The 71,522-nt window shown below is 35.7% G+C and overlaps 7 protein-coding genes, 1 non-coding gene and 1 pseudogene across 12 annotated transcripts in view; 2 read left to right on the forward strand and 7 right to left on the reverse strand.

The window, feature by feature from the left end:
- Positions 1–848, reverse strand: part of LOC113706118 (protein JINGUBANG-like) — a 1,353-nt gene extending 505 nt beyond the window's left edge. Inside the window, exon 1 of the mRNA XM_027228006.2 lies at positions 1–848. This exon is cut by the window's left edge and continues 505 nt beyond it. Within this exon, the coding sequence (XP_027083807.2) occupies positions 1–848 (848 nt within the window).
- A 10,413-nt stretch (positions 849–11,261) lies between these two features.
- LOC113706119 (E3 ubiquitin-protein ligase ATL42-like) lies at positions 11,262–13,009 on the reverse strand (annotated as a pseudogene).
- A 1,479-nt stretch (positions 13,010–14,488) lies between these two features.
- On the reverse strand, positions 14,489–21,384 carry LOC113706120 (carotenoid 9,10(9',10')-cleavage dioxygenase 1-like). The gene is made up of 13 exons (XM_072062564.1): positions 20,280–21,384; positions 20,051–20,182; positions 19,836–19,938; positions 17,717–17,976; positions 16,608–16,787; positions 16,425–16,503; positions 16,266–16,347; positions 16,110–16,172; positions 15,873–16,011; positions 15,392–15,710; positions 15,227–15,291; positions 14,970–15,131; positions 14,489–14,870 (listed from the first exon to the last, which is right to left on the reverse strand). Exons 1-13 carry the CDS (start codon positions 20,397–20,399, stop codon positions 14,754–14,756), a joined length of 1,821 nt encoding a protein of 606 aa, XP_071918665.1. The 5' UTR covers positions 20,400–21,384; the 3' UTR covers positions 14,489–14,753.
- Positions 21,385–24,704: 3,320 nt separating this feature from the next.
- Positions 24,705–24,811, reverse strand: LOC113707505 (small nucleolar RNA R71). Its single transcript, XR_003452234.1, has one exon. It is a non-coding gene; the product is annotated as a small nucleolar RNA R71 (small nucleolar RNA).
- Positions 24,812–25,475: 664 nt separating this feature from the next.
- LOC140013569 (uncharacterized) lies at positions 25,476–26,315 on the forward strand. Its single transcript, XM_072062902.1, has 2 exons — positions 25,476–26,013; positions 26,128–26,315. The coding sequence occupies exons 1-2, from the start codon at positions 25,476–25,478 to the stop codon at positions 26,313–26,315; spliced, it is 726 nt and encodes a 241-aa protein (XP_071919003.1).
- A 2,796-nt stretch (positions 26,316–29,111) lies between these two features.
- On the forward strand, positions 29,112–29,591 carry LOC113706122 (uncharacterized). The gene is made up of 2 exons (XM_027228011.1): positions 29,112–29,397; positions 29,461–29,591. Exons 1-2 carry the CDS (start codon positions 29,112–29,114, stop codon positions 29,589–29,591), a joined length of 417 nt encoding a protein of 138 aa, XP_027083812.1.
- An 8,772-nt stretch (positions 29,592–38,363) lies between these two features.
- Positions 38,364–45,467, reverse strand: LOC113706123 (carotenoid 9,10(9',10')-cleavage dioxygenase 1-like). 5 transcript variants are annotated; one of them, XM_072062381.1, is made up of 14 exons: positions 45,142–45,467; positions 44,901–45,032; positions 44,607–44,709; positions 43,274–43,533; positions 42,298–42,477; positions 42,089–42,167; positions 41,819–41,900; positions 41,653–41,715; positions 41,411–41,549; positions 40,945–41,263; positions 40,792–40,856; positions 40,527–40,688; positions 40,345–40,410; positions 38,364–38,933 (listed from the first exon to the last, which is right to left on the reverse strand). In XM_072062381.1, exons 1-14 carry the CDS (start codon positions 45,259–45,261, stop codon positions 38,769–38,771), a joined length of 1,935 nt encoding a protein of 644 aa, XP_071918482.1. In that variant the 5' UTR covers positions 45,262–45,467; the 3' UTR covers positions 38,364–38,768. The 5 variants fall into 5 exon arrangements, 4 of the variants coding, with proteins under 4 accessions (XP_071918482.1, XP_071918483.1, XP_071918485.1 ...); XM_072062382.1 differs by lacking the exon at positions 40,345–40,410 and having other exon boundaries at positions 45,142–45,464; XR_011820291.1 differs by lacking the exon at positions 40,345–40,410 and having other exon boundaries at positions 38,797–38,933; positions 40,411–40,688; positions 45,142–45,409.
- A 6,757-nt stretch (positions 45,468–52,224) lies between these two features.
- On the reverse strand, positions 52,225–53,844 carry LOC113706124 (putative UPF0481 protein At3g02645). The gene has a single exon (XM_027228013.2). It carries the CDS (start codon positions 53,842–53,844, stop codon positions 52,225–52,227), a length of 1,620 nt encoding a protein of 539 aa, XP_027083814.2.
- A 10,414-nt stretch (positions 53,845–64,258) lies between these two features.
- Positions 64,259–65,872, reverse strand: LOC113706125 (putative UPF0481 protein At3g02645). Its single transcript, XM_027228014.1, has one exon. It carries the CDS (start codon positions 65,870–65,872, stop codon positions 64,259–64,261), a length of 1,614 nt encoding a protein of 537 aa, XP_027083815.1.
- Positions 65,873–71,522: the final 5,650 nt, after the last annotated feature.

Consider the following 71,522-nt stretch of genomic DNA (forward strand, 5'->3'; position numbering starts at 1 on the left):
AGAGCATTGACAGGGGATGGTTGGAATTTCAATGTCATGGTGAGAGTATGAGAGCTTTGGTCATAAACCCTCCTCCATATCTTCACAGAACCATCTGATGAACAAGTGAATACACATCCATCTTCTTGATTGATAACAATTGCGTTTACACTATCTTCATGAGCGAGAAATGAATCCACACATTTACCGTCGGAAACCCTCCATGCCTTCACTGTTTTATCCCATGATCCAGTATACAAAAGTCCTTCTGCATGATAATATCCCATGCAAGAAACGCAATCTCTATGTTGCTGTCCACTCGACCAATTAAACAAGAAAATCGAGCTATTCCTTGGCATTGTAGTTATTTTTTTAGCCCTGAAATTCTCAGAAGCTGTTACATTCCACATGCGGATTTTGCAATCTTTATGTGATGTAAAAAGCATGTTTCCATAAGCTAATATTGCACGGACTTCGCCACAATTGGCTTTGATGTACCCTCTTTCAGTGCAGTCCGGCTGTCGCCATGCACTAATCCGGCTACTCTCGGAGCCAGTATAGACTATCCCTCGCGAAACGGCAATGGAATAAATGATTCCTTCATGGCGATGGAGCGAGGCGATGCAATGGTAGAGGACAGATGGCGATGGTGTTTGAAGGGGTGAGAGTGTCCAGGGCGAGTCTGGACTAGGAGGTGGCATTAATGAATACATACCTGCAGCAGTTGATGAAGATCTTGAATGGCTATAATTGAGATCTCGATCAGATATCTGCTCAAAGGATTTAAAGGAGAGACGGGGAGGGGATTGCTTGGCCTTTCTTTCTTCATCCATGAAGGTGCAGAGACTTTTCCTGGTGTTGTAATCCATGGCTGGTCCAGACTTCCAGAGAGAGAGAGATAGAGAGACGGGAGGATTTCAGTAGGATTGAGGTTACTGAGTGAGAGAGATATGGTAGTATATATTTCGATGTCTAGCATTAATATACACGATACAGACATATAATACCCAAAAAGGAAAGGAAAAAAAAAAAGAACCATATAGACATATGTTCATAGAGTTGGTTGGAATTTGAAAATATAAGGGAAATTCATCAGAATAAACTGCTACAAACTTGTCTAAATAATTGGATTCCATTCAAAAAGTTGGCGCTCATTGGCAAACATACATAAATTATGCAGACAAGAAGGCAGATATTGATCAATTTCATAGATATTAATGCAAAAGGTTTACATTTGTGTACAAAAAACAAAAAATTCAGAATTATTTAATTAATTAATACAGTACCTACACAAAAGTATTTGATCGTTATATAAAGTGGAAATCAATGTCAAATCAAATAATAGGATGAATTAATTTCAGCTCTGGCCATAAGTTAGGCTACCAACTTGGTTTCAGCCTGTAGTCAAAAGCTTCAATCCGTTTGCTGCAATAGTGCGTGAATCACCACGGTAGGTGCAGGTATTTGATCTCTAGCATCTTGGGCTAAGCTAGTCATTCCATTTTTTCCTTCTTCTTCTATTATGTTTCAACAGAAACAACAATAAGGATAAAGTATAAAACTTTGATGAGGCTCTTTTAGAGATTTCTAGTGAATCTCTCCACTAGATTTTGCGAAAGTTAAGGACCTCTCCTCTTAATTAATGCCAAAATAACACAAACCTTATTATTATTTTTTTACACAAACATTCTTTATCAATGTTTTCTATCAAGCAAACATTTATAATAGTTTTGATTTCAATTTTTTACATTTTATCTCATATTAAACAAAAGAAATTATTTCAAAACAAAGAGTATTAGTTCTCTCGGAAAAGAAAAATAAAAAAACCAAGAATAAGTGACTTTAATGCATGAAAATTGGAGAGCTCCGATATTTTTTTTATTTTATTTTTTGTTCGTACCTAACAAAATAAATAGATTTGCATGTGTATCTACTTCTATAACAAACTAGACTACAATAAAATGAGGTGTCACAATTGTACCTTTGAAATTTCAAGTTTTATGTACATAAATATTACGTAAAAGATTCAAGACATCAACTTATTTATGGTAAAGTAGAGAAAAATTATTAAGGACTTACTTTTGAAAATACACACACTTAATCTAAAAATAAAGGAAAGAAATGATGAAGGGCCAACTTTTATGGCTATACAATTACATGTGAGCAATTGGTTATGATTATAAAGTTAAAAAAAAAAAAAAAAAAAAGCTCCGCTCTCTTGTTCTTAATTTTTCTTCAAAATAAATACTTATGTAATTGCAAGGGAACATGGGGACTTCGAATTGAGTTTATGACAAAAATAGTTAAGTTTTCTCCCTTAATAATGATGGAAAAGTTTTTATTATCTAACAAAAAAGAGAGGAAGTTCTTGTTATTCCAAAATGAAGAGGGGAAAGCACCTAACTTTTACAAAAAACTAGAGAGGAGATTAACGTAATCTACTCATATTTTATATTACTTTGTTTCCTTTTTTCCTTCCATGTTTTTAATTCATGAAATACATTCTCTGTAATACAATTTTCTAAAGTCATATAGTTTGATTAGTGAAAGAAGAATAATTAAAAGAAAAAAGGAGATGAAAATTCCTCTTTAATCGTTTTCTTTCTCTCTTTTGTAACTTTTTAGCTGAGGTCATGATGACGTAGAAAACATATCAAACCAGTTTTTGGCCAAGTGGGATTGCTGGAAGAAGGGCCGCAGGCGAAGTTGAAGACCAGCTGACATCGGCGGCCGGGCATGGCTTAGGGAGATGGCGCCGGACTTATTCTAGTTTCTGTCGGATTGCTGAAGCTCAAAGATCGTCATCGGTTCAATAACCGGTCTTCACATCAGACTTTGTCAGTCGCATCGTTTTATTTTTTTCGTTCTTTTGACTAATAAACGCTGTAGCTTATAAATAGGTCAAATCCTAGAGCTTTTCTCGTTGTTCTTTTATCAATTTTACACAGCTTTTGTTGGGATTTCCAATAAATAAGAGAGATTTCTTTCGTTCTTGCGATTCATTTTAGGATCATGTAATCTAGTGTTGCTATTCATAAAGTAGTTGAAAGATAGTAAGCAAACCATCTGTTTTAGTTCTTCCATTTCAATACTGTGTATATGTTACATTCAGCTAGGGATCCGAAAGATGCAGCAGGGACAAATAAAATTTGGCAATGGATTCTAGTAGCATATCACAAACACTATGAAGATTACAGACATATAAAATTCTCTCAAATTCTTATTTTGTATTACTTTAAGATTAGTTTAATTGATTGGGACAAATGATAAGATAAATTTTTATTATCCTCTCCACAATTTGCCATCTCTTTTTGTTTGGTTGTTTTCAGGCTTTCACTAGAGGGGGAAAAAAAAGCAAAAAGTAGAGACAAGATGGCATAAAGAAGAGGACATGCATGGCACTACCAAAATGACATAAAGAAGAGACAAATAAATACAGAAAAAAAAAGGATATTCAACATTGAGAACCATATGCATATACACTTTTTTCATGAAAAGAGCTAACAACAAGAAAACTAAAATACACATGAAGCACCGGAATTTGTGGAAATTGTAAAATACACATGAAACACCAGAATTTATTAAAAAAAATGGCTTTTTCATTAATAATGCATATCAGATGAATTGCACAGAAGGACATTTTTTTTCCCATCACATGATAGTTTTCCTCTATTAGAAGAGCAAATTTGGAATGAGATTTTTACTTTTTGACGTCAAAAGGGTAAAATTGTAAATAGATAAATTATCCGATGGTATAATGATATTTTTGCTAGTTGCATAGGCGGAAGGTTAAAGTTGGTGTTTAACTGTTAGCCTTGAAGGGTAATCTGTGTATTTCATAAATACAGGGGATGATTTGCTATTCACCCCTTATTATGCTAGAGCATTTTCTATCTATTTAAGCTTTCTGTAATTGGTGCTAAATTGGTAATATGATTTGAGGTGGACATGCTAAATTTTTTAGGGGAAAATTGCCTAATCTTGTCTTTCTTGTCCCCGCAAAATTCATCATGTAGCAGCCTTGTGATTACTTCAAGCTAAAAACTGATTAAGTAGTGGTTCGAGATCAGATTGGCGCGTCTTGATTCTATAAGGTACAAGAAAAAGACAAAAACATTTGATTTTCGTTCTTTGCATTTTCCCCAACTAATTGTTGCACTAATAAAATTTTTTTTTTTTTGGTAGGAAAAAGAAGTTGCATTAATTAACTGAGTAGAGTTCTGTACAAATAAACAGGGAAAGGAAAGGAGATTGATGAAAAAAAGGCATTCTCCTGATGGTTGATCTGCAGTTCTGCACCATGTCGGGTCATTCACCCGAGTCAGTTGAATGATTAAAACCCCACAATCTATCGGAAACAAAAGATGATTATCAGTGTGATTAGCATTAAGAGGACCATACATAGCCTATGAATCAGATTCTATAACAAGGTGAGAATGATTGTTTTGAACAAGTTGAAGACCATCTCTAATAGCCCATATGCTTCAGCAACCGAATAAGTAGTGATGCCAATTCCTGCTGTAGCCTAACGTTCAATCTCCATGGTGATTCGTGAACAATCATCCTGTTCCTGCTCTTCTGGGATTTCCTTTGGAGGAATCATTAGTATTTAATTTGATGAGAGGTGATGGATGGCATTTTCATTGGATCAATTGTTCCTGCGTGACTTTCATAGGAAGAAAACAAGGCCTCCAAGTGACAAAATTTAGTAGCTGCATTGATGCAAAAAACCACCAAATTTCTTGGGCGATTGTTATGTTCAAAAATGAATTCGCTCATAGAAAAATATCTATATAGGCTTAGTCTACAATTTACTTACACGTTCATGTGGTATAAGCAATAGTCATATGATGTGAAGATGTAAGAAAAGTGACAATAGGTAATGTATGATAATGTGACAAAAACCTATAAAACTATTTCATAGATCATATGGTTTACAAGTACACTGGTAGATCGAGTTTATTCAGGTAATTGTGTTATTCCTATTAAACAAGAGAAGCCAACAGGTGTATGAGAAAAAATGGGTATATCTTTGTGAATGGCGAGGTCCAAAAATCAGGCATGTTGAGAACTATCACAGCTATTCGGTCTAGCTTTTTAGACACACTATATCCTTTTAGACTATAGAAGTTTGAGGCAATAATACGACTGTGATGTCCTTAAATGTTCTGAACAGCATAGTGTTATACAGATATGTAATCAACGAGTTCATAGCCTTGACTGACAGATTCAAATAATCTTTGAAGTTTCATCCTCATGGAAAATAGATGATTGTAGTTGTTGGCCTTCAACAACGAGTCGACTCAACTTTTTCCTTCTTCAAGTGCTTTGATTTTTCCGCTCATATATTTGTCTGCATGTGGACTATGGAAATAATCATATTCCTATGCCACTTGCTGGAATACGCACAGCTCATGACATGTAATTCTTATTGGTGAAGATAGAACAACGACATGCTAAAAGGGGAAAAGAAAAGGACATTAAATTTTGGATGCCGGATTTATTTATTTTTACCCCAAATTTATCACTCAAAGAAATTCTCACCTACTCAACATTTAAAAATTTAAGGAAAAAAGACACTTTCGTGAATGCCTACGGCAGAGTTTTAAACTTTTCGTCTAAAAAGAGTTTTGTCTTTTTTTTTTTTGTTTATCCAATAATTGTGATATTCATTTATTATCGTTATTAAATAAGTCTGCATGGGAAAGCAAAAGCGAAACAATAAAAGTACACCAATTAAAGACGAACACGAATATAATTTTAATAAGTTAAATACTAATGCAACCAATATTAGCTTTTCCAAGATATGGTTAATTTATTGAGCTTGGAATAATAATTTACAAAGATTACTACTAGGGTCCAAAAATTGAAATATGGGGCCGATTCTTTGTTCTCCATCTCTTTCTTGACACCATTTATCTTGCAATAACTTGATCATCTGTGCTGGTTTAGTCTAGATTAGTGCACTAGGCTCAATTAAATTACACAGCTTTTCAATTAAATTCCTGTCACAATGCTCATTCTGCAATTTTCCCTAGAAAGAAGAAAACTACAAGGGCATTAGAGATACACTGCACTTTCTTCAATATCTAATTCTTCTGAATTACTAAACCTTTGTGGTTGGTATGAAAATAATTAGTTTTTGACCATGTAGTTTTTAGTTTTCACCAAGAGATGGGGTGCATAGGGAAACCTGTTATCTCATTTCCATCATTTAAAGCTGTGTGTGTGTGTGTGTGTGTGTGTATATATATATATATATAGAGTTGTTGGACGAGTTTAATGAGTAACAGAGAAAGAATTTAAAGATGCTGCTAGTTGTTGCTGCTGCCTTCAATATTTTTCCCAATAGCTTAACATTAGTCGGCATCACAAGTAGACATTATTCTAGGGAATTAAAGTTGATCGGTTTGAAGTTCACGTACTAGTTCACTTTGGTAGTTATGCTTGAATCAAGCTAGCTAATAGTGTAAATCCCACGAATGTGATCTTTGAATCAAGCTAATAGTTATGCTTGAATCAAGCTAATAGTGATCTTTGAAGAATATGATCACCCAAATTCAAGTGTTAACTCTAGTTTTAAGCTTGTGATCTTTAATCTAAGATGGTTTTTATATTTTTTACCCTATAGGTACAAAATTAGCATACCAAAAAAAGGGTTGACTCGACCAAATATTCAGACTTTATGATCTATTTCTGAATTAAATGAATGTGTTGTGGCATTAAAAGTTTAACTTAGTATAGACAAGGATCCCACTTTTTATTCAGGTTTAGAACAGAAGAATTCTATCCAAATGTGCTTGTTTGTGTAAGCTAGCATATATAGGCTGTCTTTGTTGGTAACTATGATTTTGGAATATTATAAGAATGAAGCTTGAAGGATTAAATATTCAGTCCTTTTTACATTAACAACTAAAAGACGTTGCTTTTCTTCATTAAAAAAAAAGACGTTACTTTTTAAAAAGGTTAAAAAGATAAGAATTAATATTATATACACTGTCAGTGTATATAAAATATACTATCACCATTAAATATATGACACATGTGTAAAATTTGAATTTAAAATTTAAAATTTGTTCATATATCATCCATCCAACGGTGATAATGTATGCACTGATTGTGTATATAAAATTTATAATTTCCAATTTCCAATTTCCAATTCTTCCGTGGCAAAACTGTGAAATACCGAAACTAAGCTAAACCAGCTATATTCTGGGCGATGCAGATTGAACAGCCCTCTGGCCCATATTTCCATTTTACTCTTTGGGCGGTCTGGAATCAAAATTTTCAATCAAAATTTGCAACAGATTCCGAGAAGGTGGGCAGATGAGGGCCTTACGTGGGTGGGCCTTATAACATGGACCATGGGCGAGTGTTGCGTAAATAATGGGATTTTCCAACGAGTGCATGGGTGCCTATTGGGCATTCCTTAAATTTACCCAACTTATTATGTATATATATATATATATATATATATATATATATATATGCTAACAATTATTATTCTCTTTTATATTTATATACTTTTCTATTTAATCTTACTTATCATCAAAGGTTTCCTCGGACAGGACGGAGATTGGCCCTTGAGTGCAAAGGCAAAATGGAGCTTGACTGCAAAACCCACCTGACGAGCAGGGACGAAAGTCGACATTAGTGATTTGACGATGCCGAGTGGAAGGGCCATCGCTCAACGAATAAAAGTTACTTTAGGGATAACAGGCTGATCTTCCCCAAGTGCTCACATTGACGGAAACGTTTGGCACTTTGATGTCGGGTCTTCGCTACCTGGGGTTGTAGTATGTTTCAAGCGTTGGGTTGTTCGCCCATTAAAGTAGTACGTGAGCTGGGTTCAGAAAGTCGTGAGACAGTTTGGTCCATATCCGATGTGAGTGTTAGAGCATTGAGAGGACCTTTTCCTAATACGAGAGGACCGAAAAGGACGCATCCCTTATATTTATTTACTTTTCCTAATTAATTTTACATTTTAAAAAATATGAGACCTGAAATATATATTAACGTTTTGGACACACATTAGATAGACTTGTAAATAATTAGCCATTTTGGTGCATTTAGTTCAGTCCAGGCAATTCTAAATTAATGCTGTTTGATTGAATATTTTTTTTAGTGTAAGTGGGATGTTTCAAATTCGAAATCTCTCAGTTATACTCCCTCCCCCAATACTCCCAGCCCACTCCTCCTCTCCTCTCCCCCTCGTTTGATTGAACTTGAATCATCTTTTAGCTACTTTAGTCTACAATATATTGCCCAGACCCGACCTGATTAGGGATTTTGATACCGCAAGCCGAATTGTTACTTTTGGATTTGATAGTAGATTTTTATATATGTTTGGCTGGTCAGATGGAACTCTCTAGCCTCAACCTCCTTGAGTATATAGACTTCAATTGACACAGTATTTTTTTAACTTTATATTTTATATTTCTATTTTTATTATTTTTAGCAGGGAAAGGATGAGATTTAAAAAATAGAAAGAAATAAATTTCAATTGACATATAGCATTTTTTAACTTTATCATTTTTATTTTTATTTTTTAGGCTCAACCCTAACCTCCTTGACTATATAGACTTCAATTGACATATAGTATTTTTTTTAACTTTATCTTTGATTTTGATTTTTATTTTTTAGCAAGGAAGTGTGATATTTAAGTAGTAGGAAGCGGAAAGGAGGAAATTGAACGCACAACCTCTAATTCATATCTTTGGCTTCATTTCATAAAATACATTATTTTAGTCATATAATTCTATTGTATGACAAATTAGTTAGTAAGTTATAGAACGTGAATTTTCTGGACTTTCACATAAATCACATATGATTCCTAATTTTTTTTAGTTTCCTTCAAATGTACGAGAAGAAAGCCATTTAAAAAAATAAAGTTGGGCAGAATTGTGTATCTTTTTATGCATATACAGTTATACCAGTAAAAAGTATGCTACATTAATTATATATCACTTTTCACTTGTGTTTTGCTTACGAGATATTAAATGCTTAAATAATTTATACTACTCCATTCTTTGTTTTATTTTTATTTTTGACATATAATACTCCATTGTTATACTGCACATAACTCACAAGACACATTTTCATTGGAATAAAATCCAAATTTTGTAACTAAGCAGAATATCATTCATGGACTATGAAAATCGGAAAGCTTACTATTTATTTTACACATTTAGTTAGAAAATACAAATAATTGTTAGGATATTTGAAAATGGAAAAATTTTACAAAGCCTCTTAAAGTGTGAGGTTATCCATTTTTAGCACCTCCACAATTAAAATAGTTGTACTTTAGTCCCCTCCCATTAGGGGTGCAAACGAGCCGAGCCGAGTCGAGCTTTGGCCTTATCGAGTCGAGCCTTAACTTAATTTCATCGAACTCGAACTCGAGCTCGAGCTCGACGAGCTGGTAATTTTCAAGCTCGAGCTCGAGCTCGAGTTCGAGCTCGAAAAAAATAAAAAATAATTATTTTATTTTTAAAAAAATAAATAAAATAATATTTTTTCTTAATAAATAATAAAATATTAAGGATATTTATGTAATTTTACTATTAAAAATAAAAATAAAAAAAATAAATATATATATACTCGAGCTCGCGAGCCGGCTCGCGAGCTAACGAGCTTAATGTTTTGAGCTCGAGCAGCTCGAGCTCGACTCGAGCTCGATATTGATCGAGCTCGACTCGAGCTCGAATCGAGCGGCTCGCGAGCGGCTCGATTCGTTTGCACCCCTACCTCCCATATTCAATAAGGCAAATTACACTTTACCCCTTGTGATTTAGTACTTTTTTACATAACCCCCTATAGTTTCAAAAGTTATACATAACCCCCTCATGATTTAGATTAAAATGTCAAAGTGAAAGAATTTGCAATCCATAATGGAGTCAACTAAAATATCAAAAATACCCCTTCGTAAAGTTGAAAATTATTTATTAATCACATGGGGATTATGTTTATATTTTGAAAACCATAAAGGGGTTGTATGTTAAAGCACTAAATCACAAGGGGATTATATGGTAAAACATAAAATCACACGGGGTTAGAGTTAGAGTGTCATGCATATTATATTTATATATTTTGATTACTTCAGCTATTTTAATTTTTAATCAAGGGTAATTTTGACATTTTTGTAAGTTTCGTTATAAATGATCATTTCCGTCATTTTGATACTTTAATCCAAATTATGAGAGGGTTATATATAACTTTTAAAACTGTAGGAGGTTATGTGAAAATAGCTATATCACATGGGGTAATGTGTATTTTGCCCTATTCAACAGTCACCATTCAATTATTCGTCTGAAAATATAGCATGCTCCTATATTCAAGTCTTGCACTTTGCCAGGCATCATCCGGCTAATTAAGGAATACAATGCCCTGGGATGCAAGATCTTATTGGATTGCTTTAACTATAGCAAAAAAGAAGCTTCATGTTACTTGGTGCCACATGCCAATTCCTTTTCATCTATAGCATCATTGGTTGATTATTCCCTAGTTCGGGTACCAAAATCAGATTAGGACTTTGTCTTAGGACCTTTATAAGAAAGAAAATGAAATGAAGTCATTTCTTCTTTCACTTAATTAATATTTTCACAAAATATCTACCTATTATGTACAAGAACAAATTCAATATAAAGTTACAAACCAAATCCTTAGCCTACTAGCTAGACTGGAGGAAACTTGTTGCATATCAGAAACAAATCCTTGCACCATTAGTTAGATTGGAGAAAACTTGTTGCATATCAGAAGTTGAAAACAATGAATATTGATCTTAAGCCAATGAAAAGTAGACAAGAATTGAAATGTGCCTAAAATGAGGATTACCTAGTCATGATTTATGGGGACTAGATCCATAACACCTTCTCTTTTAAGAGCACTTATTGAGGAAAATAGAAACTAAAGCCCCCTCCTCGTAAATTTTGATTTGATTACTTAAGAACTTAGTAGACTTTCCTCCTTGTATCATGAATTTCGTTGTTTGTTTTGTTTTCCACCAAAAATTATAGAAGAAAAGGATGGGAAGTTAACTGGAGACAAAAAAAATAGTACATTGCTGTTAAAGGAAATAACGAATGATGGTGCAAAAGCAGGCCAACCAAAAAGAAAAGACAAATAAAGCACAAGGAGGCTATTTGTTTTCTTCAGTGTAGATTGACAATCTGCAATATGATGAAAACTTAAAATGCAAAAGGAGATTCTCATGCAGCAACACAGCAATTACTATAAACAAAAGAGAACCCTTATTAAAAAAGAGAGAAAGAGAGAGAGTTTTTGGCGTTGAAATTTGCTCAAAGAATCCTTCCAGAGGAGACCAGAAGTCACCATCTTGAAGTTGAAACATATCCAATCTGGCGAGCCATCTGTCAGATTTATAAGGCACAAAAAGTTAAATACAAGAATTATCTCAAACACATCCCCTTTGTTTTAGAAGTTAAATTTTTTTCCCATTTTATGTCTTTTTAATTCTTAACCATGAGAAGAATAAAATGTCCATGGATTATTGGAAGTTTTCGATATTCTATAGCATAGAATGGCAAGTCTTCTCATGATTAACAATCTATGTAACTCTAAAATTCAATATGGAATTATTTTTTCAATTTGAACGATTATACAGAATGGTTTGATAAAGAATTAACATGGCTGGTAAAGAACTAGTAATTCTTAAAAATTTACCTCAAAAAGTTGTGGGCAAATTAAATTATGGGCAGATTTCAGACATTCAATGGAGATCTTTTCCAATCTAGACCTCTGTCTCTGCCTGCAAACCATTGAACTGTCCTTGTTGCTATAGACAGCCAGAGCTTTCTAATTATCTCGTTCCTTCTCCCACTCCTGGACAAGACTGATGATTCATTAGTCCGGTTTCTGGCACTGTACTCTGCATATCGTGGAAAGTTGATTATTTCTGACTTTGATCTCTTCTCAGCTGAATCGAGTAGCGTCAAGTTTACCTTCTGGTTTAGGCCAATGTTGGCAGCAATTGGTGGGCTTGATGCTGTAACTGGATGTCCTATAACTTTGCTGACTTTTGATACATACAATGGTTTTCTTTCTCTGTCTTCTTTGATCTCGAAAATACTTTGATTCATGAGAAATTCTTCGCCAAACGTCTGGCGTTCAGGCTTGAATGGGGAGAATATTTTACTTGAGTTCAGATTCAGCATTTCAGACCTTAAGCACAATAAGTCTGAGGAGTTGACATCGCTCCATCAACTTCTGTAAATAAGGTCAGAGAAAAAGATTTTGTGCTTGAATTTATGCAAGAGATCTCTGTCTGATTTATCAGCTCTCTACCTCTGGGGATTGACTGATCTTCTTTCCTGCCTACACTGAGTTTCTGAAGACTTCTGACCATATTAAATCTGGATGACTTGTGATGTTCTTGCTCTCTTTGGATGAAAAGTTCAATATTGGTTCCTCTGACAGATTGGATGAGTTTTGAGGGTACCTTAAACTATTTGTAAAAGAAAAGCTCCTGAGATCCACTGTATCAAACTTGTACCTGCAAAGAGGGCAGCTAGAGTGGCTTTCAAGCCACTTATCAATACAATTTATGTGGAATGCATGCTTGCACCCTGGCAACAAGCGAAGCACTTCGATGTCTTCACACTTTGATAAACAAACTGCACATTCTAGGCCTTCTTTTGAGCCCTTAAGTGATGAGAAAGTGAAAAATGGGAGAGAATCAATTATACTTTTTTGCAACCCGGATACTGATCGAAGAACACCTTCAGGCTCTTGCTCTTGATCATCTGGGTCATTAGACAGAGCTGAGTGACACAATTTGGTGTATGCCAGCAACAAAAAAAAGTAATGTAATCATTACTGAAAGAATACCAACAATGACAACAAGTTTTGGATTGACAGGATTGCGGAGATGCTGACTGGGGCTATCTAGTGCTTTGACATGTAACGCTGAGAACAGAACTATGATTGATGCCTTCTTAAGATTCATTGAGTGAACTGGCAGTCTTCTTGGTTTCCAGAAGTGGATATCTAGGCTGCCATTTATCTGTTTCATTTTCCATGAAATCCAGTGGCCAAAAGGGTGTCAAATGGCTTCTCAGCTTTGTACATGAAAGTTGTCCTTGTGCAAGATCTGATTCTCTGGTCTCTTATTCGCTGCCTCTTTTGCCATCTTATTTAAAGGTCTTCACTGGTTGCCTCATCCGTCTTTAATAGGATCTGCTAGAAATATTAAGACAAAGATTACCATCCATTACCATCTGTCTTTAATAGGAAAGTGTACTGAATCCATCAAAATAATCTCCATAGGTAGGTACATTTCTGCTGGCTATAGTCTGATCAAAATAATTGTTTGGCCTCCTCCAGAGGCGATAGAAATCAGATTGGGAACCTCTAAAATCATACGTTAGCAGAATTGCCACTTCTGATTGCATGAAATTTCTTTGCAGCCTTGGACAGCAAAGATTATATAATGTAAAGGATGATTTTTTGCTAGTTCAAGAAATCAGGCCAGATACAAATGGTTCAAAGTCTCGGCCGAGTTGTCACCGGAACAGACCCTCCGATACGATATCGGGACGAGATGATTCCAAAATATTTGACTCGCCAAGAACTCGGTCGAGAAGTCTTCGATACAGATAGTCTCGGCCGAGTCGGCTCGAGTCATCCGAGTCAACTCACAAGTTTACATTTACAGATTCTCTTTTGCTATTTTTTAATTATTTTTGTTTAGCATATTTTTGAATATTATTCACAATTTTAAAATATTAAATGCTTCAAAATTTGTATTTCGCCGAAACCGATATAGAACGGTCCGGACAGCGACCGCTACTTTGAACCACGGATACATTTGTAGCACCCCAAAAGTTGTTCTTTTTAGCACTGTGTTGAACGTTGAAACAGCATCTACAAGTAAGATGTTCCGTCGTTAGCTGGGAAAAAACTATCTACTATTCATATTTTATAGTACTGTGAACGGTATCTCTGCCGATAGCCTCTAAACAAAAGAGGCTATTTACAACAAACGAGGATAAGAGCCACAAATGATTTTTATGACTCCAGATAATCGCCACTTCCTTCACTTGTGCACTCAAAGGCACAAGACAGCGGCAATCTGTAATTGAAAAGCCTGTTCAAAACTGTCCTACAAATGAATACTTCGATCTATCAAGCATGTTCCACAGTTCAATTCACAAATTCAGATGCGTAGCCAGCTAATCTGGTGATAATAAAGTTTTGTCTACAAGGTTTTGTCTACAAAGATGAGTACTGTCAAATGAACTGTCATCACCTTTGTTGATTCAGTCAGACTATCAATCTTTCTTTTTCCCCTGAAAATTAAAAACATGTTTCTGGTTGTTCAAAGGATTACTGGAGAGATGCCAGCTGCTTCAGCTGTTTATCTGGTACTGCATGTTAGAACTTGTAATTATCTACATATTTGTTGCTTTTTACATGTATGAACGGCCATCATCTGCTTCAGATTAAAGCAATAAAGAGCATATAAGAATAAAGAATACCACAAGGACAAAAATGAAGGAGGGCAACCATGCACATCTAACACCCTAGATAGCTCTGAATTGTTATTTCTTTCACATATTAGATCTGACAACTAGATTTCAAACGAAAAATAGGTAAATCTTACAGACAAGAAAGAACTTTTACACAAGAAAAGGAATGTACCCTCTGCCGAAATGTCTATAAACCTTGGTATTCCCTGAATGTGCAAACAAGCACGCCTCTAGAATTTAAATTTATGCAATTTATAACTCCACATTGATCTCACGCCAAAGATATTGCTAGCCTTGTGAACATAATGCCAGAAAAGCTCCATGAAAACCATACGGCACTCTACTTGGAAGCGTGATCTTGGCAATTGGTTCACTTGCAAACTTCTTGGCATCAATGACATAGACCTGGATAGAGGGCATGGCAGTTGTAAAACTTATTGCTAAGGAATCAATACACAATACCTTCTACACACTCTCTACCTTAATAAATGTGATATAACTTGCCTGAGATATATTAGTCCGTTCATCGTGTACAAACGCGATGATCCAACCATCATCCTCTTCAACACCAACAGAGTTAGGGACAAAGGTGGCTCCTGAACAAAATGTGTTTTCTTGAAACTTGTGACGCTCAACCTTCATGGACTCTTCAGGCTGGTAATCCAACTAGAATCAATGATTTTGGTATTTCAGAAAACAATAAAAGAGGGGGAATTCGAAACTTCAAGAAAAGCACAGAAGAATAGCAGAGGAAACGGTACCAGTGAAAGGTCAAATGCTTTGTCTTCAAAATAAAGCTTTGCAAGTCCACCGTATTTTGCCATCCCTGAGAATTTCAATCACCCAGTCGATTTTAATTAAGAAAGCTCTTGGCAGAGGGCAAGACTTGCGTCTAGACTCTACAGAGATGGCAGTTACATGGGTACCTGAGTTTGAGCTTGCCGTAGAATCAACAACCTGTGTGTATCCATATTTATTTTTAACACCAGTAAATTTCTCATTTATAACAGGGAATTCCATAGAAAACTCTGTCCCAGTAAGATATCTTCCTTTAACCTCTCCAGATTCAATGTTCAATCTCCACTCATAAACACGACTAAAAAATGCTCCATCCTGTAAATCTTTCTGAGATGTATCTACTGACCTTATATGCTTAAAACCTCTGGAAAACCACTCAAATTTGTTAGAACCAAATTCAGGTCCTGGTATAATTGATCCACGAGCTCTGCACGCCATCACCACAATCTGCTCAGTGCAATAATAACTTCAAAATGTGTCAATTGTTAGTTGTTACAACGATGAGGTAGCTTTCAATTTAAGGACTGGTACATGTGCACCAAAAACAGAAACAAATTATCTTTTCAGGTAAAAATTAGCTTGATTATTTGATGAAGAATCAATAATTACCTCATCACCATCCTCGAAACAATTAATCATGTGAAGTGCAGCGCATGCTTCCACCTCAAACCACCTGATGGACTTAGCATCTCCATAACGAGGCATTACTCCAATTCTTGCATATCCTTCTGTCTCATACCTTATTAGTCTACAAAGCCAACAAATGAAAGAGATGACTGGAACATATTCCAAAAATCTGATCTATATTCATTAAAAGACACGAATATTGATCTAAGGAGTACATACGGGCCACCAGTCATCAGTCGATTCATGTCTATAGTTAGCGGAAAATCCATGATCACATTATAGCTGCAAAATGAGTTGAAACTTATGAAGATAGTGTCATAATTAAATTAGTTATTTTGGACTAACACATGCTCCGACTAGATTAAGATAGACTACCTTTCTGTAACCCCTATGTCATGGCAAAGAGTGCACCTTTTTAGTCCAAGGTCCACTTGATGTTTCATTTTCCTCCCGTCAGCTGTCCAGGGGGGAAAATGTCTCAACCAGCGGCTATTGTTGGAGGCTAATCAGTGATAAAATCGAACAAAACCTTACCTGATAGGACTCCCAGCTTCATATGTGGCCTTTGTGCACTAACCCCAAACACTACAAGTTCTCCTGTTGATAAAACTTTCTGTATCCCTTAGAAAGCATGAAAAACTAATCTCAGTTCATATATGTAAAGTTACCATAGTGATGACATTCATGATACATCATACATGTGAATTGTTTGAGTACCTTGGGGTGGCTGGTAAAGGGTCCATCCCAAGCTCCATGAAGGTCCCATTTTCCTATAGTTTCAAGTGTCTTGATGTCAATTTCTTGAGGTGCATGATTCTCAGCAATCGCATAGAATCTCCCAGAATGCTCAAAAACGTTGGTATTGCTAAGGAATTTGTCAACAGTGCCAAATCTCAACTGAGACGAGAAACATAAACTCAAGTTGTCAGAAGGTGACTACAACAGCATTGTGTAGAATTCTTAGAAGGCTAGGGACTCAAATGTTTCAACAGTCAGGGATTAGCTATCCTGTTAGTAATCTTGCGACTAATTAGTTCAATCATTATCGTTATTGTGCTAATTTGGACGGAGTTACTGTTTTCTTGATTAATGTTCTAGACTGGCAGGATTTCTGTAGTTTCCTGGTGCAAATAGGGTACTAATTTGGATCAGGAAATAAGCATCTTAATCAGGAAGTGGATTCAAACAATATTTGATGAAGAATTTACTATTCAAACAATTTAATGAACAGTATTTTAAAAAGTAACAATCTCGGGTGCTTTTTTGGTAATCTAATATGCATATTCCAAAATTGTCACTGCCCTTCTACTTAAGGACAAGGCACTTCATAAGCAAGGCATAAATAAACAGGTGGCTTGAGGATTGCCCCATCCTAAATTCCTGACTATTCTGGAGCCTTAATTATCCCGTCCCTTCCTCCAATCATGTGTCTTCATTATGCTGATGTATAAAGCAAAATCATATGATATTCTTTTCTGTGATGTGATGTGCAATCTTAGAAATTCAATAGCTAAATTGACACCCAAAAAAAAAAAAAATCAATGGGTAAAATGGAAAATGAAACTTTAGTCTGATGAATGCAATTTAGCCTCCTAGTCTTCAGTCATATACTATAATGATCCAAGAAACTTTTTGACTCGAGAAAAAATTTTATGAAATAATCATTCCATGCAATAATTAACAAATACAGTAATACTAGCTGTGTTAGTCAGCTGTAGCTGGCACACGTTTTAATCATAAGTACACTTATTAATCATCAGGTAACTAAAATATGATCCCACATTATTATTTAATAAATCAAGTGAATTTTAATAATGCCAGCCTACCAAGTTCAGCATAAGAGCAGAAAAAACAGCTGGTGAATCTCCTTCGATTGCTGGAAGGAAAGCAGGCTTTCTTCTTGCTATTTCATATTTGAATGTATCTGATTGGACATATCTGTTTTTGTATGAAATGGTCCTGGTGCCACTGCTCAGTTTATTAAAATATATTGCATGAAGCATTCCTTCTCCTTCTATCCATGTATGGCTTGATTTTCCAAACATAGAAATTGCTGATTTGTATCCTCCAAAAAGTGGGTTCGGTCCTGCAAATTCATAGATTTCAGTCTGGAATTATTAAGTTGGTAATTGACTAATTGGAAATGCGACAAACATTTATTTGGTATGCAGTTTCTGTCCATATTAGCCAATCTTACATCGTTAAATACAGAAACATAATTCCGTGGTCAATTATTTACACATCGAAACATATTTCAGAAGCAAACGAAATTACTTTGTAGGAAACAGTCTAACAGAATAAATTATGTATCATTACATTGCAATCATCTAAGCCTTTGCACAAAAATCAAAAGTTTTTTGGATGCATGGCCTAGATCCTTACCCCCCCCCCCCCCCTTTTTTTTTTGAAAGACTGGACACTACATATTGAAATCTAGTGGGCTGCATAAGCTGGATGTTAAATCAATTAATTTGGCACTATGCCAACCATCATGAAAAGATATATTATGCCTTAGTGCCCGCTTATGTAATTAAATTAAAATTTCCCCAGTGTTTAACATTTTAATTTCTTACAATCCTGATACCACTACACTCAATCCAGAAGTTACACAAATGTCACGAAAAAGATCAAGAATAGGAGGTTATAATGGGCAAGGGAATACTTCTTGATTTCTCTTAATTTTTTCAAACTTTGAAAAATGTGTTATAAAGATAAAAGTAATAATAAATAACTAGAATAAAGAGGGTAAAAGAATTCAACCTTGTAACACAATTTATTTTGAGCTAACTGTAACACAATTTCTCAACCTTGACTTCTAATTCAAGACACTCCCATCCTGTAATTCAGAAATCAAGAATCATTTGAGCTCTTGATCATACGGCCAGGCCAACATCATGTTTCAACAACTTAGGTCCACTAGTTTTCATAAATCTCTTGGTTAGGTTTAGAGAATATCCTCTATATTGAATAAGCTCCTAAAGTGGACGGCATCCAAAGACACGAGTAGTACAACAAGAAAACTCAAAGGCTACAACTAGAAGTATAATTTTCTTTCTGGAGGACGCCATTACTTCCAACAGCAACATGGCTGATGGCAAAATCGAATTTCCAAGAATGGAAGCTAATATAAGATCTGGACTCTTGAAGATTTTGAGGATGACCATTTGTACAGTGTCATCGTCAAACAGTGACTGATCAAGTAAATTTTGATCGAGCAGAAAGAGATAGTTCTTTCTTTTTCTCTTGTATTTGACAATAACAACGGTCATATAGCCAGTAGAGCAAGTAGGAAATTCATACAAGAGTAGGCCAAAAAAACCTACTAATGCCCTAAAAATAATTAAAAGTAGGAAAGCATTGTTATTCTTAGGAAAAAAGAAAAAAGAAAAAAAAAACCACCAATGTCCTACAACTCTTTTAAAGCATTGGGTTTGTGCTTCCAACCGTCATTAAAGTGAAGAAATATGTATGTTAAGTATTTTTTTTGTGATACTTTTGATACACATGTATATTGATTTTCTACAAATTATTGAGGTAAAAAAATTTGTTTTAAAACCCAATACAAAAAAGTATGGATTAATTTTTCTATACTAACAGTGTATATACTATTAGCATTGGATAAATGATAAATATGTAAAATTTAAATTTAAAATTTAACTTTTACACACATGTCATGAATTAAATGGTGATAATGTATACACTGTCAGTGTATATAAGATTTACTCAAAAAGTATTTATAAATCAATAAAGTCAACCAACTTTTTTTGTAGAAATCGTACACCTAATATTGAAATATGGGATTTAGAGATTCTGAGCTCAAATCCTTTTCAATTATTGGAAAAAAAAAACTAATAATGAAATGTATCTTTGGCCAGTGTAGGCACGTGCCATGAACCTGACTAAGGATCGCCAGTCACATCAGAGGCCGGTGCGAAATATACGTACCGTTTCTGATGTAAACTCCGTCGGGAAAATCGTCTGGAATAATCCCTTCTATATCCGCTACATGAATACACCCTTCCAGCTCTTCTACCGGAGCAAAATTTGTCTGCACCCATCATTTTTTCTGGTTAATTATCATGTGATTATTGTTCCTAGATTAAGCGTTCCTGGATGCATATCGGATTATGCCCCGGGAAAAATAAAATGGAGGCATGTACCTGAGACGGGAGCAATGGCTGATCAACAAAATCAAACGCCAAGTCAACAAATGCATCTATCAGTTCCACCGCATTCTTCTTGATTGTTTCAGGTACCCCGGTTAAGATTTTCTTCAGCTTTCTCAGCAGTGGCTATACCAATGGAGACAATTTACGGGTTAAGGAACATTGAAAAAAAAAAATGAAAAGGCATAAAGAAACGACACCAGAAATAGAGGGAGAAAATTACCTTGGATGGAAATGGAAGAAAGGTTCCAATAAAGCTGGAGAAATCATATTTTACAGGGAGAGAAGGCCTCTGTGATGAGCTAGAGCTACACACCGGAAATGAATAATTGCATGTATACATCTGTTTGCTGGGGCTGTTGAATTCAGTTTTATCTATAGAAGAAATTCAGCTGAATGGTGTTCATCATGTTGATTAACTTGGAAACAGCCATGTTGAAAGTGCATCTTTATAGGCAAATTGATCAAGGTTTTCTTTGCTTCCGACATCTTGGAAACAGTTAAATTGAAGTGGAGTTTGGCTGCATTATGCTTAGTGGAAGCGATATTTAAATTTGGAATATTCCTAATAGAGCCATATTCTAGATAAATTAATCCAATAAGAATTAGGCTTTGTCAATGTTATGCCATTGTTATCGGCTGATCTTGTTCAAGGTCGATGAGAACTCTATTTTCTATCCAAAAAAAAATAAAAAAATGATGCAGCCAGACAGGAAACGTACCAATATTTCCTAGAGTCTATTTGATATTCTTTTCCATTCCCGGAGTTTGAAGACTCAATCTAATTAGTAGACCAAACCGTTTGATTTTTAGCGAATTGCCTTGATTTAGTGATCAAAATTAAGACTGCAGAGTTTAGAAATTTTGAGTTCAATTTTCACTATGTCTGAATTTCATGTCTCACTATTTATTGTTTTATTTGTAGGGTTCTTGAGTTGTAACTGTCATCAGCTAAAGTTAGTTTACGGATTGTATTGCTCTAACAATTGTGAGTTTGTTGTTATCTTAAAACAAAAGAACCAAAAAATAAAACAAAATACCGGTTAACTTCAAATGGCTTGTTTACGTAGCTCTGGTCAAATTAAGAAGATGACTTGTATAGAAATACTATCCATCCATTTCTATTATTGGTTCAAAAAAAAAAAAAAAAAAACTAGCCTGTTCTATCTAATTCGTCCAGTATTTCCCTTGATACTGTCTCCTTGACACATAACTCACAGAATGACAAGTTTTGTGCTCAAATGGACATACAAAAAATAACACAAACAGATATAGTGTAAGGATTAATTTTTTTTTTACATTGAAAATGTATACCATAACAAGTCTAGATGCATACTAAGTAATCAAAATTAGAATTCAAACTTCAAATTTTATGATAGGTTGCAATTCTATCATTTATTTTATTATTAATTTCCCCTATTACCTGATTTGACGTGGGTTAATTGATGGATTCTACTTACTTTTAGTATTTTATATTTATTTCAAGGAGTAGAACAAAAATATGATAACAAGTGCCAATTCGACAGGAAAAGAGTCCAAGTCACGGAGCTTATCCCAGGGGCATTGTTGGAGAAGGCAAACTTTTGCCCATTTTAGTAATTGTCGAAGACAAAAGGAAAAAAAGGAGAGTCTTGGATTCATTGAAAAAACCGCCGCAGAGAACAAAAATGTTAGTTGGTAATTAGGTAGTATAGAGAATGAGGTAGCAGAGGATTTTTCCTCCTGGAGCTTAGTTCTTCTTTGACTTTTCCTTCTTGGCTTTTGAGTGGCCTTGCTCTACGGATGTTAGGAGCAACTAGGAGATTCAATCATTCCCTGTAACTTTCGTTTGCCTTTCAATTGTTCGGACGAATTGGGTTTCCCAAAACACAAACAATGGCCGCGACTTTTGCTGCGATTTTGTATGGGATTTTTGCATCAAATATGAACTAATTTTTTCACTATAGTCAAGGAAAAACGGAGGCTCTGGTTTGTTTAAAAATTATGAAATCGATTTAATTTTATCTTTTTTTTATTTATTGGTATTCGCATATTCCTTGATTGCAGTACTTATGATTATTTAATTAATTGATTATTTTGGATCCGGATAATTAGTTAATTTGGTAATCTATTGTCAATTAAGGCATTAAATCCGTAATTATTTAATTGTCTTGAAATAGTGACAACTGGCATGATTAGGTTTGTATCAGGGGAATACGTGGGTTAATCTGAAATAACCCTGGTAGTGCGTTATTTGGTTAAAATAGGGCTCCTCTAATACGTAAGACAATTGGGGAATTAAATCTTATGGGCGTACTTAGGATTATTTCTCAATTAGAGCAGTGATTAACGGACGTACCTTAATCACCGACACAGTAAGGAGGAGTTGACTGCCATCACTTTTTTGGTAGTTATAACCTATTTATTAATAAATAATTGAAATTACCTTTGTTTCAATGATCAATTATGTGAACAATTACTGAAGTGATAGGGTATAATTTATTAGTAATTTTATTATTAATTTCCCCTTCTATCCCTGACAAATATTGTGTTAATTACTGGTATTTACTCATATTTGGTATTTGGAATCAATTTCAGGAGTGAAGCAGAAATATTACCAAATGGAGGGACTTTCTAGAGCATATTACTAAGGGGCAATTCAGTTGGGTCTAGCATTGATAATTCATCTTATCAATTTCGGTGGGGGCCCATGGAATAAAGATCACTAGTCATTTGACCAAAAGGAGGCAACGTACAAAAGCTAAGAAAACTAAGAAGAAATGCGCAGCTTGTGTCCAATTGGTGAGGACCAGAGACCATATAGCCTTAGTCAACTCCCTTTTGCTGATATAAGTAGAGACGTACAGGAGCAAAAAGGGGAACATCTTTCTTACGGCTTTTTACCTCTAGTTTTAGTCTTTAGTTTAGATTCAGTTTTTCTTTCCTTTCCCTGACTGGCCTCTGACACACGCCAGATGTTCGACAATATTCCCCAATGGGAAAAACACCTCTTATTCCTTGCTTCCTAAAAAAAACCGCTATGCCTTTGCAATTTAATAATTCGTGTGATGATTTAATTATGCGGCGTGGCTAAGTCTTCCATCTAGTCAAGGGTCAACTCGACGGCGCAGTCTCGAAAATCTGTGAGATCTAATTAGTTTTCACGTGTTCCTTTATCTATTAATATTTGCATGTTGTCTGATTTAATTTTCATGGGATTATTTTATTAATTGGATGTCAAGGGCCCGATGTTCAATGTGATATATTAATCTCGTGCCAATTTAGTCAATTAAATCCGTAATTGTTTGATTGATTAATATTAGTGGCAACTGGTGTGTTTACACATTAGGAGAGCGTGCAATCTAATTTAAATAACCCTCGTAGCGTGTTATTGATTTGGGCTAGATTTTTCTGGTTATTAATGCAATTGGAAAATTAATTCCTACGGTCGTACCTAAGAGTACTTTTCTGGTTAGGGGTGACTAATGGCCGTACCTTGGTCACCTATAAATTAAGGAAAAATTGGTCATTAGAGTTCCTCGATGGCTATAACTAGTCTATTAATAAATTAAGTGAACCTCTCTTGCATCAATGATCGGATAAATGGACTGTGCCTGAGTAGTTGTATCCTTGGCTAGAATTTATTTATTCCTGATTAAATTCCTGCTATATTTGTGCTAGTGATTTATTCATTTTTAATTAAATTGTTTAATTATTTTTAGTTTCATTCCGGTGAAATCCCCCCTTATCAATTGGACTTTAAAAAGAGACAGATATCTCCAGTCCCTGAGGAGACGACCCTACTTGCCACTGTCTACTATTTAATAATTTTTGTCAATTAATTAATTCTGGTATATCGGATTAAGCAAACTCTTCGGGAACAAGGTGAATCAAGTAACCCATTGCACACCTAGAGTCCCTGCTCCAGTACCTAGGATTAATTATTGACTGCTCTTAGTGATAACTAGGTTCTATATTTATTATTATTATTGCACAGGCTGACGACCTGTCAATTTTTGGCGCCGTTGCAGGGGACTGGCGTTATTATTTGTTTCTTTATTAAGTTCATTTTTGCTATAATTTTCTGGTATTTTTCTAGTGTATGCCTCGGTCTTCTCGTACAGGTAATTTGGTTTTTGACCCTGAGGTAGAGAAGACTGCGCGTAGGACAAGAAAAGAGACCAGACAGCTCAGAGAGGAGCACTCCAGTGCTACATCTCAGAGACCTGAGCCAGAAGTTGAACCAACAGATTCATTTGGTGACACTTCGAGTGACTCAGAGCAAGAAGAAATTTCCATGGCTAATGCACGAACATTAAGGGAGTTGGCTGCTCCTGATTTAAATCAGCAGCCTTTATGCATTACTTTCCCGAGTTTGAGTGATAACACTTCCTTTGAATTGAAATCAGGTCTAATTTATCTTTTACCTTCTTTTCATGGCTTACCAGGTGAGGAGCCGTATAAGCATCTGCAGGAGTTTGATGTCGTGTGCAATAGTATGAAACTCCCGGGAATCACAGAAGAGCAGATAAAAATGAGGGCATTCCCCTTCTCCTTGAAAGATTCTGCGAAGGACTGGCTGTACTACCTGTCACCAGGTAGCATCACCACATGGGACCAATTGAAGAAAAAAATTTTGGATAAATATTTTCCTGCGTCCAGGGCTGCAAGTCTGAGGAAAGAAATTTGTGGGATCAAGCAGCATCCAGGGGAGTCACTCTATGAGTATTGGGAACGGTTCAAGAACTTGTTGCACAGGTGCCCCCAACACCAAATAAGTGAGCAGTTGATCATACAGTATTTTTATGAGGGGCTCCTTTTCAGAGACAGGAGCATAATTGATGCTGCAAGTGGAGGAGCGCTGGTGAACAAAACCCCTCAGGAAGCACGGGAGCTAATAGAGGGGAAGGCAGAGAATTCACAAAAATTCGGTACGAGAGAGGATGTCCCAATACGCAAGGTGAACGAGATAGAGACACCATCTGTCCAGCAGCAGCTAACTGAGTTGACCTCGTTTGTGAGGCAACTGGCTGTAGAGAGAGCAACTCAGGCCAGGGTGTGCGGGATTTGCACTGGTATGGGACACTCTGCAGACATGTGCCCAATGATTCAGGAAGAAACTGCAGAACAGGTGAACATGGCTGGCCACGCGCCCGCGCCAAGAAGGCCCTATGACCCGTACTCGAATACGTACAATCCTGGGTGGAGAGATCATCCCAACCTCAGTTATGGAGGCAATAGGCAGCCCAACTTGGCACCGAACAGGCAGTTTAATTTTGTGCCAAATAAGCCACCAGGGTACCAGCAGCAGTACCAACCCCGACCACTTCCGGCCCCAAGTTCTAGTCCATCTCTGGAGGAGATGATGAAACAAATGATGACAACCATGGCGCAAAATCAGCAAAGAACGGAGGCAACCATTATGCAACATCAGTAAAGGATGGACTCCGAAATGCAGGACATAAGGAATCAGATAAGTCAAATGGCTACATCGATTAACCGTTTGGAGTCCCAGAACCAGGGTAAGTTACCGTCTCAGCCTGAGTTGAACCCAAAAAATGTGAGCGCCATGATCTTGAGGAGTGGCAAGGAAATTCAGGGGTCTGAACCTGTGACCCCTAAGGATAAGGATGAGGACAAGATCGAGGCTGAGCTTGAGAGAGAGAACAGCAGTGGTGCAGATCCAAAGGTACTTCTAGACCCGATAATTACAGTTAAAACTAACCCGCCTCCTTTTCCTAGCAGGTTGGAAAAATCGAAGAAGCAAGATAAGGAGAAGGAGATCTTGGAGGTGTTTCGCAAGGTGGAGATAAATATCCCCCTCTTAGACGCTATCAAGCAAGTACCAAAATATGCCAAATTCCTAAGGGACTTGTGTGTCAACCGGAGGCGATTGAGGGGAGATGAAAGGGTTATTGTTGGGGAGAATGTGTCAGCGGTCCTGCAGAGAAAGTTTCCACCTAAGTGCGGGGACCCAGGTATGTTTACTATCCCCTGTAGGATAGGCAACACTGTGATTAGAAAGGCTATGTAGGACCTGGGAGCATCAATTAATGTCATGCCTAAATCTATCTATGCTTCTCTGAAATTAGGTCCATTAAAAGAAACTGGAATAATCATTCAATTAGCTGACCAAACTAATGCATATCCTGATGGGTTGGTTGAAGATGTGTTGGTAAAAGTTAATGATTTGGTGTTTCCAGCTGATTTTTATGTACTTGATATGGATGATGACCATTCCCCTGATCCCTCACCTTTGTTATTGGGAGACCCTTTATGAGCACAGCACAAACAAAAATTGATGTTAATAAGGGTACCTTATCCATGGAATTTGATGGAGAAATTGTGCATTTTAATATCTTTGATACTATGAAATACTCCTCAAATTCCAACTTTAGCTCAGTTTTCTCTGTGAGTGCTTTTGACCCTGCGGTGCAGGAAGTATTTGAAACTGTTGGCAGGGATGAGTTGGAGGTAGTTTTGACCAAGCACCTCGAGTTGGAGACAACTCCTGAGGTGGAGTGGAGTGAAGATTTAAAGTGCACGATAGGAGCGCTACACTCATTGCCAACCTCCACGAAAAGGTACGAAGTTTCACCTATATTCATTCCCGAGTCTCACCAGAAGGTATTGCCATCCGTGGTGCAGGCACCTGTCTTGGAGTTGAAGCCTTTACCAGAGCATCTGAAGTATGCATATCTGGGTGACAATGAGACGCTCCCGGTGATTATCTCATCGGCATTGTCAAAAATCCAGGAGGAGAAATTGATCCGGGTCCTTAGAGAGCATAAAGAGGCGATAGGTTGGACAATCGCATACATTAAGGGGATTAGCCCGGCCATCTGTATGCACCGGATTAGATTGGAAGAGGATGCTAAACCGGTTTGACAGGCTCAAAGGAGCTCAACCCCCTCATGATGGAAGTTGTAAAAAAGGAAATTTTGAAATTGTTAGATGTAGGGATTATTTTTGCAATATCAGATAGCCCCTGGGTGAGCCCGGTCCAGGTAGTCCCAAAGAAGACAGGAGTGACGGTGGAGGCCAACCAAACAGGTGAGCTCGTACCAGTACGCAAGCCCACTGGATGGAGGCAGTGTATAGACTACCGTAGGCTAAACGCCGTCACCAAAAAGGACCACTTCCCTCTCCCTTTCATTGACCAAATGGTTGAACGTTTAGCTTGTAAGGCTTACTATTGCTTTTTGGATGGATTTTCAGGATACTTTCAGATAGCAATTGCCCCAGAGGATCAAGAGAAGACAACCTTCACGTGCCCGTTCGGGACCTTTGCCTATAGACGAATGCCATTTGGATTATGCAATGCACCTGCAACGTTCCAGAGATGTATGGTAAGCATCTTTTCTGAGTATGTTGAGAAAATAATAGAGGTTTTCATGGATGATTTCAGTGTGTATGGTGATAGTTTTGATACTTGTCTAGATAACCTGAAATTGATCCTGATAAGGTGTATAGAGACTAATCTCGTGCTTAATTGGAAAAAATGTTATTTTATGATTGAGCACGGGATAGTCCTGGGTCATATTGTATCGTCTAAGGGCATTGAGGTTGACAAGGCTAAAATAGACGTTATTTCTGCATTGCCTTACCCCGTGAATGTGCGGGATGTGCGTTCTTTTCTTGGACATGCAGATTTTTATCGAAGGTTCATCAAGGACTTTTCAAAAATTGGGGTCCCGTTGTTCCAACTCTTGCAAAAGGATGTAGCCTTCGAGTTTGATGACAAGTGTGAGAGAGCCTTCGACAAGTTGAAGGAATTATTGACTTCACCCCCAATCATCCAGCCCCCCGATTGGAGTTTGCCATTTGAGATCATGTGCGATGCCAGTGATCATGCTGTTGGGGCAGTACTGGGGCAAAGAGTAGGAAAGGCGGCTCATGTCATCTATTATGCATCCCGGGCTTTGAATTGGGCCCAGTTGAATTATTCCACCACTGAGAAGGAGTTTCTGACGGTTATTTTTGCTCTAGAAAAATTCAGGTCATATTTGTTAGGAGCTAAAGTAATTGTATTTTCTGATCATGCAGCGTTAAGGTACCTAATGACCAAGAAAGATGCCAAACCGAGACTCATCAGGTGGATATTGCTACTACAGGAATTTGACCTTGAGATAAGGGACAAAAAAGGCTCAGAAAATCTAGTAGCAGACCATTTGAGTCGCATACCAGTTGGGGAGGACAATGAGCATTGAAGGATGCATTCCCTGAAGAGCATTTATTTTCTTTAAATTCTCAATTGCCTTGGTATGCTGACTTGGTCAATTATTTGGTAACTAGTAATTTTCCTTCAGGTTGGCCAAAATCGAAGAGGGATAAATTGAAGAGCGACGCCAAATATTTTATCTGGGATGACCCGTAACTGTGGAAGAGGTGTGCGGATTAGGTAATGAGGAGATGTGTAAATGAAATGAAATTTCAATCGATTCTAGCTTTTTGTCATACTTTTGCCTGTGGAGGTCATTTTGGACCCAAGAGAACTGCTCATAAGGTTTTGAAAAGTGGATTTTATTGGCTTTCATTATTTAAGGATGCTTATGTGTTTTGTAAGTCATGTGATCGTTGTCAGGGGGTAGGTAATATAGCCCGTAGAGATCATATGCCCCAAGTCCCGATGATTTTTGTAGAAATTTTTGATGTCTGGGGTATAGATTTCATGGGGTCTTTTCCTACTTCATTTGTTTTTCTGTATATTTTGCTGGCAGTTGATTATGTGTCCAAATGGGTGGAGGCTAAGACCACTCGGACTAATGATTCGAAGGTAGTTGCAGATTTTATTAGGTCTAATATTTTTGTACGATTTGGAATGCCAAAAGCCATTGTCAGTGATAGGGGGACGCACTTCTGTAACAAAACCATAGCTGCGTTGTTTCGCAAGTATGGTGTACTCCACAGGGTTTCAACATCGTATCACCCTCAGACCAATGGTCAAGCGGAGGTATCAAACCGGGAGATTAAGTCCATTTTGAAGAAAATGGTGCGCCCCGATAGGAAAGATTAGAGTTCAAGGTTGGAATATGCTTTGTGGGCATACAGGACCGCTTACAAGACGCCTATAGGGATGTCCCCCTATAGGTTGGTATTTGGTAAGCCTTGTCATCTTCCAGTGGAGTTTGAGCACAAGGCTTTTTGGGCGATAAAGCAATGCAACATGAACCTAGAAGAGGCCGGTGCCCGACGGAAATTGGATTTACAGGAGTTGGAGGAGATTCGCAATGAAGCCTATGAGAATGCGGTAATTTATAAGGAGAACAATATGATTTTTCATGACCAACAGATCTCAAGGAAGACATTCGAGTGTGGGCAAAAAGTTCTACTGTACCACTCCAAATTGAAGTTATTTCCAGGTAAATTACGTTCTCGTTGGATTGGTCCTTTTGTTGTGACTAATGTCTTTCATTATGGTGCAGTCGAGATCCAAAGTTTGAAAACTGAGAAGAAATTTGTAGTGAATGGTCATCGTCTCAAGCCGTATTATGAAGGGGTTCCAACTGAACGGGTGGAGATGATGCACTTGGAGGATCCTACTTGCTTAGTTTAAGCAAAGTTTTGGACAACGTCTAGCCAAAGACGTTAAAGAAAGGCGCTCTTTTGGGAGGTAACCCGAATATTGATTTTCTTGTTTCTAGTTGTTCATTTATTTCATTTTGTCGTTTCTTCGTTAGGTAGTATCAGTATTAATATTTCTTTCACTGAATCAGGAAGTGACATCTTGGCGTGCCCACGCGGTGTTTTTGTCTCCTGAGGTCAGTGGATATTTTGTAATTTTGGCGTGCCCACGCGGTGTTTTTGTCTCCTGAGGTCAGTGGATGTTTTGTAATCTTAGCGTGCCCATGCGGCGTTTGACAATCAAAAAAAAAAAAAAAAATTTTCTCAAAGGAAACTTTCTTTTAAACCCTAGGTCTATATTTTTCTTTTCAAAAATTCAGAATTTTGAAATATAAATTCGGAGAAATGAAGAAACAAGGTTTTGAAGAAAAAAAAAAGAAAAACAGAAAACAAGTTCTTTTTCGAATTTGAAATTTCTTCTTTACCAAAGGAAAAAAAAAGAAAAAAACAAAACAAAACAAAACAAAACAAAAAAAACAAAAAACAAAAAATTTTTTCCAATTTGGATTATTTCCGTTGGAATAATTTGTGAAAGCAATAAAATTTTTTTTTTTGTTCTTCCCTTTTTCTTTCTTTCTTTTCTTCTTTCTTTCTTTCTTTCTTTCTTCTTCCTCGCGGCCCTACTTCCTTTTCCCTTCTTTTCTTTTCGGCCGCTCCCCTGTTTCCCTCTGTTTCTTCTCTTTCTTGCGCGCCGCCTGCCGCTACCACCTCACCCACGCAGCTCGAGTCGTCCAAGCTCCCTTGCGGCTAGAGTTTCCTTCACCACCGCAGCAGCTTCACCCACGCAGACTGCTGTCGCCGCCGCTGTTCTACGCCTACCCACGCACGCCGAGGCCCTCTCTCCACCTCGCCGCTGCAATCCGCGGCCACTGCCGACCCTTCAGCCGCGACACACGCCGCCAGCTACCAGATCCCCTCCACCGCGCTCCAGCTTCGGCCAGAGCCCACGAGACCGACACCACCGCAGTGTCCCATCCGCCGCCACCAGCCGCCAGTGAGCCCAGCTCAAGCCGCTCACTGCGCGCGGCTGCACAGCTCGTGACCACCACCAGCCTTCCTCTCGTGCGCGTCACTGCCTTGTCCAAGAGAAGCTGCGCCGCCGCTGCCTTACGCGCCTCAATTGCTGGGCATCACCACCTGCTTTAATTAGCAGGTGGAGGTATTGTGATTTCTTCCCCGATTAGCATTAATTCTTGGATTTTGTGTGTGGGTTTCTTGCGGGGTAAGCAGAAGTGATAAAGTGAGCATTTTCTAGAGTAAATTTCGGACAAAGATGGGTTCAATTGCCGCCGTAAGGGGGATATTTTCTGCTAGTGATTAAATTGTTGGCCGTTTGCTTTACTTTTTCAATGTGACTCACCAGTGGTACTGGTGGGAGTGTCTTGATTACATTCGTTAATTTTCTGTGGTCGTCTGTCTGTTTGCGAGCTAGTAACCGTGTATTTCAGTTGTTGTTCGTTTTGACCTGTGGTTGCTGATATTGCCAATTGCTTGGCTAAATTGCTAATTTGGTACATTGTATTGGGTAATTGATTGTCCAGTAGAGGCAATGGTTCCGATTTTTGGTCCAACTGTGTCTAAATCATATCATTGGTGTCCAATTGAGGGTGAATTGCTGCGATTGCTGATTAAATTTGGGAGCGCCCGTGACGCTTATATTTGCTATTGGGGGCGCCCGTGACGCTTATATTTTCTATTTGGGGGTTTTGGTTTGCCTGTTGGTCACCATGGTGAAGCCTCGATCTTCTTCTAAGTCTAGGACCCCTAGGACTCCTCAGCCCCCTCCACCCCAGCATTCCATTCCCGCCTCTAACCCCTCGCACGATCCTTCCTCCTCTGGGAGGCGGGCTCGTCTTGGGCGACAAAGAGGCGTCCATATCTCTGACCCTGCACATATTGGGGGTCATGTGGACTTCACCAGGGCAGCCGACAAGCGGCGCTATGAAGCGGCTTGTGAACGTCGGATTATTCTTTGTCGTTATCGGGACGCCGCCACCTTGGGCCTGCTAAATATTAGCGTCCCCTTCCACGATTTGATTGCGGCCATCAGGTGGCGCCCCTATTCTCGTATCACTGACCTCCCGGCTTTTGTCGAGTTGGTTAGGGAATTTTATGCCACGTTTGAGTTTGACCTCCCCACGAGTTACACAGTTTCCACTCCTAATGTCATTCGTTTACGTTTAATGGGTCAGCAGTTCCACCATTCCATAACTGACTTCAATCTGGCCTTTGCCTTTATTGATCCGGCCTACGCCGAGTCCCGTGAGTATGCCGAGAGTGCCTGTGATTACGTTCAGCCCTTTTTCTCCCACTACCGCCACATTTGGGATGAGATGTCTGTCGATAGGGATAACTATGACCCTCGTCTCTCTAAGGGTTCTTATCTTAAGGACCCGGCGTCTCGCTATATCCACCGTTTTTTAGCTTTCAGTTTCTTAGGTAGGCGGGATAGCTCGGGCGTTTTGTCTAAGCCGGAGTTTTTCTTTATATGGTGCATGCATAATAACATTAAAGTTAACTTGGGGTGCTGGCTCGCTTCTCAATTCAAGTCCGTTTTGCCCAAAAAGAAGCGCCCCCTTAATTCTTGGGTCGTATATCACCCACTTGCCTGTTAACTTGCACTTGCTTGATCTCTCTAACCATGATTTACATGTTGCTTGTCAAATGGAGCCCTTGGACATCCCGTGCTTGGAGCGAATGGGGTTGGTCCGGGAGGGTGACAACGGGTGGGAGATTATTCCCCCAGGGCCGATTAGACCTCCACCTCGTTCATCCTTTGCCAGTGCCTCCTCGGCAGGCGGTGATCCCGGTCCTTCTTCTTCCGCTCCCTCCTTCCGCCCATACGGATGAGGAATGGAACCAGCTCCGCAACACAGTTGAGCGGCTTGAGATACGGCAGAAACACATGGACGTTAACATTCACAATATGACGCAGAATCTAGCGGCATTTATGCAGCAAGCCGGGTTCCCTCCGCAGTTTCCGCCTAACCCTCCTTTGTCTTGACGACTTCAGGGAAGTACCGTTGCCTCTCCCCTTTTTTCTGCTATTATATTATCACATTGAGGGCAATGTGTCATTTAGGTGTGGGGGGGTCTTTGTTTGAGTGCTAGATATTTCCCATTTCCGGTTCTGGGGTGTTTTCCTATGTTTTTAGTTAAGTATTTTCTGTTTTAGGTGTTGTTCCTTTATCCCTTTTGGGTGATTTTCTCTTGCTTGTATCTTGGTGAATATGTTGGCAGCCCACTCATTGATTGTTAGCTGTGATTTATACTATGAGTTAAGTTTCGGTGGCGAGTTAGAGCATGCTGTCTTGGTAAATATTTTGAGTTTAACGACTTGGGGCGATTTTTGGCTAACTTGTTTAGGCAATATAAATATTCTGCTGGCATTGTTGTGTGAATTGGTCTCTTGTTGACCTTAGTTCTCCATAATTAGGACATGACGCAGGCTATGTTCTTTAATTACTTGGTATCTTGGTGTTTTATGGTGAATAACGTATGGCTTTACTTCGCTAGGGTCGCCACCCAGTAACCGGGAGTTTTCACCACAAGTGTCGGCTCTCGCGTCAAAAAGTGGTGATATCTATGAGTAAGTGGTGCTGGAGCTATGAAAAGTTGAGTAACTGGGCTCTGTCATCTAAAAATGTCAGAGTTCACGTCAAAAGACTTGAATAGCTTGGGACTAAGCCTTATTCAATTCAATCCAAAAAAAAAAAAAAGAAAAAGAAAAAAAAGAAGAAGAAGAAGAATACAAAAAGAGAGCAAATGTGGAAAAAATGTAGGTCTATGATCATGTTGGCCTGCCGATCCTTGGTTCGTAGTGTTGAGATTTTGGTTGCCAGTTGACTTATTTGCTAACTATTGCTAGTTAATATTTGGATTGCCTAGGTGAGTTAGTCATGAATTGGACGAGTCGATGAACTTAGGAGCTAACCGGGAGAGATATGTCTGGACACTCAGCCACTGAATCTTGATTTTGGGTATAAGCACAGCTGGCAATGATAATGTGAAAGCTAGCCATTGTTGAGTTGAATTGTCCCCATGCTTGAGGGCAAGCATATTCAGGTGTGGGGGGAATTGATAGGGTATAATTTGTTAGTAATTTTATTATTAATTTCCCATTCTATCCCTGACAAATATTGTGTTAATTGTTGGTATTTACTCATATTTGGTATTTGGAATCAATTTCAGGAGTGAAGCAGAAATATTACCAAATGGAGAGACTTTCTAGAGCATATTACTAAGGGTCAATTCAGTTGGGCCTAGCATTGGTAATTCATCTTCTCAATTTCGGTGGGGGCCCATGGAATAAAGATCACTAGTCATTTGGCCAAAAGGAGGCAACGTACAAAAGCTAAGAAAACTAAGAAGAAATGCGCAGCTTGTGTCCAATTGGTGGGGACCAGAGACCATATAACCTTAGTCAACTCCCTTTTGCTGATATAAGTAGAGACGTACAGGAGCAAAAAGGGGAACATCCTTCTTACGGCTTTTTACCTCTAGTTTTAGTCTTTAGTTTAGATTCAGTTTTTCTTTCCTTTCCCTGACTGGCCTCTGACACACGCCAGGTGTTCGACAATATTCCCCAATGGGAAAAACACATCTTATTCCTTGCTTCCTAAAAAAAACCGCTATGCCTTTGCAATTTATTAATTCGTGTGATGATTTAATTATGCGGCGTGGCTAAGTCTTCCATCTAGTCAAGGGTCAACTCGACGGCGCAGTCCCGAAAATCTGTGAGATCTAATTAGTTTTCACGTGTTCCTTTATCTATTAATATTTGCATGTTGTCTGATTTAATTTTCATGGGATTATTTTATTAATTGGATGTCAAGGGCCCGATGTTCAATGTGATATATTAATCTCGTGCCAATTTAGTCAATTAAATCCGTAATTGTTTGATTGATTAATATTAGTGGCAACTGGTGTGTTTACACATTAGGGGAGCGTGCAATCTAATTTAAATAACCCTCGTAGCGTGTTATTGATTTGGGCTAGGTTTTTCTGGTCGTACCTAGGAGTACTTTTCTGGTTAGGGGTGACTAATGGCCGTACCTTGGTCACCTATAAATTAAGGAAAAATTGGTCATTAGAGTTCCTCGATGGCTATAACTAGTCTATTAATAAATTAAGTGAACCTCTCTTGCATCAATGATCGGATAAATGGACTGTGCCTGAGTAGTTGTATTCTTGGCTAGAATTTATTTATTCCTGATTAAATTTCTGCTATATTTGTGCTAGTGATTTATTCATTTTTAATTAAATTGTTTAATTATTTTTAGTTTCATTCCGGTGAAATCCCCCTTTATCAATTGGACTTTAAAAAGAGACAGATATCTCCAGTCCCTGAGGAGACGACCCTACTTGTCACTGTCTACTATTTAGTAATTTTTGTCAATTAATTAATTCTGGTATATCGGATTAAGCAAACTGTTCGGGAACAGGGTGAATCAAGTAACTCATTGCATACCTAGAGTCCCTGCTCCAGTACCTAGGATTAATTATTGACTGCTCTTAGTGGTAACTAGGTTCTATATTTATTATTATTATTGCACAGGCTGACGGTCTGTCATGAAGTTATTTCTTGGCTAGATTATTAGTTATCATTCATTTGACTTGAGTAAATTGTTATTTAATTTTTAGTAGTTTTTTGGATTTTATTTGCATTTATTTGATTGTCACCTTCTACACAAAAATACCCTCCAGTTACTGTGAATTTGAAAAGAATCAGTTACACCCAATCCCTGTAGATTCGACCCTACTTACCATTATTTATAAAAATTAACTTTAGTTGAGTAGATTTTTACTATTGCACAGGCCCAACACCCTGTCATTTTGTACATATAAAACTTGTTATTTTATATACTATTAGTACAGGAAAGACTAATGTATATATTAAATTTCTAACATTTTATATTTGGTTTATTTTCTCCGTGAAATCTATGGTTTATATGGAATTGAATTGATGCCAAGACTGGCTTCAAAATAACAATTCAAGATAAACTATGTACCCGTCTTCCAAGATTTGAAAACATGCATATACTTTACTGAGCAACTTCGTAGGGAACGTTTTAGATTTCGCCTTGATACGTTTTAAATTCTACTCACTTTTGGTATTTTATATTTATTTCAGGGAGTAGAATGAAAATATGATAATAAGTGCCAATTTGACAAGAAAGGAGTCCAAGTACCGAGCTTATCTCAGGGGCATTTTTGAAAAAAGAACACTTATTCCCATTTTAGTAATTGCTGCAAAGGCAAGGACGGCTGGAGGGCTTCTTTTTTCCGGGTGGGAGCCACCGCACGAAGGAATGCTGAGTTAGTAATTAGATAGTGATAGGGTGTTAATTGTTGGTTATTTTATTGTTAATTTTCCCCTTTATCCTTGCCAAATATTGTTTTAATTATTAATATTTACTTATATTTGGTATTGGACTCAATTTCAGGAAGTGAAACAGAAAACTACAAAAATGAGGGACTTTTTGGAGATAATTGGGATTTCAAACAACCGGGCCCACATGGTGCTACAAAGAGATTGCATTTCCTTTGCTGATTAGGAGATTGGAGTCCTACGGGCAATAGGAAACTAAAAGCAAGGAATTCGGTAGAGCCCCACTTTTGGTTTGATTCTCAATTTCAGCGGGGACCACAGGGATAAGAAGCTTTAGTCATTGTTGGCTTTAAAAAGGAGACAAACGTACAGAGAACTCTTATCAATCAATAGTTTTAGTTTAGGCTTTTAGCATAGTTTTAGTTTTTTTCTTAGCTCTTTCGCATGGTTGTTCTCCATTAATGGAGGACTAACCTCTTAATTCTAGTCAAGGGGACAACTGAAGACTTGGTTCAACAATTACTGTGAGATCGAAATTATTTTAATCGCTTCCTCATTTATTGGTATTTATGTGTTTCCTGTTTTTAATTGTTATAGTCCTTATGTATGATTGATTAGTGCGCAATAATTAATTATTCATATAGGCTATTTTGCTAAATAGAGGTAATTGAATCCGTAATTGTTCGTTATCTCTATCTTAGTAGCAACTGGCATAATTGGGGTTATGTCAGGGGAGCATACGATCTAGTTTAAACAAACCCTCGTAGCGTGTTTGCTAGTTAGGATTGGGCCTTTCTAATTATTAATGCAATCTAGAAATTAAATCCTGCGGTCGTACCTAGGGTTATTTTTGGGTTAGAGAAATAGTTAACAGTCGTACCTTAACTATCGAGAAATTAAGGAAAGGTTGGTTGTTTATCGCGTGCATGACAACTATAACTAATCTATTAATAAATGTGGAATTATTTGTGAATCAATGATCAGTGCCTGAACCATTTCTGAAGTGTACCCTTGGCTAGAGTTTTCCCTTAATTATTTCTCTTAATCAATTATTTTCTGCAGTTAATTTATTTAGTTAGTATTTAATCCAAAACCCCCCATACATTGGACTCTAGAAGAAACGAATTATCCTCAGTCCCTGTGGATTCGACCCTACTCACCGCTATATACAAAATCTGTATTTTTCTCGAGTAGGTATTTATTATTGAACAGGTTCGGCACCTGTCAGATAGAATAGAGAAATGCAGAGGACTGGATGACTTGGAAGGCTTAGCCTTTGACTTTTCTTTGGGAGCTTTTCCTTCTCGTATGAGGGACCTCTAGCTTAGCTTTTGCTTTCGATTTTTCCCTCTTAGCTTTTGGTAGTGAAGTTCTCCTACGCATGTCAGGAGCCTTGCGAAGAATTGAATCATTCTCTGTAGTTGCTGGTTTTTCCTTACTCGATCGATCAAATTGTGAGAAAGGCTAATGGCCGCTATTGTTGCTTTAATTTCCTGTGGGCTTTGTCTATCAAGGATGAACTAATTTCCTTTGTCTAGTCAAGAAATAACGGATGCTTTGGTTTGCCTAAAAATTGTAAGATCGATTTAATTTTATCTTTTTCCTTTATTTGTCAATATTCGCATATTTCTTGATTGCATTGCTTGTGATTATCTAATTAATTGATTATCTTGGATCCAGATAATTAGTTAATTAGGTAATCTATTGTTAATTAGAGCATTAAATCCGTAATTGCTTAATTGCCTTGAAATAGTGACAACTGGCATGATTAGATTTGTGTCAGAAGGATACGCGGGCTAATCTGAAATAACCCTGGTAGTGCGCTATTTGATTAGAATAGGGTTCCTCTAATACGTAAGGCAGTTGGAGAATTAAATCTTACGTGCGTATTTAGAATTATTTCTCAATTAGAGTAGGGATTAATGAGCGTACCTTAATCACCGACACAGTAAGGAGGGGTTGACTGCCATTGCTTGTTTGGCAGTTATAACCTATTTATTAATAAATAATTGGAATTGTTTGTGTATCGATGATCAATTAGGTGAACCATTGCTGAAGTTATTTCTTGGTTAGACCTTTAATTATTGTTACTCTAATTTTAGTGAATTGTCATTTGATTTCTAGTTAGCTATTTATTTTTATTTGAATTTCTTTGATTGTCATCGTTTATACAAAAACACCCCCCGTGTTATTTTTGGATTCTGAAATAGACAAATATCTCCAATCCCTGATGATACGACCCTACTTGCCATGTTTACAAATTAATAATTATTTGTGAAAAAACCATCTCATTCGGGTATATCGGATCAAGCAAACTCTTCGGAAACAGGGTGAATCAAGTAACCCATTGCACACCTAGAGTCCCTGCTCCAGTACTTGAAATCGGGTTTTGATTATTTTAATTGGCAAATAGGTTTATTTTTATTATTGCACATGCTTCGACAACCTGTCACGCCTTTGGTTAATTATATGGACATTGAAGAAGCGCCGAGCTTCCCCGGACTGAGCTGAACTGATGAGCTCGGTGTGTTGATGGGTAAAGCTGGTCTCAAGCCGGCAAGACAGACAACAGGGTGATCTAACAGGGGGCCCCGAGGTCGTCCCCGAGAGCACTCCGACGGTCAAGTTAGTTCTCCGGTGGGTGAGGTTTACGGGAATTAAGCAGCCGAGAGTAATGTGCCAATAGTGAGTGTATCTTGTGTAAGTGGTGAGCATTACCATTTATACCTTCCTGAGAGTCCGACCTCCGTACGTTTCGGGACTTGTCCGGTATAACTCTTATCCCGCGCCGAGGGGAATCTCCTCCGACCTCTGCGGGATGGTCCCCTGGCCCTTCTGGAGCCCTAGCAGCGGCGCGGCCCAAGACGATTGCCAGGGGCTTGGGGTCGAGGCCCAGCTCGGCCATACCTGGGCTGCCACGTGTCTAGGCCCAGGACGGGACCTCTGCAGACATGTTGGCCAAGATAAGAAACATTACTTAAATTTCAGAGGCAAGAATAAGTCTTAAGCAAATACTGCAAAAACCACCAAGATCAAACTCGAATTTTTGAAAATCCCAATTAAGACTTCATTGGATGGGTCTAGAAAAATAAACAATGAACAACCCTAAAATCTAGAGATTCGCAGTAATATCATTTTCCACGTAACAAGTTAACAGGAATATTGCCATGTTTTGATTCAGCAAGAGATATAACTTCCATGAATCAAGACATCAATCTATATTAATGTATTGACACCACATAGCCACCTGCCCACATAGCAGAAAAAAACTTCAATTTTGGACGTATTGTCAAATTATTGACTGGTTTGGGAAAATTCTCAAAAATTTCCATAGTTAACATATCGATGTTTGTCTGGCCGGCCTTCCAGTTAAAGTAGGAGATATTTCTTGATTTCTTCTAAGTAGAAACAGAGAAGAAATTTTTTATCCGTTAAAGAATGCCTTGGATTTTCTGTTTGCCTCTCTCCCTAATATTAAGAAACAAGATTTACTAATCAGACTATCAGACTTTAATAATATAACACAAGAAAATTAATATTAAGAAGCAAGATTTACTAATCAGACTATCGGTAGTGAATTATAAAGCACAAAAGCTAGGAAACTTTGGACATGATACCGTTATAAACCCAAAAATCCGTTTTGTCTGTGAATACCATTACAGCAGATTTCATTCTAAATTGCAGACTTGCCTTCCATGAGTCAGTATTACTAACTTTAGTCTCATGCCCTGAATTTTCTATCAAAACAGTTGCAATTGCTGTCCATTAGTGTCAAGTATCAGATGTTGGTGCAATGCCACATTGTATTGGTAACTGATTTCATGTTTTCTGGGCTACACTGGCTATGTAAAAAATTAATACGTATTAATCTTTTTATGTTATATACATCATGTAAATCTTGTAATGTGCCATAATATCCTTTTTATTTTTGTTGCGATATAATATGCATGTTAAGATAAAAGGGGGTTTAACTTTTTTGAGTTTTCCAAGATCTTGACAAAATTCTATTGTCAATATTAATAACATTTTGCTTTATAGAGCTTCTTATTATATTTCATGCATGCACCAAAGTTTATAATTGTTTTGTTAAAATGGTCTAGTGTCAAAAAAAAATTTTAAATCTAATTAAAATCTTTTTACTTCGAGTTGTACTTAGACATTCTGGTGTCAAAATTTTTTTTTTTTAAAAAAAGCAAACCAAAATTCTAAATTTACCCTTGTGTATAGATTGATAATTTTATACACATATGAGTTTGCCCCCAACCAAAAATCCTGATTCCGTCACTGTATTTGTTGCTAACTTTACAAGTCATGAGCATGTTGAAAGAAAAGCCCCATGGAAACCATATGGTACCCTACTAGGCAGCTTGATCTTGGCAATTGGCTTACTCGAGATATTCTTGGCATCAAGTATATATACCTGCATCAAAGCCGTACACCATATCAGCAACTTTGTTTATTCTAGGCACCATATCAGGAACTTGTTCAGTCTTGCTGGATATTTCGATGCCTTTGAACTTCAGCACATATAGATACCTGAGATATGTTACTCTTTTCATCGTGTACAAATGCGGTAATCCAGCCATCCTCCTCTTCTAGACTTCCAAATTTAGGAACAAAAGTAGCTCCTGAGCAAAATGTGCCTTCAGGAAACTTGTGATACTCGACCTTTATCAGCTCCTCAGGTTGTTGATCCGCCTAGCAAAAGTGTAGCAAATCAAAAACTAATAAGTACTTGATTAGTCAAATATGAAAAGAAAAGATAAACACAATATATGTTGAAGTATATTGTTTAATTTACTTGACAAAATTCGGATGTTTTCTCTTCAAGATGAAGCTTCGCTAGTCCCCCGTATTTTGCCATGCCTGAAAATTTTCATTTTTTCAATAAGCCATAGCTGGTCAAGATAATTATGTATGTGATCGAAGTTAATGCTGTCAGGCTAGTTAGTACCTGAAATCGAGCTTGCTGCAGAATCAATAACCTGTGTGTATCCATATTTATTCTTAACTCCAGTAAATTTCTCATTTATGATAGGAAAGTCCATAGAGAACTCTGTCCCAGTGAGATATTTCCCCTTCACCTCTCCAGATTTCATGTTCAATCTCCACTCATAAACCCGAGTGAAAAATGCTCCGTCCTGTGAATCTTGATCGGATTTACGTACTTGTTTTATATGCTTGAAACCGCTAGAAAACCACTCATATTTGTCCAATCCAAATTCTGGTCCTGGTATAATTGATTCACGAGCTTTGCAGGCGATCACAACAACCTGTTCTTTGTATTGAACAATAATCAATTCCAACAGTCATGTACTATATTACTGGATTCATGAATCAAAGTAATTAAAATAGTCATGATATAAGCTATGAAAAGTTTAATTAAATTAGCTAATTCATTGCCCTGGATAATAAATTACCTCATCACCATCCTCACAACAGTTGACAATATGAAATGCTGCAGCAGGTTCGACCTCGAACCATTTGATAGAATCAGCATCACCATATATAGGCATTACTCCAATTCTTGCGTATTCTTTTTTCACGTACTTTATTAATCTACAATTTAGTAGAGAGAAATTCAAGAAATAGTTAAATTTGATTTTCATTACCTTATTAATCACGGATTAGAGGATAATCGTTAAATGATAACTACACTCACGGTCCACCGGCTAGTAGTCGATTTATATCTATTACGAGTGGAAAATCCATGATCACATTGTACCTGCTCGATTAAGAAATGTTGATGTCAAGCTCTGAGGTACCAGAAAATCACACTTCACGGGAAAATTTTGAGTTTTGTTTAATAAAATTGAACTACGCTCTACCTCTGTGTAATGCCAATCTCATGGCTAAGGGTACATCTCTTGAATTTGAGATCAACTTTCTGAACTACTTTCTTGCCATCAGCTGATAAAAATGACACCATAGGCCACGAATGATGTGAATAAAGACGTCCATTTTGAGAGAGAATTCAGTTTATGAAAATGCCAAATAATCAAATTCAATTCTTGTAGTACAAGTACTTCATTCTAAGTTAAAAGATTAATAGTTTCTAAATTCCAATGCTTCATCACAATCAAGGCCTGAAAGTTTACCTGAGATAATTCCGATTTCAAAATAGGGTTTTTGCGGATAAAACCCAAATGTAACTAGTTCTCCAGTAGATCGAACTTTCTGCATCACTCAAAACTAATGACATGAAAAACCCACATAGAACTTGGGCTCATATGAACTTAACGTAACATGATGTTAACCTCTTGGGCATCAAGATAATCTAGGACAGTGAATCAAGTGCAAAGTATACCTTGGCATGGCTACTGAATGGTCGAGTCCAAGTTCCATCAACATCCCATTTCCCTAGAGTTTCTAGTGTCTTAATATTAATCTCTTGGGGTATATGATTCTCGGCAGTCACGTAGAACCTCCCCGCATGCTCGAAGACATTAGTATTGCTAAGGTACTTGTCTACCATGCCAAATCTCAACTGAAAGGAAAAATTATTAACAAATAAGTGAGATATATAACAAATTCCTATTATACAAATGAACTTACTAATTTTTTGAGGGAAAAATGTGAACATCAATTTCAGCTACGCCCCCACCCCACCCCCCCCCCCCCCCCCTTCAACTGGATTAGATTACATATTAAAATGAAAATGACAATGCAGGAGATCGACTATTATTTTGGTACTTTATCCAAAAGTAAAGCTTAGAGCAAGATTTGAAGTACTGGTTTACACGAACCATCTCACATAAATTGCAGGCTCCATATGTGAAATTCATGTTAGGCCGTTTACTTTAATGTGAGAGTTTGTCAATGTAGGCTTGGTCTATATCAACAAATTTCAATTATTAGTATATGGCATCTAACAAAAAGTCGTGCACATCTGAACGTACAGCCGTCCAATGTGCTATATCCAAATAATCTTCCTTTTTCTTTTGGCCCTGGAATTGGAGATGCCTTGTGGTGGTCACTGGAAATAAAGATGCATCTCGAAATGAGGAAGCAAAAAGTGTCTTAGCTTTCGATATAAGTGAAATAGATCTTTCTTTTGTTTTCCACAAAAATTACATGGATTCAGAATGGACATAATATTGATGAAGCCTTCCTTAGTAATCAATCTCAAAGCCAAGTCAAATGGGACATATCCAAGGTCCAACTTTAAAGAAATGGGCATGCATATTGTGAATTTTCCTGGTTTTATGGTTTCTGTACATTTCACTTGATGTCGAATTCTTAAGATGACAATTAGAGTGTCAATATACGATCGATCTTCTTACCAAATTTAGCAGATGAGCAGAAAAAACAGCAGCCGGATCCCCTTCAGCCGCAGGAAGAAATGCCAGATTCCTTCTTTGCTTTTCTAATTTGAATGTGTCTGACTCGACATATCTGTTATTGTAGAAAATGGTCCAGCTGCTTTGGTTTGATTTACTGAAGTACACAGCATGGAGCATTCCTTCTCCTTCTATCCATGTGTGGCTTGATTTTCCAAATATCGAGATAGCAGATTTATATCCTCCAAATAGAGGGTTTGGACCTACAAAAATTTAATGGAATTAATGAGAAGAACACGGAAAACTACACAATTGTATTGCATTCCTTATTTCCATACCATACTTGAAATTTATTGGACTCCATAAATACAACATTTATCATTTTTATTGAAAGTTAAATAGGAAATTATCAATCTACTAATTCACCTAACACAAAATTCCGGAGTAGTCAGCGGCGGAGCCATATATGTTGAGCGGTTACAATTATCCCCACTCAATTTTGAGAAATTTATATTTTAAGCTTAGAATATTTCTATTCCTCCCCCTCCCCCCTCTCTCCCCCTAAAATTTTTAAATTATCTTTCGTATCATACATTGTCCCCAACATAAAAATTGAAATTTCACAAGAGTATTAGACCTAATTAACTACCAAAAGTTAAATATGGATGTCAATGGAGAAGAAATTTTCACAGCAAAACTCAAGCACAATTTAGACTTGAAAGCATATCTATATATAAAAACAATAAATTTTTAAGATAGACGTATTTATTAGTTTTAAATTCTACTATTACTACATTTCTTGTAGTGTCGAAATTTGACTTTTCTAACTTTAGGGTCTTGGCTCCGAGTAGTGAATTGCTACCGGATAAATACAATGGAGGTAATAAGAGATATAGATCACGGAAATTCAAGTATACATGACTAGCTAAGGGACAATCTTGTGCCCTTAAAGTATAACAGCGACGGTAAGGTAAAATATATGTAATATATTTCCTAGACTACATCGATAAAATTAACATCCTTACTTCTTGACGAAGTTGACATAGCAACGCTGTTTCCCTTCCTAATCCAAATGGAGCATATGGAAGTGTGATTTGTTTGTTTTTTCAATCATTGCAAGTGCAAATGTCTTGTATCTTATTTTTCTTTCTCTCCCATAGTTTTTGCCTTTTCCTTAGACTGAATCAGATTTGTCGAGTAAATTGACAGGTGGGGAACTAAATGACAATTGATAGTACCTTATCTATTAAGAAAATCATCAGAAAGTTATGGGTTAAAAATCGAGTTTCCGAATTGATCTTAAAATTGTCGTCACATTCAAGCGAAATATGCATACCGTTTCTTATGTAAACGCCCTCCGGAAAATCATAAGGAATCGTCCCTTCAATATCAGTGATACGAAATGCCTCTCCCAACTCTTCGACCGGAGCAAAATTATTCTGGGATTGGATATGGTTTAGAACACTCAATTTGTAATACAATTCAAACATGTTTATTTTCTTGTTATATTTTTAACGAACAGATGCAATTTTTTTTTAACTAAATCATGATATTTTTTTGGGGTATATATAGACATGGTTCTTAGCATATATCATGCAAACATGCATGGAAATTAATTAAGCTTATGTACCTGAGAAGGGAGTAATGGCTGATCAACGATTTCAAAGGCTATATCGACAAAAGCATCCAACAACTTCACCGGAACCATCTTCATTGTTTGATTTACATCCTTAAGAATGTGTTCCAACTTTCCCAACATTGGCTGTAAATGAACAGGATAAAGAAACATATTTAATTGTATGTTTTTGATGAATCTTTGAGAAAATTAAGATTGTAGAAGGAAAAGGAAAGAGAAAAGTCGTGAGAATTACCTTAAGCTGAAACGAAAGTGAGCTTCGATCTTTGAAGTGGTCATAATTGTGCCCGACAGAAGAAGGTATGTGAGAGGAGCCGGAGCTACATACTTTAAAGGTACAACTACAAGTTGACATTTCTTTCTTACAATTATGTCTCAGCTAGAAATCTCTTTCTACTTTTAGAATCTTTTCGCTGGAAGATTTATAGAGGGGACGAACCTTCAACACATGAGGGCATCTTTTTAACTAGTTGTCGGGAAGTCTATATGCCATATGGTGTCGAGTATGCAGCATAAGAAATTCTAAATGCTTTGTCAATCCAAATCAGACAAGCAATAATAATGCATGTCAGGGGATAAGATATTATCCGCATGCTTCATTATATCTTTTTTTTGAGGGTTTGAATCTAGGGATTAAAAGATGTAGTGGATCTAGGTGCTATGACTCAAATCTGATAATTACAATATCAAAAGCTCCTCTTGAGATCATCAAAGCCGGACCATCATTTCAAGAAGTTTGATATATTACTAGAGTAGTTAGTTACGTAAAGTTGGGATTTGTAATAGCTGCAAGAAGAAATTTAGGCCTTGTTTGGCAGACAAGATTTTTACCAAGTTTGTCTGCTACAAGTTTTTTAAAAACTTTAGTTACAGTAACCTCAAAAAATTTCTCAAAATTTTTAAATTATACACTTCAAAATATTAAAAAAAAGCACTTTAAAATTTTTTTTTAAAAACTTCTATAGTAAGTTACAGTAAAATTTTAGACAAACACCCAAAAAACTCACTTGCCAAACGGGGCCTTAATTAGAGGAATCTATATATAGGATCTATGGGATGTAAACGAGATCAGCTTGTATGTGAATTGTAATCTTCTCTCTCATCAATGAATTTTGCTCTCTTAATTTTTTCCTATCCTTTCTGTTCTCTTCCTCCTTGCTTCTCCATTTTCCTTCATATCTTCCTCAATTTCTTAATTCTTCAACTCGGATCATTACACTAGGTTTGGATCAAGTGAATCTGACCTGAATCTTTCCTATTGACATGCTCAATAACTGTTAGTAAAATAGAATTATTAATAAATAATATCAAGCTACTTTTGGCTTATTAACCTTTAATGGAATCTTGGGTCCTAAATCTGGAATATTCTTAACAGAAGGCTACATCACCTAGTGAAGTAGGATCCATATCCAATCTCACACTTAACTCAACTCGCAACGACCTCAGCGATATAAACTTATGAGCAGCCCATAGTGAAACAGGAGAACCAAATTCCCTTTCCTTATTGAGCTAGGAAGGACCACAATTCTGCAAATGGAACAAACCTCTATTTTTTTTTTTTAGAAGAAACCTAAAAAATGAAGGGTAACAATTAGAATGTCCTGCATAAGATGTAAGAAATTGAGACAAGAAAAAGTTAAGTACTTATTGCATGGAGACCCACGACCTGAAGATTGAATTTCACCGTCAGTCCTATAATTATCCATTCTGGGTACATTTTCGTTTCAATGTAAATACTCCTAAGATTATCCATCAATGCCAGCAAAGTACAGATTAATTTTGATTGTAAAATCCGTAAATTTGGGTAGTATCTGACAATCGCTAATTCCCAAGCGCGTAAGGACAATTTGCTTGCATCCGTTTTCCTTTTTTTTTTAAAAAAAAAAAAGGATATCTACATGCATTAATTAACAACCCTCGGCTACCCTAACCCAATTTTAGGCATATGAAAAAAGATGGAATTAGAGTTAAATTTCGAGTATTTGAGCCCTATGAAGTTGTGAAAAACCTAAACTTTAGCACATATTGAAAAGGGCCATAATTTTTTTTGGGACGGGGATTGAAATTTGCTTTTAATTATATATACTGCCACATTATCTTCCAGTTTGGGTTAATAGGTCAGCTTTCCCTCAAAAGAATATAAAAGTTAAGTCTTGTCCAAATTTAAAAGACCTCAAAAAAAAAAAAATGGGTACATGACTGCAGTAGTTCTTAAAATATTTACATGTTGTTTATTGAGTTTTTCTAATGGGTATCTAATTAACGCTCCTAAAATTTACAAAATACATATTAATAATTAGTACCCATTCTTGCAGTTATACAATTTTCTTATTTAATCTTATCTACCATTCTTTATATTTATTTACTTTTTCTAATTAATCTTATATTTTTAAAAATATAACACCTGAAATATATACTAATGATGGGCACCCGTTAGACAGACTCTTGCTTACTTCATCTTTTAACTTTTATAAAATATTCATTAGATCCTAGCCTTGTGATTTGCTAGACAAGAGTGAAATAAGAGTAAAAAATTATTAATTTTTGGTGTTGTAAACGTCATGAAAGCCTTTTCCCTTTTCAAGATTGATCATCTATATTTCTTACGAATTTCATTCCTACTTGTCGAGATCAATTAAGTTGATTTTGGCTTTATTGAGGAGCAAGGAAGTCGATTTCTAAGTCTCGAATATTCTTAAATACACTTTAACAAGTTGAGAGGACCCAAACCCATTATTGATCATCTAACTGGTAATTGGTCTAATCTAGCAGCATAGGAAAATAAGGTTTTGTTACATAAAGTTTGGGAGAAGGACGAAACAATTGTCATGTGGAAAGTGAAAGCTACAACCTCACAAACAGTTGAAAATCTGTGCACAAAAAAGGAAAAACGATTTTTTTTTGTTTTGTTTTGTTTTGTTCAATTTTGGTTTCCTCTTGTCCATCTGTGTTAAAACAGCATAAGCATTGAATAGAGATTGGAACAAAATATCAAATTCAAAGTACTTTCTATGTGTCTTTTGGCTATATAACGTCCATATGGGATTTCGATTACAATCATATTTTTGTCTTTGGAACTGGACCTTGCTATTCTCGCATGGATTTCGAAACTCTTTCTGTTTGTAGTTGAGAGAGAGAGAGAGAGAGAGAATTGGATACAAAAATCTATTATTCCTTTCACCAAACCTCTTTCTGATCATTACAGATAAAAACATTAGAAAACTGAATACAAAAAAAACTGTTACTTTTTTCACCAAAAATTGAGAGCCACCTTTTTATTTCTTTACAATCGTCGGTGCACCGAAAAGATTATCAAATTGCAAAGTGACACAGCCATCAAGTTGAGGTCACCTTGAGACAAGTTTTCTCTCTTACCTAATGCTACTTTTGTAAGATGGAATCAATTCACCCGCAACGATGACCCAAAAAGAATAAGTTAGCAAATGAACGCCTGCTACATACTTAGAGGAGCATATATACATAGTGCGATAGGAAATAAAGCAAAACATATTATTGCAATTATATTATGGAGCAGTGATAATATGTTATCATATTATAACATATTGCATGTTTAACCATCTGAAAATGTAGGTATATATTGATTATAAGTATATATAATATTAGCAAGTAACACCTGCCTCTCCCATTATATTATGCAGTGATAATATATTATACTATTACAACCCCCCAAATGAGCTACTCCATTCCATTTAATACACACACATCGTACGTAACAGGTACCCTATATAGGGCACTCGTTAAAATATATTTCAGGTGTTATATTTTTAAAAATATAAGATTAATTAGAAAAAATAAATAAATACAAGGGAGAGTAGGCAAAACTAGATAGAAAAAATATATAAATGTAAGAAAAGATAATAATTGTTAGTATGTGCATATATATGATAGGTTATGTGAATGTTAGGTCTGTTAACAAACAGGTGACATAAGGCAGGCGTTAGAAAAGCCCCTTCTATCAACTGCAAGCAATCTCATCGTCAATTGCTAATTTCATGTGAAAACGGCAGGTTCAAAATATTGACTTGTCTCTATACATTACTTGAAGCAATTAAAGGACGTAGTAGTTTCGTGAGAAGGTCTCCAGGAAATAATCTACTCATATTAATTTCTTAAGGGCAATATTACTATTTAGTTAGTAGGGGTGCTCGATAATCCCTTTAAGTACTTAAAATCAACAAATTAAGAAATATTGTTTTATTAAGCTTGTTTGGCAGCAAAATTCCCTTGCATCTGAATATATTAAAATCAAATTAATTTTTCTACAAAATTTAAAGCGAAAGTGTTATCACTTAATTTACTCTATGTTCAAATTAGTATAATGATACTCACTCAAAATTATTTCCTCCCACCACAGTCCTACACTCTTTTACACAAATACACTGCTCTCTTTCTCTTTCACACACACACATATATGTTTCTGCCACATAATCGCGCAACACACACACTTTCTCTCACAGCATACGTATACAAATGCGTACGTTTTCATTACCTACACATATTTTTTTTGTGATCAAACTAATTCACAGTACCCTCTTCATTTTCCATTTTGTACAACTCAAATACAAAATAAGAGCCCCATTCTGTAGAGTTTTACTTCTTTTTCGTCCTTTACCATTCACATTCAACTCCACTGTCTAAGCTATGTTAACTTTCTTCCTCTCAAGCACCTGAGGGTGTTCATCTGCATATTGCATTCGTAATTGTACATTTATTTATTCGTTTCAAAATTGAGAAAGACATGAATATTTTTCTTTACTTCATGTTCTGCATATTGGAGAACTCGCCACAAAGTAAAAGGCTATGTTAATCACGTTCAGCTGTTGGTTGACCAAGACAATGACAATTTTGAGGAGCATAATTTGATTAATAATTACAAGTAACAAATACACAAATTTTCTTCCACCGTACCAAAAAAAAAAATTAATTTCCAGGTTTTAGTACTGGTGTATCATACTAGGCTTTTCTCGGCTTTATACCGTCTAAAGTCATATTTTGTTCCTCTTGCTTTACGAAATGGAAAATTGCATGTATTAATACATCGTAAATCAGCACGAAACAAACCAAAAATTGAACTTTGGAGAAATCACAACATCATCAACTACGGGATAGACAGATTGTGTGGAAAAAATTAAAACCAAGTCTTCCAATCAATTATTTCCATTGGTTCATGTGGGCTTCTTCTTATCAATCAGATACGACCAGTTTGTGTGGATTAGTTGTTAAGAAACTATTTTGACTGGTTGGAATAGCCACCATTTTATTAGTTAAATATTGGACGCAAGTTAATTAACTAAATGTTAGGCGGACTTGATTCCTTCATGAATGTTTTTGCGTGTTTATTCGATTAGATAATCTGCAAGTTGTGGTCTTAGGACTCAATCACGGCAAAGTAGGATAAGGATGGCGGCGTAACTATTTTGGAGTGAGGGAAGCTTTTTCCACCCCGCACCGTTCTACAAAAGTTCCTCCTGCTTCCATTCCGTCCCTCGCATCCCCCAACACACCTGGCCTGCCCTACTATCCCCGCAGGTTCATTCGGCCCGCTCCATTACGATTATTATTTTTTATTCAATTTAATTTTTTCTATTTATGTAGATCTAATAATGATTTTATTAATCATTCTTTTGAAATTTTAGCAAAATTATATCATTTTATCATAACAATATACACATGTTACTTATTTCATACAAATATATTTATATAATAACAATAACATAACATTTATTTCATAGTATATACATATAAACATCCATATATGTTATACTATATTAAAATTTAGGCGGGAGGCGAGGCGGGGAATGGGGCGGGGGTATGCTATCTCGCCTCCCTTCCCATTTAAGGTGCGGGAGGGAAAAGAATTTCCCTTTCCCTCCCCCCCTCCCCCTTTCCCTGTCTTATTCCACTTGTTATGTTCACAAGTAAAGGGTTATATTCCACATTCGATCCGAGAGATAAAGAAAGAACGGTTAATATGTAAGTAAGAGTCTGAGACCTAATGGTTTAAGTTTTGGGTCAGAGTTGGGTCGTGACTTACGTATTGGCTCTTTGGTGGACTCTCTCTAGGTATTTTCCCCAATCAAATTGGTATCAGAGTTTCAGGTTGTGAGACTGTACTACACATTGGCAAGTGAATTCTTCTCGGAGTTAGATCGGTGAAAATTCTCTTCTTAATGGTGGACCGAAGTGCCAAGGAGTTTGGTTAGTGTTGGATCAGGTGCGTCATTGGTTTGGCAGGGGGCCCGGTTGGTGTTAGACCAACGAGTCAAAGGTTAGCAGGGATTCAGAATGTAGTTTGGATGTTGAAAAAGAGTAGGTCCATGTTTGGGAGAAGAGGTTACCTTAGGTGATAAGGTGGGCTTGCGTTGAGTATTAAAGTGGGTTCGAAAAAGAACTTGTAAATTTGGGTTTAAAGTGGGGGTTACTTATAAGGGGGGAGATTTGTTAGGTTCATAAGTAAATGGTTATGTTCCATATTTGGTCCGAGAAATAGAGAAAGAGCGGTTAATATGTAAGTAAGGGCTTGAGACCTAATGGCTTAGGGTTTTGGGTTAGAGTTAGGTTCTTGACTTATATATTAAGCTCTTTAGTGAACTCTCTCTCGATATTTCCTCCTATCACCACCTCTGGCGGAGCAGGTACTTGCTTTCATTGGCATCCCTAATGTAGGTCTACTAAGTCGGCATAGGATTCCTTCTTTTTTTTTTTTTTAATCCTTCCACCTTTTCCCCTAAACCCTTCCCACCTCTAACTGTTAGGCATAGGATTCGAATTTCGAACTTGAAAATAGGAAAGACCATAAGAACCCTCCCATGACCATTTGGGCGATTTCAGTGGTTGGTTTAAACCAACTTGGAACGCTGTTAGTTAAAAAAAATTATGTAATATATGAGGTTTGAGTAATAAAAGGGATATCATTTTGTCTCCCATTCCTTTCTTTTCAACACTTATTTTCCCTTCATTATTTTGTGCCTCGAATTTATTTGGATGTTCAAAATTATGTAGCTCTAAAAATTTTCCAGGAAGGGGTGTCAAATTATATACACTTTTGCTGTGTGTGTTTAACTGTTTATTGAGCCAACAGCAACTACAATAGAGTGACAGGATACAATTAACGAGACAGAATCGGCAAACAAGTATATGTTTGTTTGCATTTCTTTCCCTTTTTGGAATTCTAGATGAGAGCATACACTCCATGAGAAACAATAAATTAATAAAGGAAAAGAGAATAAATTAATGTATCATATACTTCTTGTTTACTGAAAACAGGCATTTTAATTCCTGGTGCTGATTGAGATGATCATGATGGTTCCTGGTGGAAGTTCCAGATTTTGCTGCACTGATAGAACTCGCAAAAGGTCTGCAAGCTAAGCACGACCAGCAGCACCACAGTGGAAACCAGAGCCAGATGTTTCCATGAAGCAAACAAACTCCTATTTAACCGTCTAACCGTCCTGACCAAAAGCTTCTTGCCATAGAATTTGTTAACTTTCTCAACGGCAACTTCGATGTTGGACTTGTGATCTGAGCCAGCATAACATCTCTTCATACCGTTGAATTGATCAGCAATTTCATCATCCGTGAGACCCCCCTTGATCACCCCATTTTGCTTCAGCAGCTTCACGTCTTCTGCAGTGTCTATAATCCCATTCATGAGGTTGACGTATCGAGCAAATTCAAGGGTTGGCTTAGACATAGCAGCCTCGTAGGCCACCAGATTCCTCATTATCACTTCTGAGCTCGCGTTCAAATTCATTACAGGAAGATACAAAGCGGCTTCCTCTTCCACGAACTTGATCTCTTTAATGCTCCCAATGAAGGGTTTGCATTGGACTTTAGCATAGCGCCAGAGATGAGATACCGACGGAATTTCGATTTCATCATCTTCTGAATTTTGCTCTTTAGTACCTACGTTGCCTTTTCTGAACAGTCCCGAAATAGTTGACCACGGAATACTTGAGACAAGCTTAACAGGCCGAAGAAGGTCCTGGGTACGCTTGTTACCAAAGGTCTCCACCAATTCCAAGATTGCTTCCAAATTATTATTGCGAAACACGCCTGGATTCTCCCCATCTGTCGAGGAGGACGAGGATGAAGAGGTCAATGAGTTCCTGAATTCTGTATAAGTTGGTATGGCTTGAATGAGACCATTTCCTAAGGATCCAGACACGACAGAACCTGGGACATTAACAATCAGATGATACATCATATCTAACAAATGCAGAGGTCTACGGTAACGGTCTTGGTTGGTCTTATCACTTGAGAACTTAACAGGAGATTGTGCTTCACACAATTGAAATAACATCAAGATCAGCTCAATATCATCTCCTTCCTCCTGACCATTAGAGTTAGGAGAGACTTGGAGAGACTTGCGAATCTTTTTCAACAGAACAAATGGGATTTGATTCTCAAGCATCACGATATCTCTCGTGACAATAGTGTTGTCCAACAATCTCCTGTCCGTGTTCTCATCTTGCACAAGATAAGAATGCAAGATGTGGAGAAAGAAACAACCGTCTATTGCTACGATCCACGCCAACGTATCTTGATCATAGTCCATGAACTTATTGTAACAAGCCCGGATAGAGGGATCCATCTCCTTCAACCTGTTGATCACGACATGTTGGAAATTGGAAAGCTGATCTGGGGTTGAGATCTCTTTGATGGCGGCGAGCTTGTGCCTCTCCATGTGATAGAGCTCGGAGTGTAAATGATGGTAAGGCCCCATGGCTATGAGATGAGGAGTATAAGCTTCGGGTTTTTGAAGTTTCAGTATTTTGGGGACTTCAAAAACAGAAACGGGAGGGAGATGGTCGATGTCGATAGCAAATTCTCTGCGGAAGATGTTGCTGACTCGATCAACCCAGTCCCTGGCGCTAGAGCTTAAGGGAACTGTGCCTGATGAATATGAATGTTCCATTTCTTTGGTTTTGGGATGATGTGAAAATGTTTAGCTTGATGATTGGTATTTATGGGAATGCAGATCCTGGTCGCCGCAATAACTTAACGGTGGACAGTTGTTCTAATTTAGGAAGCAATTCATTTTGTTTGATGACAATGATAAGAATGTTGATAACTGAAAAAAAAAATGGTGGCCATATTACACATTTGACATGTTAACATGGTAGATATATTCACTGAATAGGGAGACTAAGAATAGTATGCGCTACGAAAGAAGCAATTGACTGTTCGACTAATTCTGCAAGAACCTTGAAATGAAGACTATTAGTTAGATTAAATCACAAGCATACGAGTGTAATTCAGGCATTTCTTTTCTTTTCCTCCCTTTTTAATTCATGCATTTCTTTTAAAAGAAAAAAGAAGAAGAGACAAGCATCATGTTGTGCTGGTTTGGGGAAAAATTCCAAAAAATTATGAAACTTGAAATTTAGCATTGCAATGGGGTCTGTCTTTCCACTGCTTTCAGTTGCTTGAACATTGTACCTGGATGGAAATTGCGTTATGTATTTGAATCTTTTTCTTGTAAAAAAATTTTCATTCTTGACCTAATCAAAATTACACAGTTTTGGCCTAAAAAAAAATTTTTTTTTTGGCAAGTCATTTTCATGCTACGAAATACTATGTGCTAGCATGCACGTACATCGTTGCGAGCATCCACAACATTAATAAAAAATTAGGAAGAAATTAGAAAAGTCAATGTCATTGTTAGAGAGATGTTGTGTATTTACCCTTATTATTAAGGGGGAAAAAATGAGAGGGGCAGAAAACGTCTTTGTTGAATGTCTCCAGATGATAAAAAAAAATAATAATAATAAAAAATGAATGTCGATCGCCCTTGATCTTTTCAAGTGACTACCATTTTCTTCCTGTTTCACGAAAGGTAGAATGGAAATATAAAATGTTTATGCTGTTAAATTTCTTCCAATGGCTTCTGCTAGTGTTTTATTCTTTGATTTTTTTTTCCAGTGGAAAGGAATGAAACTTAAGAAGTGGGAAATGAGCAAGGAAATTTAAACCAATAGCTCATATTCTTGGAGAATCCCCGGCAGCTTCTGCTAATGTACCGTCTATTCAGTCTATTAATTTTTTTCAAGGAAAAGATATTCTTAGAGGGATACGCATGAATGGTAAAAAATAAACGACATTACTATATGTCTATATCGTTGTCTGCAGAGGTTTGCTGGGTATAATAATAAATACAAAGTTCAACTTGCAGTAGAGGGCGGTTGTTTGCCTCGATTTAGTACAACATATACTTAATTAACTTAAATCAAGGTCAATTATTCGGTTAGTATAACACCGCTGGAGATCAAATATCTGTTGAATTTCACCTTCAATAAATCTGTTGAACATGAATATAGATTATTCAGGTAAAATACTTTTTTAAAACCCCATTTCTGGAAGCATATTCTTTCGTAGTTACAGGATTTTGTTCCAAAATCCTACCTCATTTTATCCTAAGAATGCATTTCGGGTTGCTGATTCCTTATTTATAACGTGCAAGTAATTGCTTGGGGGATCTGTGACCAAACAAAACAGTATAGATCGATAATAAGAAGACTGCAACTTCTTGTCACCGCAAATTTTACTTTCTTATACAAATTTGGATTTAATGTCATAATTATTTAAAGAGTTTATCTAATAGGCATCTAATGAGTATTCATTAACATGCCTAAAATCCACTCACCCTACTATGTATATGTATATGTATATATTAACAATTATTACCTTCTTGATGTGGTGCATTTTGTTAATAAATTTGTGAATATTTTTCCCTTGATTTTTTATTAAATATGATATTAATTGGTTGATTCTATTCATATTTGGTAAATAGTATTAATTGTAGGAATGTAAAGCAAAAAGAAGTTAAAGGGTGAATTTCCAAAAGACTTATGTACAATTTAGCATGGACACGTCAAAGTAAGTTCTGCAGTCAAATTCGGAAAACTCGGATTTTCAATGCAAAGGGGTTCCTATGGCAGTTGGGATTCTTGGGCTGATGTGTGAACGTGATTCTTCTTTCAGGACACTAGTTTCCAATTCATATTAGGAACCGTTTGTTTATGTTATCTTTTTCGAATTTCCTTTTTCCAATAGAAAGTATTCCTTATCTTGATAGCTATAAAATAGGAAATTAGTTAGGAAGGAATAGGAGAGAACGTCTAGCTCTTGACCATCTTTTCTTGTAGGTCAAGAAATATACATCGTTTTTTTTTTTGTTGTGTGGAGAAGACGGTTGGTATAATTTTCCTATCTTTTGCATTGGAATTTTTCTCCATGAGGAGCAACTAATTTTCTCTTCTAGTCAAAAGTCAACTTGAAGATATGGTTTCCAAACATCTATGAGATCGAATTTTTAATTGTTTCTTTTAATTCATTAATATTCATATGTTTTTAATTTAATTTCTTATGATTGTTTTGTTATTTGAATGTCAAAGGTCAGATATTCTAATTAACCTAATAATTTACTACTATATTAATTAGTGAAATCCGTAATTGTTTGATTGGTTAAAACTAGTAGTAAATATCATGATTGGTTTTATATTAGAGAAACGTATGATCTGATTTAAATAAACTCTCGTAGTATGTTTATTGATTAGAGTTGTGCTTTTCCTAGTGTTTAATGCAATCGGGAAATTAAATTCTACAGTCATACCTAGGATTATTTCTTATTTAGAAAAATAATTAATGGTCATACATTGACTATCGATAAAAGAAGGAAAAGTTGGCTGTCAGAGTTTGTTAATAGATATAACCAATGTAACGAGTGATTGAACTATTCTTGCATTAATGATTCGTTGTGCGAATCGTATCTCAAAAGTTGCATCTTTGGCTAGAGTCGTGTCTATTATTGATTTAATTCTTGTTTATTTCTGTAAATTGCTTTTATGATTGGTTAATTAGTTATTTTTTAAATTTTCAAAATTCCCCTATAATTCTCACACTCAAAAGAAGCAAATTTCTCCCTAATTTCTGTGGAGATGACCCTATTCACTGTTATATGCAAAATTATATTTTCTTGAGTAGGACTTTTATTATTGCATTGAATCAACACATGTCACTTCTCTTACATTTATACACTTTTTTTTAATTAACCTTAACTATTTAAAAATTTAACACTTGAAATGCATATTAACGAGCGTCCAATAAATACCATTAAGATTCTTATTTAAAAAGCAACTCCAATTAAAGTATTTCTAATTAGTTTTATTTTCTTTTGAATTTTTCAAGTAAACAAGAATCATGATTCTTTTCTGTTTCTTTTTTACCTTAGGGATTCCACCCCCGTGGAAATTTGCAAGAACCTCACAAGTTTGATAGGAATTTCTTATCAGAAATAGACTACAAGAACGGTTTTAAACTCTAAAGTCTGAGATCAATGTTAAGGCATGCTTCACACTGAAATCAGATATCCAAGCACATATTTGAGCAAAACAAGTAATTGTAATCTGTGAATCGTAGAATACGTAGTCCTTTTTTCTTTCTGCTAACTTTTTAAAGAAAACTCTTAACGGTCAATAGAGTGCGGGCGTCAAAATAATGGCTAGAGTCAAAAGTCTGATTATCAGAAAGTGGTCCTTCATTAGGAGACTTTTAAATTGACAAAGCTAGATGCGTTTTGGATAGGAAAGGAAAGCGAAACTACTCCACGAAAACGCGAGTTTATTGTTAAAATAACTCTTTTTTCAAAACATATACCCAAAGTAATCTATTTTTATAATATATTACCTTTATAATCCTTTTTTTGCCACTTAGGCAGCATATATGTCAGGATGGAGATAAAAGCACATTCCATTTCTCTTTTTCATCTAATATCTTCTCCAATTTTCTTTCTAAATCTTCCCGCATTTTTTTTTTCATTATCTTTCCCTTGTCAAACCTATATTTGAGATATTTTTACGGTAGCACTTTTTTTGATATGATGTATGTGAGATAAAAAGGTGATTGAAAAATGTGTTGATGATATAAGCAAGTCAGTGTGTGTAAATAAGGTGTAAATAAAGTGAAATAATCTTCAATCCAAACACACTCGTAATTCTAAGAAATCAATATTTATATTAATAGTATCTAAAAAATATGCTTCTCGAGTTGATAATCTCAAAGCAAATGAAAATTATTCTCGTGTCTTTTTAAGGAGTAGGAATGATAACATAAATAAATATGATAGTCTTGAAGTTTTTTAATTGCTTACAATTTTTGTTGAAATTTTTGTTGCAACTTTTGTATTTTTAAAATTTATTTTTTGAAAAATATATATGCAATAGGTTTGATACATTTTTAAAAAATTAGAGCCCAATAATAGCAAGGTCAATAATGGTAGAATTTATTTTAAATAATTATAAAAGTTATGCAATCTTCTTGTGCCTCTGTAATAAAAAAATTTAAATTTTTAGTTCATGTTAGATACTTTAAATTAGATTTGAACTTTCTTTTCTTGTTATCGTGCATGGTAATCAGGATAACTGAATAGCAACAATAACATCATTATGGGAATAAATTTTGAAAGTAAATCACATTGGGAATATTTTTTAACAAGAGTGTTATTTTGGCAATAAACTTCGAAAACGCAACGAATCTCCTGTCCCACTTCCTATGTAGAGATAATATTCTTACTTATAATCATCACGTAACAGGTAGATGCGATAAATGATTCCTAACCAAAAAAAAAAAAAAAAAAAGTGAAAGTGACCATGAAATTTTAATTGCTTGCTTTTGCATTTAGTTTCATTTCCACACTAGTTCTTGCCATTTCCTCGTAGGTTTGATCCCCCAAAGAAATTAAGCAGTAGCTAATAGGCATAAAGAATAAGTACCATAAAATTATGTTGGACTTACTAAGAAAATAGCAACAGAACCTAAATGATTTTGCTTGCCTTATCATGCATGTGAAGATTAAAATGTTTTTTCATTAATGGTCATCACCTCATAGGTGATTCGATGCGCAACCTCGAGTGAATCCTAACCACAAGTTTAATTGCTTGCATTTGCATTTGAAGTCAGTTTCACTCATTAATTCTTGACATGTGTCATACATTTACTCCTCGAAGAAATGTAAACATTAGATAGTTGCCAAAAAGAATATTACCATAACATAATGCATGACTAGCTCAATTTTAGTAGGTTCTAAACCATAAATTTAATTGCTTGACTTGGCATTTCAAGTCCTGTACACTCTCTAGTTCTTGACATTTGTGTCCACGTATCCGTGGTCCCTTAGAAAATTAAGCACTCCTAGTAGGCAAGCAGAATATCAGCGCAATCTTATGTGAATTTGCTTTTAAGGTATTTGGAATATAATTACGGTGCTCAGGCTAGCAAAGTCATGCATGTGAAGAGATAATACATTGTTTCGTTAATCATCATGCACGATCTTATATTACAGCGGCGGAGCTAGAAATGTAATTCAGTGAAAGCAAATGTAATGGTTAAATATGACCATGCGAGCATTAAAATATGTACGTTTACATATAATATAAACAATATACAAGCATCAAGGAGTTGGGGCGAAGGCCGAGGAAGGGGGTGACGGGGAAGGAGGAGAATGGGGGAAAGGAGAGGAGGGGAAAGAAGGAAGAGACAGAGACAGAAAAAAAAGGGAGGCAGCGGTAACGGTGGTTGAAGCAGTAGTGGTGACAGGAAAGAAGAAGAAAGGAAAAAAAAAAAAAAAGAGAAAAAAGGGAAATAAAATAAATTTTTTTTAAAAAAAAATCTCCACTAAAAAATTTTCTACAAATTTTGCAGTAAGGTATAGTATAATTTTATACAAATACTCAAAAAGCACACCATCAATCTAATAAAAATTCATAACATGCTGCATATGCCAAATTGTTTATAAATCATTATCACACCATTAAGTGTTTACAAAACAAGAGAAAAGCTGCTTAGAAGTAAGCAAGGTAATGGGAAAAGGCATTTTACCAAAGAATGGTTGATATCTCTTTTTTCAAAGGAAAGTTTGACAAGCCCTCTTGTCATATTTTGAACCCGCGGTCCATAAGCTGGATTTAAGATGTGGGACGCCATGCCTTAAAAACTCTCTCTCACAAATACAAGGAATCTTAAATAACTCATGACAAAAGCCACTGGAAATTAAAACTTACAATTTCCTCAATAATGGTAAGAACGTTACTACTTAAGCCAACAAGCATTTAAATAATCAATCGAGCTTTAGACAACTCAACATGGGAGAATGCAATCTCTCAATGCTTAATACACTTGCTAATACTTTAATCCATGATTCTAAAATCCAATTTCTGATCTATTTGTCTCACTCTTTATCTTTCTTGACATAAATGATCATTAAGAAAAATATCAAAAACATGCGTTGAGCAACGTACAATCAACAAGCACCACTTGCCTCCCATGCTGGATCTTGCAGCAATAACATACCATAGCATTGTGACATTCTTTTTCACACCGTACACATGTTTAATCATTTGAAAAAGTCGGGTTGAGTTACTACATACGATATATGTGAGTGAGAACTTATATACAGTGTATATGGCATAAACATAGTCATCATTATAGCTGGCAATTATGACCAAAACTCAATAACCCATCCAACCCACCCACTAATTTGAGAGATTGGGTTAGGTAATTTGGGTGTTGGGTCAATATTGTGTTGGGTAATAAAAATCCAAATATATTTTGAACGGTTTGGGCATTTGTGTTGGGTACCCATTATCCAACTTAAATTTAAAAAATAAATAAAGAAATTAAATTCAAGTAATACAAGTCTTGTTTCCGGCACCTTCAATGAACCCAAAACTTCTTGTCTTGTTTGGCAGCAAATAACATCAAAACAGCTCTTGGTATAGTCCCCTTGTCACATATCGATACCAGTCAAGAACCATGGATTCACTAAAAACAGTTCCTGATGTAATAATCCCTTTATCACGTAACAATACTAGCTTTTTTTTTTTTTTTTTGAAAAAACAATACTGGTTAAGAACAACTGATTCCATTATATGTTACGATTTAATATGCACCTATATCAGTATTGCTATATTGAATGAAGTATCAATACGAAATTCTAAAGTTAGAATCCAAAGCTGAGTACTCGAAAAATAGAGAATGGTGATAAAGTGGATCATAGATTAACTTTTCCTCTATAATTATAAAGTAGGACATCTTCTCCTTTATTTTATCATTTTTAAAAAATTTTTATCACTTAAAATTTTTAGAAAAATGTAGGGCCGAAGGCATTAGAATGTGCTTTATTGGTGACTGGTGGATGGTTGAGTTGTCATTGGACCTGTTTTAATGTTGTGTTAATTTTCCCAAAAATTTTCAAATGAATTGGATAGTGATATTTGAACTAATTGGTTGAGAATTATATCTCTCTCATCAAAATTTCAGTTTAATTGAGGCGTGATTGGATCTTTTATGATATTAGAAATATGTATGGTATGGCAAATGCTAAATCAAGTAACAAGAATTGGAAAATCGTATACTGGTATACCATTTTTTCATGCCATATCCAACTTGGACCAAATTTATTTTAGTGTGAGAAAATGTGTTTATGTGTGCGAAAAATTTTTTGTATGTAAAAATGTATTTGAGAGAATTTATGTATCAAAATCAATTAATTAATATATTGGGTCATATTTGGGTTATGGGTTTGAGATGACCCAATATGACCCAACCCAAAATTGACCCAATTTAAAGTTGGGCGGGTTGGGTATAACTCATTTATATAAAAGCCCAACATCAACCAGCCCAAAACCCGCCCAATTGTTAGGTATAGTCATCATCATGAATTATAAGTATTTCAATCGTTTCAATTCATATTGAAGCTCTTTTTTTATTAAAAAAAATTATTAACAAATTGTTGGAAATCGTCTAATACGATTTGATCTATATCATTGTTTTGATAACAGGTTAAACGAGCACTAGAAACTCATTAATAAGGTGCACGTGATATGTAAGGACCCAAGGAAAAACTATATAGTGAAAAGCCAAGTTTTTTTTTTTTTTGGCTTTGAACACCTAGTATCCCCACCCGCAGCGAGACTAATCCGAATTCAGTTCGGGGAGCACTCACAGAGTCTAACTCTTATTTGGAGATGAAGGTACGACTCAAAATTTTTCAAGGTGCCACTTGTAGGAGTCGAACTTACGACCCTCCTGTTGAGGTTAGCAACCTGCTTACCAGCTGCCTCAAACTCATGGGTTGAAGAGCCAAGAATTGACTTGTAAAAAATCTGCTTCTTCTTGAATAATACAATTCTCTCCTCTTTCTTCTGCATTTTCTGATTCTAGTCTCACAAATTCCTCTCTCCTTTCTCCCTATTTTCTGGACCCAAATCTTTACACAACAGTCGAAATTTGAGTACCTACTTACACCATTTATTTCATCCCGGGAGGTGCAATTCCACGTTCTAAAGGGGTATCTGCTTCATCAATCCATGAATAATGTGGTGTAACCCAAAAAGTTTGATATGTATTAACTGCTGAAGCCTAGTTTCAACTTTCCCGACCATTTCAACTACATGACTTTTGCTTATAAGTGTTGCAACTTGGGTTCAAGGGTTGGCCTAAATAATTTTTGAATCAAAATTCACTTGCCCAAAATGATTAATCCAAATTATTCATTAGCCCAAGGTGTCAAGCACTTAAACATTAGCCCAAATTATTCATTCTCTCTATCTTTAGGACTTTGCGTCCTCTGCGAGGACGCTAGAATCCTGACTGTTCACTTGATCATGCTTGTATCTAATCTTTAGGACCTTGCATCCTCACAAAGGACGTTGAATCCAGACTGTCTATCACAGAGGAAGTTTGCTCTGATGCAAACTATTACGACCTGGGTCCAAAGATTGGGCCATGTAATTTTTGTACGGAAATTCATTGATCCAAAATAGTTAATCCAAATTATTCATTAGCCCCGGATCCAAGTGCTTAAGCCTTTCCTTTCCTCTTCCAACACCAATGTGGGATGCCTCAATAAGTCTTCAACTAATTTAGATAAATTTAGTTGCTTATTGATAGTGTTCTCCGTCAAAAATTAAAAACGGATTATATCTTCTAAGCATCTCATAGTCAACTGCTAATCTTATGTGAAAACCGCAGGTGTAAAATATTGACTTTTCTCTATATACATTGCTTGAAGCAATTATAGGACTTGATGGTTTCAACTGCTACCAATCCCATCCTCTTGCTAATTTCATGTGAAAAGCGCAGGTTAAAAATATTTTGACTTTTCTCTATGTATTACTACTTGAAGCAATTAAAGCACGTGATAGTTTTGTGAGCAGATCTCCAGGGCATAATCTAATTATAAATTCTTGAGGGAAATATTACGGCTTGGTTAGGAGGCTGTCTTTTATAATCCCATTAAGTACTGAATGTTAATCCTTTAATGAAAGTAATTAAAATTAAGAAATTAAGAAATTTTTTTTCTATTGAGCTTGTTTAATAACAAAATTTCCATGCATCTGAATGCATTAAAATCTAATTAATTTTTTTACAAAATTTAAAGTGAAAATGGAATCACTTGATTTGCTGTATGCTCAAATTAGCATAATGATACCAAAGTCATTTTCTTTCACCACAGTCCTACACTCTTTTACACATATACACATACTTTCTTCCTCTCTCATGTACATGGGTTTTTGTTACATAGTCGCGCACATACACACACACTCTCACAAACACGTACACACAAATGCGTACGTTTTTTGTCATCTACACACATTTTCCAACATTATATATTTATTATCCAACAAAAACCTGCATCTTTTTTTTTTCTTCCAAACACACACATTATCATACACATAAACATACTTTCTCTCGGACAAAATTATTTGATTTTCATATTAGTTTCATTTTATCAAAATTAAAAAGAAATAGTTAAAAAAATTACTTTCATCTAAAGTAAAATAAAATATTTGTAGTAAACTGTATAATATACATAAAATACAATACTTCAATTCAATGCTCAAATTCAGCAGATTACGAAACAAATTTGACTTTATAAATTCAGCAAATTCAGATTCAAGTTTCAGTTTTCAAGTTTTAAATTTCAATTTTATCAAATTCTCCCTAAGTCATATTTTATGCATTGCATATCACATTTTGTTGTGATGAAACTGATTCACATTACCCTCTTTATTTTCAATCTTTCGCAACTTAGATACACTTTTTTTTTTTTTTTGTTGCTGTTTTGGAGTAATACGCTACAATTAAATGAGACAGAATTAGAAAACAGGTATATCTTTCTTAACATTTTTTGGCATTCTAGATACGAGTACACCTTCCATGAGAAACAATAATTTAATAAAGAAAAACAAAAGAAGAAATAAATGAATCATATACTTCTCTATTCAACTAAAAAAAGACATTTAGCTTCCTGGTGCTGATTGAGATGAACATTACGATTCCTGGTGGAAGTTCCAGAGTTTGTGGCATTGATAGAACTCGCAGAAGGTCTGCAGGCTAAGCACGACCAGCAGCGCGCCAGTGGAAACCAGGGCCAGACATTTCCATGAAGCATACAAATTCTTCTTCAACCCTCTAACCGTCCTGACCAAAAGCTTCTTGCCGTAGAATTTGTTAACTTTCTCAACGGCAACCTCGATGTTAGACTTGTGATCTGAGCCGGCATAACATCTCTTCATACCATTGAATTGATCAGCAATTTCACCATCCGTGAGAGCCCCTTTGATCACCCCATTTTGCTTCAGCAGCTTCACGTCTTCTGCAGTGTCTATAATCCCATTCATGAGGTTGACGTATCGAGCAAATTCAAGGGTTGAATTATACATAGCAGCCTCGTAAGCCACCAGATTCCTCGTTATCACTTCTGAGCTCGCGTTCAAATTCATTACAGGAAGGTACAAAGCGTCTTCCTCTTCCACGAACTTGATTTCTTTAATGCTCCCAATGAAGGGTTTGCATTGGACTTTAGCATAGCGCCAGAGATGAGATACCGACGGAATTGCGATTTCACCGTGTCCTGAATTTTGCTCTCCAGTACCCAGGTCGCTTTTTCTGTACAGCCCAGAAATAGTTGACCATGGAATACTCGAGACAACCTTAACAGGCCTAAGAACGTGCTGGATACGCGTAGGACCAATCGTCTCCACCAAGTCCAAGAGTGCTTCCAAATTATTGTGAGCCACGTCTGGATCTTCATTATCAGTCGAGGAGGACGAGTATGAAGAGGTCGATGAGTTCCTGAATTCTGTAAAAGTTGGCACGAGTTGAATGGGACTATTTTCTAAGGATCCGGACACAACACAACCTGGGACATTAACAATCATATGATACATCATATCTAACAAATGCAGCGGTCTATGGTAACGGACTTGGTTGGTCTTATCAATAGAGAACTTAACAGGAGATTGTGCTTCACAAAATTGAAATAACATAGAGATCAACTCGATATCATCTTCTTCCCCCTGATCATTAGACTTAGGAGAGACTTGAAGAGACTTGCGAACCTCTTTCAACAGGACAAATGGGATTTGATTCTCAAGCATCATGATATCTGCCGTGACAATAGTGTTATCCAACAATCTCCTGTCCGTGGTCTCATCTTGCACAAGATAAGAATGCAAGATGTGGAGAAAGAAACAACCGTCTATTGCTACGATCCACGCCAACGTATCTTGATCATAGTCCATGAACTTATTGTAACAAGCCCGGATAGAGGGATCTATCTCCTTCAACCTGTTGATCACAATACGTTGGAAATTGGAAATCTGCTCTGGGGTTGAGATCTCTTTGATGGCAGCGAGCTTGTACCTCTCCATCTGATAGAGCTCGGGGCGTAAATGATGGTACGGCCCCATGGCTATGAGCTGAGGAGTGTAAGCATCGGGTTTTTGAAGGCTGAGCGTTTTGGGGACTTCAAAAACAGAAACGGGAGGGAGATGATCGATGTCGACGGCAATTTCATTCCTGAAGATGCTGCTGATTCGATCAACCCAGCCCCTGGCGCTAGAGCTCAAGGGAACTGTGGCTGATGAGTATGAATGTTCCATTTTCTGGGTTTTGAGATGACGTGAAAATGTTAAGTTTGACGATTGGGAAGCATACCGCGCGCGAGGCGGTATTTAAAGGCATGCAGATCCTCGTCGGCCCAATAGCTTTAGCATGTTAACATTGTGGTCATGCTACAAATTTGACACGTTGACATTGTGGATATGTATATATGGACTCAAATAGGAATTTATCGACATGGAAAAGTATGCGCTATGAAAGTTAGAAGGAATTTTCCGGGAAAAAAAAGTTTGAAGGAATTGACTGTTCGACTAATCTTGTAACAACCATGGAATGAAGGCATTCGTGGTTGTAGATTGAATCACAAGCAAATCAATAATTCAGGCATTTCTGTTCGCGTTATTATCACTTTACCCCTTAAATTATCTCACTACTATTAATTTATTTCTTAACATTAATTTTTTATTATTTCACCCTTATAGGTAATTCAATTCAGCATGTTAACAAATTTTGGATAAAAATACCCTTTTATTATATTGTATTACTATATTGTTATTATCACTTTATCCTGTAAATTATAATGATACAATTGTTTTACTTCCTAACATTATTTTTTAGACATTTTTTCCCATCGTTAATCTAACTAATATGTTCAAAAAAAATTTAATATATTTACCCTTTTTGTATATAATTAAAAATAAAAAAGTTGGAATGATTATTCTTCTCTTTTTTTGTTCTAAAAGCTTCAAAAATATAAAAATAAAAGAGTTTTCTCAAATTTATTTTTTCATACTTATAAATATTAGAAAAAGGAAAAGAGATAGTAGAGAAGGAGACAGAAAATTAGACTTTTGCAAAGAAAGAAAATAAGAAAGAATCTAATATTTATCATATTACTTTAATGTTGCCGGGATTAGAATTGGAATTGGATGGTAGACAGAAAAGTAAAGTAATTTTAAAATAATAAAAATATTGAATTCTTTCTTATTTATTTTTTTAAAAAAAATAATTGAGCTCTCTCTCTTCCTCTCCCTCCCCCACCCCCCATCTTTCTATCTTTTATTCAATATTAATAATATTTCTAAGAAGAAAGAGATTAATGTTTTGATTTTTTTTTCTTGATACTAAAAAGGAGAAGAGTCACTCTAAATTATTTTTTTTATTGCAAACTAATGTTTTTTCATTAATGATCATGACTTCGTCGGTGAATCGACTGGTAACAACGGAGTAAATTCTAACCACAAGCTTCATTGCTCCCATGTTCATTTGTAGTCAGTTTCACACATCAATCCTTGACTTGATAGGCAGCAAAAAGGAATATTACCATAACCTAAATTTAATTGTTTGGCTTGGCATTTCTGTTCCCATACGCTCTTTAGTTCTTTGACATTTGTTCCACATATACTTGTGCTCCCTAAGAAAATTAAGCGCTCCTAGTAGGCGAGAAGAATATCAGCATAATCATGTGCTGAATTTGCTCAAGTGATCTGGAATATAATTACAGTGGCCCGGCAAGCAAAGTCATGCGTGGGAAAGAGATAATATTTTGCTGCGCTAATGGTCAAGCATGACCCCACAGGTTTATATCTTAATCCTAAACTACATAAAGCGCCGAAGGTGCTGCTACAGTCAATTGTCTTGGTTTCAATGCAATTCTGTTGGTGATTTCGTCCTTTCTTGTCTTTTCACAGGTTCCACGCAGCCCCTTTGGCTGCTGGTGGGCTTTTCCTCATTTCTGCTTTTGTTCCCTTCTTCCGATTGTGCCCTTTTCTCCTGGTTCCTTTGTAATTTTGTGGCCAATTTTGTCCTTTTGTTTCTACTGCATCTTCCACTGCTGCGATTGTGTTTGCAATCGATTTTGTCCTTTTGTTTCTTGCGCTTCTTCTTCCACTGCTGCAATTGTTATCTGACTTTATTAACAAAAATATTAATTTATCGATTTCATTTATTAACTTCCTTCAACAAAAATATAATTCTCACAAAAATATAATTAACTTCCTTTCAAAATATAATTCTCACAAAAATCTCAATTTCCAAACTTTGTATTAACGTGTCTTTCTTCAAAATATAATTCCCTCTGCTCTTTTATATTTATTAACTTTCTCCAAAATATATATTAACAAATATATTAATTTTCTAAAAAATATGCGAATCAATAAAAATTCTGTGTGCATCTAATATATACAGAACAATACAAATTCTATGTGATACGTTATGCTACTTCATATTAACAGATAATGAGTGTTATTCGAGTCAGCAAATTGTAATTTAAATTTCCCTTACGCATAAGTCCATGTGCTATTCGTTGATTTAAAGTAAGATATTGATTAATCAATAAATAAATTACTTCATCATTAAATAGATATTTATTCATGTATGCTATTCAATCAAGCATTATTAATTTTCGATATCAATGAAGTAACGAACTCTTCGAAATTGTGTTATCTTTAGATTTTGGAATCTTATTAATTTCCAAAAAATTAATGCAAGTATTAAATTTTGTGTGCATCTAATAACTATAAATCAATTGTGCCGCTTTGTATTTGCTCGCATTAATACGACTAATTGTTTTTAAAAATACAGGATAATTTCCCTCTATTTCAAAAATGTTACTTCGATAATATTTCAAAATTTTGAAAATTCAAAAATATACCACTGAAAACCAAAATAAAAAAGACAAACTTTTCTCTAAAACTATAACAAAGATAACCAAACTACCAAAAATTTATAGACAAATACTTAAAACCGCACCCCTATATATATAGCAAAAATATACATGATGCAACTCAAAAAAACATTATCATATTGACATGAATCACAAGACAAATAGGGACACCACAAATATAACAAACAAACAAAACTAGAAAAGATAGACACGCTAAAACAATATTAAATAATCATACAAACTCAAATAAAATATTAAATATACATACACACACACATATATATACATATATAAATAAATAATAAGAATATAACAAACAAACAAAACCACAAAAAATATAAACAATAAAAAATTAAACCATCATATCTCCTAAATAAAATATTAAACACACACACGTATATATATATATATATATATATATATATATGCACACATATTACAAAATATATCGTATACCTATATATATATTAATACAAAATTCACTACAACTTTGAGTACCATAAAATAAGTCGCATAAACATCAAACAATAAATATTTAAAAATTCTACTATAAATTACAATGATTAAACTCTATAATTTTCATGTGCAATCATTTCTATTTCTTATTAAAAAAAACTATATGCTGCCTTTTTGCTCATTTCTGCTTTTGTTCCCTTCTTCCAATTGTGCCCTTGTCCTGGTTTCTTTGTAATTTTATGCTCAATTTTGTCCTTTTGTTTGCTGTCCATCCTTCGGCTGCTGCAATTGTTATCTAACAGTTTTGTCCATTTGTTTCTTGTGCATCTTCCGCTGCTGCAATTGTTATCTAACTTTATTGACAAAAATATATTAATTTATCGATTTGATTTATTAACTTCCTTCAACATATAACTTCCTTCTTTAACTTTCTCCTTCTTCAAAATATAATTCCCTCTGCTCTTTTATATTTATTAACTTTCTTCAAAATATATATATTAGCAAAGCTATTGATTTTCTAAAAAATATACAAATCAATAAAAATTCTGTGTGTATCTAATATATACATAACAATATAAATTCTATGTGTTACATTATCTATTCGTTGATTTTGAATGAGATATTAATTCATCAATAAATAAATTGCTTCATGATTAAATAAATATTTATTCATATATGCTATTCAATCAAACATTATTAATTTTCGATATCAATGAACTAACGAACTCTTCAAAATTGTGTTACCTTTAAATTTTAGAATCTTATTAATTCCCAAAAAAATTGAGTAAGATATTGATTGATCAATAAATAAATTGCTTCATGATTAAATAAATATTTTTTCATATATGCTATTCAATCAAGCATTCTTAATTTTCGATATCAATAAACTAACGGACTCTTCAAAATTGTGTTATCTTTAAATTTTAGAATCTTATTAATTCCCAAAAAATTAATGCAAGTACTATTCTTTCCAGCAACATTTATTTACAAATCAATCGATCTAATACTCATAGAATACAAAAATGATTATTTGATTAATAAATACAAATATATGATTTCTTAATTTCTAATATCACATTGTTAAAAATCTTTAATTTATATATGTTGCTTCGATATCACATTGTTAATTTATATACAAGAAACAAGATACACACATTGAATAATAAAGATGTTGCTTCGATGATAATCTCTCTTAATAATTGTTTCTTTACTTTTGTTTGTTGCAGCTGTGCAGCCGCTACCTTCCATTCCTTAATGCAGACACGAATTTTTGGGGCTATCCAAATCTATATATATTCTTGCATCCTATTTGTGTGCCTTTATATATATATATATATATATATATATATATATATATATATATATATATATATATATTCATTTTCTCCAAAATATATATGTCGACAAAAATAATGATCTTTTAGAAAATATATATATCGACAGAAATTTTGTGTGTATCTAATAAATATAAATCAATTGTGCCACTTTGTATTAGCTCCCATTAATACGACCAATTGTTTTTAAAAATATAGGATAATTTCCCTCTATTTCAAAAATGTAACTTCCATAATATTTGTTAACTACTAAATTATTAATTTAAAGCTTTTGCATTTTCGAGACTAAAAAAATATTAAATATCAAAAAATTACGCAGGCCACTAAAAATCCTATGTATATATAATACATACTAACGAATAAAAATTCTATAGGTATCTAATCAATATATATAAATCGATTATTCTGTTTTGTATTAATGCAGATCAATGAAAATTATATGTGTTTAACCTATATCAAATGTATATAAATTAATAATACTGCCTTGTATTAACATATAATAAGTGTTATTTATATCAAATAATTATAATTTTGAGACTATTTCTATATTTATAATTTTCTCTCCTTCTTTATATTTATCCGCTTATTTATTAACTCGCTTATTTATTAATTTTGTCGAAAGTGTGTACATTGACAAAAATATTAACTATTAAAAAATACGCAAATCACTAAAAATGCTATGCACATCTAATACATAAAATAGCATTCTTTTTATGTTTATTCGCTTGTTTATTAATTTTCTCCAAAATGTATATTAGCAAAAATATTAAATATGAAAAAATGCAAATTCTTAAAAATCCTACGTATATCTAATATATGCAAATGAATAAAAATTCTATGTGTATCCAATCAGTATATATAAATCAATTATGCTGTTTCGTATTAAATATCAAAAAAATATGCAGGTCGCTATATACACAAACATATTAAATATCAAAAAAATATGGAAGTCGCTAAAAATCCTATGTATATCTAATACATCCTATTTGTGTGCCTTTATATATATATATATATATATATATATATATATATATATATATATATTCATTTTCTCCAAAATATATATGTCGACAAAAATAATGATCTTTTAGAAAATATATATATCGACAGAAATTTTGTGTGTATCTAATAAATATAAATCAATTGTGCCACTTTGTATTAGCTTCCATTAATACGACCAATTGTTTTTAAAAATATAGGATAATTTCCCTCTATTTCAAAAATGTAACTTCCATA

This window comes from Coffea arabica, chromosome 8c (genome assembly GCF_036785885.1).
Source record: "Coffea arabica cultivar ET-39 chromosome 8c, Coffea Arabica ET-39 HiFi, whole genome shotgun sequence".
Taxonomy (NCBI): Eukaryota; Viridiplantae; Streptophyta; class Magnoliopsida; order Gentianales; family Rubiaceae; genus Coffea; species Coffea arabica.

Bases quoted from the DNA above. Each gene is read 5' to 3' on its own strand.
- LOC113706120 (XM_072062564.1), bottom strand. From the start codon at position 20,399: ATGTATACATGCAATTATTCATTTCCGGTGTGTAGCTCTAGCTCATCA. The intron at 16,173-16,265 runs GTAGTCTATCTT...CTCATTTTGCAG, and splicing joins GACATAGGGGTTACAGAAAG to CTATAATGTGATCATGGATT. The intron at 15,711-15,872 runs GTAATTATTGAT...TGCACTGAGCAG, and splicing joins GTTTCGAGGATGGTGATGAG to ATTGTGGTGATGGCGTGCAG.
- LOC140013569 (XM_072062902.1), top strand. From the start codon at position 25,476: ATGGACTCCGAAATGCAGGACATAAGGAATCAGATAAGTCAAATGGCT. The intron at 26,014-26,127 runs GTATGTTTACTA...CTCTGAAATTAG, and splicing joins ACCTAAGTGCGGGGACCCAG to GTCCATTAAAAGAAACTGGA.
- LOC113706122 (XM_027228011.1), top strand. From the start codon at position 29,112: ATGTCCCCCTATAGGTTGGTATTTGGTAAGCCTTGTCATCTTCCAGTG. The intron at 29,398-29,460 runs GTAAATTACGTT...ATTATGGTGCAG, and splicing joins CAAATTGAAGTTATTTCCAG to TCGAGATCCAAAGTTTGAAA.
- LOC113706123 (XM_072062381.1), bottom strand. From the start codon at position 45,261: ATGTCAACTTGTAGTTGTACCTTTAAAGTATGTAGCTCCGGCTCCTCT. The intron at 44,710-44,900 runs GTACATAAGCTT...ATCCAATCCCAG, and splicing joins AGCCATTACTCCCTTCTCAG to AATAATTTTGCTCCGGTCGA. The intron at 40,689-40,791 runs GTAAATTAAACA...CACTTTTGCTAG, and splicing joins AAACATCCGAATTTTGTCAA to GCGGATCAACAACCTGAGGA.
- LOC113706124 (XM_027228013.2), bottom strand. From the start codon at position 53,844: ATGGAACATTCATATTCATCAGGCACAGTTCCCTTAAGCTCTAGCGCC.
- LOC113706125 (XM_027228014.1), bottom strand. From the start codon at position 65,872: ATGGAACATTCATACTCATCAGCCACAGTTCCCTTGAGCTCTAGCGCC.